Source organism: Miscanthus floridulus, chromosome 10, assembly GCF_019320115.1.
Source record: "Miscanthus floridulus cultivar M001 chromosome 10, ASM1932011v1, whole genome shotgun sequence".
Lineage (NCBI taxonomy): Eukaryota > Viridiplantae > Streptophyta > Magnoliopsida > Poales > Poaceae > Miscanthus > Miscanthus floridulus.
Window position 1 is genome coordinate 45,274,343 of NC_089589.1, and position 71,861 is coordinate 45,346,203.

Here is a 71,861-nt window from a genome sequence, read left to right on the forward strand (position 1 = left end):
ATGATTTCAAATGGAAAAGTTGCAAACTACAAAGTTCTATAACTTTTCGAGATCTACAACTTTTATTTCAGTTATTTCTCCATCCGAGGTCATACGAACAAATTCAAATTTTATTACTTAATTTTTACTATTTAGCGTCTATATATAGGGGCGGCTCTATATTTGTAGGGGCGGCATAAATGAGGCCATTTGTAGGGCGCGGCTAATAACACCAGCCGCTCCTACAACTCGTTTGACAACTATTTATAAGGGCAACTCAATATAGAGCCGTCCGTATAAAAAAAGGAGGCGTTGCTACAAATTGGTTTTTTTATAGTGAAATAAACCGTTTCTGATATAAAATAGGGACGTCTTTATAATTCATTTTTTATACCGGTGGTTACCGGTGATGGGAGCCTGTGGGATGGTTCGCTCCTGCAACCTCTCTCCGCTTCTGAGCCCTCCGATCCTCGGCTCCCCGTTTCTGCAAAACGCACCGTCGCTGAGCCGCGACCTACACAGGCGCCTAGGCTGTTGCCAGTTTCGCAGCACGTGCGCGAGTGCGCCACTAACACGCAGGCCGCGTGCCGGCCCGTCGAGGTAAGATTCAATCGCCACTCTTTCAACTTCTTTGTATTGTAGAAAAATCATGCCTATTTGATTGCTAACATTATCAAGTCATTCATAATATAGTGAGATCAGGAATTCATCGGATTGTATATAAAAATTTTATAATGGTATAAAATCCGAGATCCGCCACTGATGGCTTCATCGGATCAAGAAACCCAGGGGCGGAGCTCTCGGATGGAGATGGATCCCGTCGCCGACACCGCCGATGAGTCCGTAGTCACAGCCTCAGGGGACGACCGCAGCCCTCTTGCGGTTCTTGCAGGCGAGGCGCTCGACAAAAAGCGGCAGAGGACGACAGGCATCGACGACGCGGCGGCGTCGCTGTGGGTGTTCATTCTGGCGGACATACTAGGCGTCGTGCTCCGCTTCCCGCACTCCCTCGCCGATCGCGCCTCCGTGCGGTCCGTGTGTCGGCACTGGCGTGACGCCACGCACGGGCACAGCCTGCCGCCGCCGCTACCACTGCTCGTGCTCCCCAGGTTCAGATTCTTCAGCTTTTCCACCCATGGGGCAATTGTCGCCATGCGCCGCGCGTGGATGCCTGAGGAGGTGGCCACCGGCCATGTCGGTTGTGTGGGATCTTCCAAAGGGTGGCTTCTCGTGGCGAGGCCCTGCGAAGATTCCGCCGGCCGCGAGCGCTTCCTGGTGAATGCGTTCTCCCACGAGGTGGTGTGTGTACCCCGCCTGCGTGCTCCCTACTGCCCTACTGCACCACCTCCGGTGAGCTCCCCTGGACTGCCAACGATGACCCCGACCCCATGTATTCAAGGTCACTCGACCATGTCGTGCTATCTGCTCCGCCTGGCTCGGCGACCAAGTGCGTAGTGGCAGGCTTCTCGTACCGTAGGGGTGTGCCCGGGCTCTCAGACTGGCGTGGCTTGCCTGGGATTACGCTGTGGCAGCCTGGGATGAAGACATGGTACGTCTACCAATCTCGCTGGGTTGACTGGTTGAGTGACCTTGTGTTCCACCAGGGGAACTGTACATGCTCCACAGGTCCTGGTACGCCGACCAATCGCCATGGCTCTTCGCTTTTACGCTCGGGGAAGATGAACATGGGGTCGATGTCTCACCTTGATGGTTCAATGACTATGCCACCATTCCCCCGGCCTGCCCCTCTGCAGTGGGTAGCATGGTGCAACTTGGTGCAATGGCGTGGCGGCCTGGTGGTGATCATATGATACGTCGAACCTTACATATCGTTGTTCCAAACCGAGAAGGTTGATGTGTTTGCATTGGACCTAAGCATAAACCCTTGTGGAGTCACTGAGATCCGCAGCTTCGATAGCGATTGTATCTTTGTCGATCGATGCCGCTGCACTTCCTTTCCTGCCGGCTCATATGAGGGTGTCCAAGGTGACTGTATCTACTTTATCGAAAAGTATGAGAAGGGCGACGAGCCTAGTTATGTGACAACTGTGTACAACATGAGAGATGGTACAGTGAAGCCCTTCCCTGCTGAGTTATTGTCGGGTAACCCAGCAGAGGACAATCTCGCGTACCCAGTGTGGATGTTTCCTCCCGAATGAACTGCAGATTCAGTCTGGTATCTTACCTGGTGCTGTCACTTGTTTAAATTTGCAGGATTCTCAGTTAATTACAATATGTCTCTTATATTTTAGAACCATTTTTGGGCACTTGTGTTTCTTTGAGTTGCTGTCGATATATATGATTGGATTCTTGCATAAATTCTGTCATGGACTTTCTGTATGCAATAATTGAAGTCTTTGCATCTGTGATCTGATGGCAGTCTTTTATTTTCTACTCGCTGTTTCTCTGAACCTGGAATATGTTGATGTTGTTTTACTGGACCAATGTGAGTTGTGGGGCTCTGCTATTGTTAGTGGCTTGTGGCTCTTTGAAACTCTGGTGAATGTAATTTGCTCTAAAAATAATCAAATAAAATATCGTAAGTAAATTGCCACAGTTTTTTTTTTTCTAAAAAAAAAAGCATAAGCGTGACACCATGATCTTCTGTGAATTAGCAGTAACAATAATAATCAGATAAAAGGCCATAAGTCAATTTTGTTCTTTATGAATTCAATTGGAGGCATCATCTCATTTGGTTCTTCTCGTTGAGTACTGTAGTTTATATCATGGGATTACTTTTCCTATTCGCTGAATAATGCTTCTATCGAGTTCCCGAAATTAAGCTAAAAAGCAAACGCGCAGGATCTGGAGTTTCAGCCCGCACACCCCACCCGCTCGCACACCTCTCTCTCTCTCTCTCTCTCTCTCTCTCTCTCTCTCCGGTGAGCACGTCACCGGCAACCTCCTCCCTGTGCCGGGCATGGCGGATGCGGTGGCGGCGGCGGTGGATCCACGCTAGGTAGGCCTCCTCCTTCTCTCTCCTCTCTCCTCCTCCTCCTCTTGATCTCTGAGCTAGGGTTTCGGCGAGCTCTCCCTATCATCTTCCCCAACTCGTGCGGGTATAGAAGGGGCCGGCCGGAGGGAAAAATGCCGGCCATGGTGGCGGCGGCAGCGGCGGGGGGGGGGGGGGGGGGGGGGGGGGAGGAGGAGGAGATGAAGGTAGCACATCGGGCAAGGTACACGGCTGTGGAGCTCAAGCAAAATGGGGCGTGCTAGCGTCTGACCAGGTTGCGTCCAGCACCTTACCGACCACCAAAAATTGATCGTGCGAATTATTACAAGTGGGCCCAAAACTGCATGTTGGGCCCAAAAATTGGTGCAGTTGAGGGAAACACAGAATATCATGCATGCAAGTGAAATGATTTTGCTGATCATCCATGTGCAAATTGTTTGAAAGTTAAAAAAAGTTGTGACTTCTAAACCGAGTTTTAAAATTAAATTCCAACTGCGCCGTTATGTTTCTTACATTAAATTCTTCAAAACAAGATCTCACTTGGGTATATTTAGAAAAAATATCAAATAACATTTTTCTCATAAAGATAGAATACTTTTTATTGAGCGGATATAATGTTCTAGTTCTTAAGACAAATGTTCTAAAACAAAAATGATATATTGCAGGAACATAACAAAATATATTATATAAAGAAAAAATTTCTTTTATTGAATCTCACTCAAAGACAATCTAGAACATCTCACTTATAAAATGTGAACATAACAAAATACATTATAGAACATCATATGTATACTACCGAATATCAAATATATACCCCAAGAACATGATAAAATACATCATGTTAACCACGTGACTTTTACAAAATACATCATAGACCATAACATGTATAATACATGAACGCTATAAAATATATAATAAACAATCACGTGTATACTAATGAACATCACAAATGCATCATAAATATAACATCACATTATACCACGTGAACATCATAAAATATAACCGAGAACATCACAAGTATACTACTAAACATCGCATGTATGCTACATGAACATCAAATGCAGGAAATAAAAAATAAAAATAAAGTATTAAACTAAATAATTATAATAAAATAGCAAAGAAGAAAAATACAATAAAAACATGGATAACAAATGCTAGATATACAAAAAAATTAACTTAAATAAGGTAAGGAAAGGAAAAATTTAAAGAAAATGACATGTATAATGCGCGAACATAACAAGTAACATATGAATAAAAAACTTTAAAAAAACTAAAACATGAAAATGATTTTACCATAAAAACTAGAGTAAATTAAAAATACAAAATGAAACAAATAAAAATCTATACAACAAGCAAAAGTAAATAGAAGAAAAGAAAGAAAAATAAAAACATGAAAATAAAAATGAAATAAAGAAACATAATTCCCGGGCGAAACCCTTGCTCGCCGTGGTGGCGCAGTGGCGGTGGCTGGCGTGAGGGCGCCAGAGTCGGAGAAAAAGAGTTGTTGTGTGTGTGTTTTTTGCGACTAAAAAACTATTGTGCGAGGAGGTGAGGACGCGGAAATTCCAGATCCTGCACACGTCCCACTTAAATTTGGCGAGACCCACACAAAAGGCAAGCACAAGACAGTCTGGTGCACGGATGGCCAATGACGCCTAGGTCTAAGAACGACTCAATTTCCGTATTTCTTTTGGGTCGGTTTTTGGTGATGTATTTGGCCTCTACTACACCATAGACTTTCCACCTTATAAATATAAAGGGACACAACTGATTGAGCGATCCAGTCGACAATTTTTATCTTTTTGTCTTTAGTTTTTATTCTCCCTTTGTCCTAGTCTCCTCTAACCCTAACCTGCTGTCGGGGACCAAATAATAGGGTACCCTAGGAGGCGGAACCAATAACCATCGAACGTTAAAAACTTCTGGACGGACAAGGGCACTGCTACGTTCCTTGCCCGACTAATGGAAGTTTGGTTCCGTCTCGCCCGACGCCTTTAGGCTAGCCCGCCTCGCCTGAGGGCTAAGGGCTAGTCTCCGTCTCACCCGACGCCTTTAGGCTAGCCCCGCCTCGCCTGAAGGCTAAGTGCTAGTCTCCGTCTCGCCCAACACCATTAGGCTAGCCCCGCCTCGCCCGAAGGCTAAGGGCTAGTCTCCGTCTCGCCCGACGCCTTTAGGCTAGCCCGGCCTCGCCCAAGGGTTGAGGGATAGACTCCGCCCCGCCCGACCCCCGAGGAGTGGGCTCGGTCACGCCCAAGGGATAAGGACTGGACTCTTTCTCGCCCGACGACCGAAGACAAACCTCTCCCCGTTCGATGTCCAAAGACTAGTTTCATCTTACCTGATAACCTCTCCTTCGTTCCCTCATGATGATGGGTACAGACCAAGACAAGACGTTCAGGTCAACCGCGGCTTCAAGGACCATACCCTGCGCCCCGGTAGGAAAGGTACTGCCAGGGAACGACTGGACGGGTGCTTTAGATCCTTCCGGGCGCCGTAGAGCCCAAAAGGTATTGCAGGCGCGTGCTCTTCGCCCTGTAGAGTTGTAGGCGCCGCCTTCAGCTCTGGGACACGGAACCCGATGAAGATATACGCAACCACTACACTCCAGAAAAGGATTTGTTATCTCCACGAAGGATGGACATGCCGTCACCATGTTATGGACCCAAGGGAGCGGCGCCCGCTTCCCGACCCCTTGGGTCCACCCAATCAAAGGACCTTGCCCACAGCACTACTCCGGACCCTGACCCCGCGTCCCTCGGACAGAGACTCATAGGAGCCAGAGGGCGTGCGGAGCAAGACTGGGCAAGGTTCATAAGTCAAAACCACTGTACTGCGGCCCATACCTTGCGCAGGGCAGTATTCTGCAAACATCCTGACATTCTACAGGGGCATCGACAGTATTGTAGGCGCTTATCATCCTTTCACACCCATTAGAATGCGTAACTGAGCTGGGTAGACATGAGCCACAAGGCTAGGTGGAGTATGCATCCTAAGTCCTCACCCTTGTAAAGTCGTCCCCTTCATCTATAAAAGGGTATGCGCTTCCTCCAACAAGGGGGACCGAACAACACAACACGCACACACAGTCAAGCTGCTACAAAGCTCTTGGTCTCCTTTCGACCCTTCCATCAGAGACTTGGGACCTGTCCCTCTCTCGATCGTTTGTATCCCCTACTACGAACCATTCACGGTGCTAATAACACGAGCAACAACAAACTGGACGTAGGGATATTCAGCCCGAACCAGTATAAATCTTGTGTCCTTTAGCGCGCCATCCGAGCCTAACGCGCATTACTATAAATTTACTTGTTGGTGCTTGTACGAAACACCGACAGTTGGCGCGCCAGGTTGGGGTACTTGCGCGTTCCAAATCAGACCTCGGATGGCCACCCACGCAATTAGCTGGGCCCCGGGCGCACATGTGTGTTTCGGCGACCTAGATTTCATCGTCACATTAGGAGGAGAACTGGCGCTGACCCACACGGCCACCCAGTTTCTCCCTTCCATCAACCTCAGTCGTCTCAGGCTTGAGGGCCTGCCGGTCAACTCCCTTGGACCCCAGTTATCCAAGGAGGCCTCGCGCAATGTCGCTCTATTTCCGGAAGGCCTCGTATGGAGCGCCCCGACAGCGTTTCCGTTCGGTCTCCTCAACGCTGCGGCAACCACTGGCCACCTTCTTGCACTACGGATGGTTCAGCCGCCCACAGACAGCGAGTTCGTGGGGACTATTGAGCATGATATGGAGACTCTCTATGGGCTCCTCAATGAGGAGCCAGGATCGTTCTCCAGCTCGGACTCTAGTAGGGGGAGCCACCACCCTTCCTGGGAATGCTTCATGACGCAGACCCCCAAGGGGCACGTCGAAAGTGTCTCTAGGGAAGAGGTCACCCCGACAAACAACCCTGACGGTAGATCCGGGGAAGACATGATAGCCCCATCTCGCCTAAGGATGGAGCAGCTGAGGGCCCGCAAGCTGGAGATCGATGAGGCCGGACAAGGGCCCGTCCAGGAATACGCGGACATCAATCGCGAGATTGAACGCCGCAAAGACGGGGGGGGGCACGCGCGCCATAGCCCGCACCGTACACCAAAGGATCCTCACCGATGACGGGACCCTTCCTCACTTCGCTCGGGCAAGCCAAAACATCACCGCAGCAACTGCCTTGCTGCATGGCCTACTGGAGGCCGCGACGTCCGAGGATCGCCGTGCCTACCGAGAAATTCGCACGTTGCTCGAGCGTGCGGCGGCGCAGCAGGCGGAAAGTTCGTTGTCTCGACGACGTGAACCCGACACCAACCAGCGCACACCCTCAGTGCGTCCCACCAAGGACGCGTCTGTTCACCAAACACCGCTAGGCGGCAAGCAGCCCTCCGCCATCCCGGTGCATCAACGTCTCGGCCACGACCATGATGTGCGCAGCACCATCGACGCCCGCAGGCGCGTCCACGGCGACGCAGGAGAGGTGGCCTGCCGCGGCTACCATCCCCGACGTGGTGGACACTACGACAGCGATGAGGACCAAAGCCCGAGCCCTGGCCTGCCAGTCCCTCAGGCCTTTGGCCGATACATCCTCAACGCTCCGTTCCCGCTAAGGTATCGACCACCTACCAACATCCCTAAATATTCTGGCGAAACAAATCCTAGGCTTTGGCTCGAAGACTATCGGCTTGCATGTCAGGCCAGTGGTGCAAATGATGACGATTTCATTATTCGCAATCTCCCGCTGTTCTTGGCTGATTCGGCGCGAGCATGGCTAGAGCACCTACCGTCCAACGCCATTCAAAGTTGGGTGGATCTGACAGAGATCTTCGTGGGCAACTTCCAGGGCACGTACAAACGCCCTAGAAACCCTTGGGACCTCAAGAACTGCCGCCAGAAGGCCGATAAAACCCTTCATGGGTACATCCGATGCTTCTCTCGGCAGTGCAACGAGCTCCCTAACATCGCCGACGCCGACGTGATAGGAGCCTTCCTATCCGGGACAACCTGCGAATCCCTGGTCCACAAGCTAGGACGCAGGGGCCCACGGACTACCAAGGAACTCCTGGACATCACCACCAGTCACGCCTCTGGAGAGGAGGCGGTCGGAGCCATCTTCGACCGCTCCGACGGAAAGACGAGGCGGGACGAGGATGCCAGCGAAGGCGCCTCCAGCCGTCCCGCCAAGAGAAAAAATAAGAAGCAACGGCGCGACAACTCGCTCGTGGCCGCTACTGACCGCAAAGGTGGTCGGAAGCCCGCGGAGGGCACTCCGAACCACTTCGAGAAAATGCTCGAAGGGCCATGCCCAAACCATGCCTTCCCGGCCAAGCATCTATACAAGGATTGCGGCCTCATGTGCAAATACTTGTCCAGGGGCCTTAACAAAGGGGAGCAGGGGAAGGAACCTGTTCCCGCCACTGACGACACAGAGGAGAAGGACGACGCCTTCCTGACACCGACCCACGCCCTCATGATCTTCGGAGGATCAACAACCTACAACTCCAAGCGCCGCCAGAAGGTCGCGCACCGCGAGGTCTATACGGCTGGACCAGCCACGCCGGCCTTCCTCCGGTGGTCGGAATCCGCCATAACCTTCGACTGGACCGACCATCCGGATGCCGTCCCACACCCAGGAAGGTACCCACTTGTTGTCGATCCGATCGTTGGTCCAAAGCGGCTCATGAAAGTACTGGTGGATGGAGGCAGCGGCCTCAACATCATGTACGCCAAGACGCTCGACGAGATGGGCGTCGACCGAACCAACCTCCGCCCCATCCGAGCGCCTTTCCATGGCGCCGTGCCTGGTAGGCAGGCTGTGCCACTAGGGCAGATCGATCTGCCCGTCACTTTCGAGGATCAGTCCAATTACCGAACTGAGACCCTCACCTTCGACGTAGTGGGGTTCCCGGGGACTTTCCACGCCATCCTAGGATGACCATGCTACGCGAAGTTCATGGCTATCCCCAATTATACGTACCTTAAGCTAAAGATGTTGGGCCCCCGCAGGGTCATCACCATCGGCACCTCCTTCCAGCGCGCTTACGAGTGCGAAGTCGAATGCTGTGGACACGCATCCGCAGTCATCGCCTCCAAAGAGCTCGTCACCCTCAGGGAGGAGGTCGTTGAAGAGGCACCCGACGCGAAGAGGTCGTCTGGATCGTTCAAATCGGCGGAAGGACCCAAGGAGGTCCTCTTGGACCCCAGCAACTCTAAGGGCAAAAAAGTCTGTATCGGGACCGCGCTCTCCTCCGAATAGGAAAGCGCGCTCGTCGACTTCCTCCGCGATAACAAAGACATCTTTGCGTGGAAACCCTTGGATATGCCGGGCATCCCAAGGGAGGTCGCCGAGCATACCTTAAAAATTCACTCAGGCTCCAAGCCGGTGAAGCAACGCCTGCGCCGCTTCGACGAGGAGAAACACAGGGCCATCGGCGAGGAGATAGCCAAACTGTTGGCCGCTGGATTCATTAAGGAAGTATACCACCCAGAGTGGTTAGTAAATCCCGTTCTTGTGCTAAAAAAGAGCGGGAAATGGAGAATGTGTGTCGATTACACAGGCCTCAACAAGGCGTGTCCAAAGGATCCGTTTCCTTTGCCATGAATAGACCACATAGTCGATTCCACCTCAGGGTGCGAAACCCTCTGCATCCATGATGCATACTCCGGCTACCACCAAATCACGATGAAAGAGTCTGACCAGCTCGCGACATCTTTTATTACCCCCTTTGGAATGTTTTGCTACATTTCAATGCCGTTCGGTCTGAAGAATGCTAGGGCAACTTACCAGCGCTGTATGCTCAATTGCTTCGGAGACCTCATTGGGTGAACCATTGAGGCCTATGTCGATGACATCGTAGTCAAGTCCAAGCGAGCTGACCACCTTATCAATGACCTTGAACAAACCTTTGCGAAACTCCGGGCAAACAGCATCAAACTCAATCCCGAAAAATGTGTTTTCAGGGTCCCAAGGGGCATGCTGCTCGGCTTCATTGTCTCCGAGCGCGGCATCAAAGCCAACCCAGAGAAGATATCAGCCATCACAAGGATGGGCCCGATCCAAAACATAAAGGGGGTTTAGCGGATCATAGGGTGCCTTGCCACCCTCAGCAGATTCATTTCGTGCCTCGACGAATGAGGACTCCCCCTTTATTGACTCCTGAAGAAATCTGACCGCTTCGAGTGGACAGCCGAGGCTCAGGAGGCGCTTGACATGGTTAAGCGATTTTTAACTAAACCTCTGGTCCTAGTTCCTCCATGCAACGGAGAATCCCTCCTACTGTATATATCGGCCACTACCCAAGTGGTCAGCTCCGCCTTAGTGGTAGAGTGAGAGGAAGAGGGGCATGCCTTCAGGGTGCAGCGCCCTGTATATTTCATCAGCGAGGTGTTATCCGACTCCAAAGCCTGCTACTCCCAAATCTAGAAACTCCTCTACACCGTCCTCATCACCAAGAGGAAGCTACGCCACTACTTCGAGTCACACCCTGTGACAGTAGTGACATCATTCCCCCTCGGTGAGGTTGTCTGTAGCCAGGACGCTATGGGAAGAACCGCAAAGTGGGCACTCGAGCTGATGGATCAGGGCATTTCTTATGCTCCCCGAACAGCTATCAAATCTCAGGTACTGGCTGACTTCATCGCGGAGTGGACCGAGGTCCAGATGCCACCAGCAGTCGTCGATCAAGAGTATTGGACAATGTACTTCGACGGATCGCTGATGAAAAAGGGCGCCGGAGCAGGACTAGTTTTTGTATCTCCCCTTGGTGTCCACATGAGGTACATGGTTTGGCTCCATTCCCCTCATCAAACAATACTATGGAATACGAAGCGCTCATCAATGGCCTATGAATCGCCATCGAGCTGGGCATCCGACGCCTCGACGTCAGGGGCGACTCCTAGCTGGTCATCAACTAGGTCATGAAGGAGTCATGCTGCCATGACACCAAGATGGAGGCATACTGTTAAGAAGTCCGACGGCTGGATGACAGATTCGACGGCCTCAAACTCAATCACATCCTAAGGCGCCTCAACGAAGCAGCCGACACACTCGCGAAAGCAGCATCCAGCTGAGAGCCAGTCCTAGCAGGCGTCTTTGCAAGCGATCAACACAAACCCTCGGTAAGCTACGTAGGGTCGGAACAAGCCGATGATGGCCCATCTAGTCCGACCCTAGGGGCCGATCCGCCAACTACTCTGCCCGACCCCGAGGTTATGGAGCTTGAAGAGGACCCAGTAGCGGAGTCTGACCCTCTCGATGACTGGAGAACGCTTTACCTCAACTACCTCCTCCACGACATACTACCAGCAGACAAGACGGAAGCCCGATGGCTCGCACGACGCGCCAAGTCCTTCGTTCTTGTAGAGGGCGAACTCTACAAACGGAGTCACATCGGGATTCTGCAACTCTGTATCCCTGGCGAACAGGGAAAACTCCTACTGGGCGATATCCACGGTGGAGTCTACGGTCATCATGCCACACCAAGGACCTTGGTTGGGAATGCATTCCGACAAGGATTCTATTGGCCCACCACAGTAGCCGATGCTGAGCAAATTGTACGCACCTGCGAAGGGTGTCAGTACTACGCTCGGCAAACTCACCTCCCGACCCAGGCACTCTAGATGATCCCCATCACGTGGCCCTTCGCGGTCTGGGGGCTCGACCTGGTTGGGCCACTCAAAAAGGCACCCGGGGACTTCACCCACCTGCTTGTCACCATAGACAAGTTTACAAAATGGATTGAGGCTCGACCAATATCCACGATCAAATCCAAGCAAGCTGTGCTATTCTTCCTCGACATCATCCATCGTTTTTGAGTACCGAACTCTATCATCACAGACAATGGCATGTAGTTCACCGGTAGGAAATTCATTTGATTCTACGATGAACAACACATCCAGATCGATTGGGCTGCCATCGCGCACCCTCGGACGAACGGGCAGGTTGAGCGCGCAAATGGCATGCTCCTGCAAGGCCTTAAGCTGAGATTTTTCAACCGGTTGAACAAGTTCGACGCGCGCTGGCTCGCTGAGCTTCCGGCCATACTCTGGAGCCTGAGGACAACTCCTAGCCGAGCCACTGGCTACACACCCTTCTTCATGGTCTACGGTTCCGAGGCCGTTCTCCCAATGGACCTTGACTATGGACCACCAAGAATCAGAGCATACGATGAACAGGGGGCCGAGGCATCCCACCAAGACACCATGGACCAGCTAGATGAAGCCCGCGACATCACCCTCCTCTGTTCGGCTAAGTACCAGCAGGCGTTGCGAAGGTACCACAGCCGACGGGTGCAGGGTCGAGCCTTCAACATCGGAGACCTTGTCCTCTGCCTTGTACAGAGCAGTAAGGACCGCCATAAACTCTCACCACCCTGGGAGGGTCCCTACGTCGTCGTGGAAGTACTTCGCTCGGGCGCCTACAGATTGAAAACCATCAACGGCGAGATCTTCACCAACGCCTAGAACATTGAGCAGCTACGCTATTTTTACCCTTAAATAAACGCATACTCTTCCTAAGTAGTATGCTTGCAAAAACTTCCTGGGTTATATTTACAAATGTTCTCTAAGTTTTCCGTTCTTCCCGTAAACAAGTCCTAAGGACTAAGATTTCGGGAACAAATTCTGAGTACAACTGGTAGGACTGTGGGAGACCCACGCCCCAGTGGCTGCAACCTCTTTGCTCACCAGCGCAATCAGAATTAATTCGCCCGCGTTCCTAGTTTCTTACGACTTAAACCATGGGAAGGGTCAGAGGGCACTAAAACCGCTTCTATAAAAGGAGGAAGTTAAAAAACTGCTTGCCATGGCAAAAGATGAAAATTTGTTCATTTTTTTGCACAAATTCGCCACTTACAAATTGATTTCATCACAAAAAGGACTAATATACTTGTAAATTCAGAGGACTGTTTACTTGGGGGTTTCCCTACAAAATTATTCAATTACAGTCTCTGCCTAGCTTTACTACAAGTACTACTGTGGTCGCCGCACCACGCTCTCCATCGGCAACGCCCGGGGCATGTACACGGGCCAGTTCGTCTACTGCGGCCGCCGCGCCACGCTCTCCATCGGCAACACCCGGGGCATGTGCACGGGCCAGTTCGTCTACTGCGGCCACCGTGCCACGCTCTCCATCGGCAACGCCCGAGGCATGTACACGGGCCAGTTCATCTACTGTGGCCGCCGCGCCACGCTCTCCATCGGCAACACCCGGGGCATGTGCACGGGCCAGTTCGTCTACTGCGGCCACCGTGCCACGCTCTCCATCGACGACGTCCCGCCGCTCCACAGGATCCTCGAAGACACCGTCATCCGCAATGCTGAGCTCCACACCGCTGATGGTGGCGCCCCTCCACTAGGGACTATGCCATCATCATTAGCCGCAACCCTGACAACGGCATCAGGGCAGGAAACACCTCCCGCCAAAGGAGGGACACAGCGAACGACGGCAAAGTCGACGACGTACGGTGCCCTCCAGCGCTCCTTCTCCTTCGGCAGCAGCGACTCCTCAGCAAGGGCGGCTCGCACCTTCTCATCTACGTTGGATGACCTCTGGCTCGACATCACGCTCTGGTTTCACGAGCGGATTTGTGAGTTTTCTCTCTCTCTGGCATTACCCTTCCTCACTCAGGAACCGCAGCGATGTGCGGACGCATTCGGCGGAAAGGAAGAAGAAGGAAAGGTAGCGGCTCAGAGGCAGAAGAAGAGGTGGGATGAGAAACCCCCTCCCCCTCCCTATTTAAAGAGGAGGCGCTGCAACTAAGGAAAGGCGAAAGGTTGGACAAAAAACTCTCTCCCTTCCCCTCCTTAAATGCGAAATCAATGCTGATAGACACCTGAGGGGACGCGCCGGAACTGACGGGACGCGCCCCGGTCAATGAGGTGTCCTCCCGGTCAAATGGGACACTGCCTGGGTATGGCCCGCCACTGACCCACTCCGGACGTGGCAATTAAGGCGCCCACATGGGTAGACGACCCTTCGCCTCCCCATGCAGGACCACGGAATGATCCGACGACAGGACCTCTGTAAAGGGGAGCCCAACGAATCTCCTGGGTCGACCATGCGGCCCAGGAGAGACGACGAATGAACGTCCAAAGAAAGATAAGCATCTCTGCCTTCTTACTTTATGCGTTAAAATTCATTACCGAGCTTCCGACCCCGTCAAACGGTGGGGACACGAACATCACTCGGGGGCTGCCGAGGATGTCTACCAGTCTAGACATCCTCCTCACCTGACCCCTCTGTACGCTTGAAACCAGGGGTGCGAAATACGGGCATAAAACTTTGAGTAAAACTAGACGAACTAGCAGACCCTACGCCTCGATAGCTACGGTGTTTCTGTTCACTAGAAAAATCATACTCAATGCCCCCCGCGTCTCCAGCTTCGACGTCTGCCTTCTCAAGAAGGGTTCAGAGGGGTCTGCCTACAGAATCTCCCCCAAAGGAGAAGCTGTCAGGTTGCCCAAGTCAATTGAACGGCTTGAACCACCACCGAGATACGAAAAACAAAGAATAGCGATTCTTATGCATGTTACTCCAACCTCATCGCAAACATCAGGGCCCGAACCCATCTGGTAGGAGCTTTTCCATCACTCATGCCACCAAGGTAATGTTACCGACCCCGCCTTTATTTTGATTAAATTATGCATTCAAACATTACATATGCAAAACGTTGCATCCGAACGCTTCGTGTCGCGTCACGAAACGGCCGTCGCCTCATTCGATATAGGTGGCAGCAGGCCGAGGTTCGAAGGCCGGCCCACGAAGGGCTCGAGGCCACCTCGTGCTGAATAGAGCTAGGGACAAATAACTGAGACGAGCCCCAGCGGCCCTGCCCGACCCTGCTCAAAAGCGGACAGGGACGTCTTAACCTTTTCTCATTCGATTCTAACCCCGAGCTAAACCCACAGAATCTCCATCGCGAAGAGGCCGTCGGGCCGCTTGAGCCTATCGAACGGCTCAGGCATCTGCCGGGAAGCGGGTTAAGAAGTTGTGGAGTGCCACCAGAGGGCTCTACCAACCCCATCAGCAAATGATGGACTCGGATTCCACACGAACATACCCGTTAGCAAGCTCATTGAGCGTGATACTCAAGCCGTCGTGGCAAGTGTTGCTTACTCAGCCCCTCCGATTGCGAAAATCGAGGACGGGGTAACACGCAAATTACGGCCGACCCCTATCAGACCCTAACAAGGCCCGGGGGCTCGAGCAGCTCAATACAGGGACACAGGTTCGAAGGCCCTCCCTTGCCGAGCCCATAGAGTCTCCATTTGGGGATTTCTGTTGGAAGACAGGGCAGGGAATATTGCAACGCCATCCAAGGACTTCGTCGACCCTATCACAAAAAGAGACCATGGAATGGGATTCCATCTGAACGTTTCGGTCTCCAGTAACACCCGACCCCAGCAAATGTAGGGGGCCGAACCTTACTCGGGGGCTGGTTAAGGTACGTCTACCTCCTTTCCTCTTTTCGAAAACAATCATTACATTAGATTCCCTCCTCGCGTCAAGACCAGTGGCAAGATTCGGGGGAACAGATTGGTAAGATCACAAAAACCAAACGACCAGACGACTACGGGAAAAAGGTGAAATCAAACAAAACGAAATTACGAAGCAAAATCACGAAACTGCGTCCAGACTCGAAAATACCGACACTTGTTCACATATTACATATAAGTTGTTCTCAAAATTATTCGACTAACTACTCCTGCGAAGGGAGAACCATTTCTTTCAGATTATCTGCCAGGTTTTTCGCAAGGGGAGCCACCACCTTCTCAATTGCCTCCAGCTCATCATCCTCATAGGTAGGCAGGAAACCTTCGCTCATCACCTTCAGGTTGATCTCCTTCTTGTAATGAGCATGGGCAACGGTGAAGGCCTAGGTGATCCCGGTGTGAAAAGCACTCTCCTCAAGCTGGCCGACCCGAGCTGTGATACTAGCGGCATGGGTCGCAGGCGAGCTGGTCCCCTCCTCTTATGCCACCTGCAGGTTATCGCATACCGCTAGAACGACGAGGGATAGGCGATCATATTCATCACCTTCAGCTTGAAGAAGCCACCGCGCCTCGGCAAGATCGGTGCGCAAACTGGCAGAAACTTCCTCGGCATCCAACCGTCGGGTCACCTCGACTCCAAGATCCGTCTGGCGTGCCTTGGCCTCCCGACGTGCTTCGTCGCGCTCTCAGGTCGTCCGCTCGATCACTACGGCATCCTGGTTCGCCTTCTCCTGCAACGTCGTGGACCTCTCCTCAGCCTTCAGCTTGAGGTCCCGCTCTGTCTGTAGCTCCGCCAGGAGCTTGCTGGCTTTCTCACTAGCAGCGGCATTCTTCTGCAGTAGCTTGTCTCACTCCTTTTGGAGCCTGGCGATCTCCTCCTCATCCAGCTTTGTCGTCGCCGACAAGTCCTCAAACATCCCGTGGGCATCCTCCACGTCCTGACGCGCCTAGACCTCCCGCTGCTGGGCGGCAGCAAGCTATGCACCCACATCTCCTCACAGCCGGGCCTCCTCGATGAGGTGATCCCACTCCGCCTTCTGCTCACGGAGGAATCGGGATTTATTCCGACTACGAGCAACAAGAATTTGAAGAAGGCCGGTATCAGAAATACGAAAACACAAAAACATGCGAAGAAAGAAGAAAACCAAGTGAATACCTGGGTAGTAGGGATAACTATCTCACGCAGGGCTCCTCTGGCCTGGTCCAGGGTGTCCAGCATGGTCGAGATCCCGACGTCAAGACCCTCCCAATCCATACTCTCGGCATGATCGTCGAGCGAGAAAAGAGCCGATGTCGGATCCTAGGCGGCCATCCACTGGAGTGGCGGCTCCCCCCGCACGGGGGAGCAGCTGCCTCCCGACAAAGGGGCTAGGGGCGGCTCCCTCCTGATCCTATGCGGCACCACCGCCATGCTCGTTGACCCTCCAGCCATGTCCACCTCCATCTGGCCCGCCTCGTCCGCCACGGCCTGGGCCGCCAATGGCATCAACTGCGCCCCCCCCCCCCTTGGACGCCATCACGGCAACATCTAGCCCCACCGGGCTTGGTACGGCCGTGGCCACTTCCACCTAGGTCTCCGGCGGCACAGACTGCACTGCGCCCCTAGGCACCACACCCGCCACGGAAGATGCCGCCTGCTCAGCAACCACCGAGGGCGCGGGCGCCACCATAGGCACCATCGAATCAGCCAACATGGCTCCAACATCGGCACCACTCCTGCCCGAAATAGGGGCGACGTCGGGCAGCGCCATCCGTCCCACCTGAATGGCGAGGCTCTTCTTGGGCGCTAGCCCCAGGGAGTGGCCCGTCCGCAAGAGCCTACACAAAGGTAAAAGCCATTAGGTCAAAATAGAAAGGGAAAAAAATGATGAAAACAAGGGAATTAGCGGCTTACACTGACGCCTTCGGCCGGCGGAAGCATTTTGGGGACGGATCCCCAGATCCATGCCTCGACTTGTCTGGGCGGGACCGTTTCGAGCCTGCCCCTTGCTCTAAAACAGGGGGGCTCATCTCCACCGTCTCATGGGGCGCGGCACCAGAGCCACTCCCCTCCACCGTCTCATGGGGCGCGGCACTAGAGCCACTCCCCTCCACCATCACCTCGGGGTCATCGGCGGCAGGCCCGCCTTCCCCCATCCACCGATCCTCGGCCAGCACGCCGTGCGAAGCGGCAGACTTTCTAGCCTCCACCAACTCACTTCCCTCCGCGTGGAACGGGAAGGGTCCCTGCACGGATGGGTGGGCACTTGTCAGCGTGTACTCGTCCTCTAGGACACCCCAATCCACATCGACGGCTACCTCGTCGTCATCGTCGTCGTCATCACCACTGCTCACGTCCTCTCCCTGATCCCGTGCCTCCTGCTTCAGTCGTTTCTTCATCTTCATCTGCTCCCTTGCATTCTTGTCCCGCTCGGCCGTGAGTCGATTCGCCACTGCCACGGCCTTGTCCTTTGGCAGCAGAACCGGACTGTCTTTGAAGACTAGCCCCCCCCCCCCCCGGCTGGTCCCAACGTCGCAAAAGTGAGTATCAAAAAATGGAGATTTAGGAAAAAGAAAGAGCACGGGAGAAGACGGCTTACGAATTCGAAGAACCCAGGTTCCGGCCGCATTGGGGGATGTTCGGGCACCGGATACACAATGTCGAGGATGTCACCTGCGAAATCCTTCGTCGGCTCTGTCGCCTCCTTAATGCACTGCGCCACTTCAGAGAAAGGGAGCGCCTCGTCAACAAGCACCGTCCCCTCGAACGACACCCCGGGCATCATCCGATGCAGGGGCAGCGTGCGCGCCATCAGCGGCGCCACCCTCCTCGCATGATAGGCACCGATAATCCCCGCCTCCTTTACGCTCCGTTCCTTCAGAACTTGGAGGGCAGAAAGAAGGTCAGAAAGGTGTTTCTTGTCTTTGAACTGGACACCCCAAGCCCATGACTCCGGAGCCTCTTTGATTAGGTGCCCGGTGTACCTTGGCAGGGTGGCACTCACATCATCCCTGACATAAAACCACTGCAAGTGCCATCCCTTGTTAGAAGTCGCCAGACGCATGAACGGGTAACCCCTCGACCGGGTATGGCGCAGATGAACACTGGCGCATCCCATCGGCATGCTCACATCCTTCCCCCCAATCTTCCTCTTCGACAAACTGACGGTAAAGAAATACCGCCACAGATCAAAATGGGGATCGATCCCCAGGAAACCCTCACACAGGGCAACAAACGCCGCCATATGTTGAACCCCATTGGGAGTAAGATGTTGCAGCTCCACCTCATAATAATCTAGCAGCCCCCGAAGGAATCTATGCACAGGTACCACAAATCCCCGCTCATGGAAGATGGCGAAAGATACGACATACCCTTCGGGCGGCGCCGGCTCACCCTCGTCACCAGGTATCAGCCACTCCTGGACGGCAGACAATGGACGGAGAAGGCCACGGTAGACAAGGCCCTCCAAACGCCGAGAGGTGATGCTAGATCTACCCCACAACTCCATTAAAGCGATTGGGGAGAAGGTAGGCGCAAGCTTGACGGTGGCTGCAACACGGATGCAAGCCGATCGACGGTGGCGGTGCGAGCGCAGGAGGCTGGGGCGATTGGCGGCGGATGTCTCAGACGCAAAGGCAAGGGAGCAAAATATGGAACCTTGGGGGCGAACCCCGTGGTTTTAATGGGGCAACGGACGCGAGAAGGGCAACCATCCGCCTCGATCTACGGGCCTACCACGCGCACCGCCACGTTACGTCGCGGGACACGCGCCTGCAGTCCCTATCCATCCCACCAAAAATCACGATGGATGGTTCACCTTCCCCAGGCGAATCCGAACTCTCTACCCATCTGGGAAACACAGGTCACGGGGACTTTTTTCTCCTTGGCCCACCTAGGGCCCAGAAGCTCGGCGGCCGGCCCAACTGAGGACGGATCCACAAACGATCTGAAATCAAGGGCGCAAGCATTACTGGGATCTCGATCCACGGTCAAGCCCCAGTTAGGTCAGCTCTGAATGAGATCCCCGCGAACGGGATACTACGACCCCCTCGAAAAAATATCCAGTTGGCGAAAAACTAAGTCCTTCAGCCTTACCCACAAAGGGTCCGATACAACCCCCCAGGCGACCCTACTCGAATCACCCGGGGGCTCGGGGGCTACACCCATCGGGTGCGCTCGCGCGCACCCTCCGGCAATGTAACTCCGACGAAATCGAGAACACCCCCAAGCGATTCTATCCAAATCACCCGGAGGCTCAGGGGCTACTGTCGGGGACCTAATAATAGGGTACCCCAGGAGGTGGAACCAATAACCATCGAACGTTAAAAACTTCTGGACGGACAAGGGCGCCGCTACGTTCCTTGCCCGACTAACGGAAGTTTGGTTCCATCTCGCCCGACGCCTTTAGGCTAGCCCGCCTCGCCCGAGGGCTAAGGGCTAGTCTCTATCTCGCTCGACGCCTTTAGGCTAGCCCCGCCTCGCCCGAAGGCTAAGGGCTAGTCTCCGTCTCGCCCGACGCCTTTAGGCTAGCCCCGCCTCGCCCGAAGGCTAAGGGCTAGTCTTCGTCTTGCCCGACGCCTTTAGGCTAGCCCCGCCTCACCCGAGGGTTGAGGGATAGACTTCGCCCTGCCCGACCCCCGAGGGGTGGGCTCGGTCATGCCCAAGGGATAAGGACTGGACTCTGTCTCGCCCGACGACCAAAGACGAACCTCGCCCCGTTCGATGTCCAAAGACTGGTTTCATCTTACCTGATAACCTCTCCTTCGTTCCCTCATGATGATGGGTACAGAGCAAGACAAGACGTTCGGGTCAACCGCGGCTTCAAGGACCATACCCTACGCCCCGGTAGGAAAGGTACTGCCAGGGAACGACTAGACGGGTGCTTTAGACCCTTCCGGGCGCCGCAGAGCCCAAAAGGTATCGTAGGCGCATGCTCTTCGCCCTGTAGAGTTATAGGCGCCACCTTCAGCTCTGGGACACGAAACCCGACGAAGATATATGACAACCACTACACTCTAGAAAAGGATTTGTGATCTCCACGAAGGACGGACATGCCGTCACCACGTTATGGACCCAAGGGAGCGGCGCCCGCTTCCCAACCCCTCGGGTCCACCCAATCAAAGGACCTTGCCCACAGCGCTACTCCGGACCCCGACCCCGCATCCCTCCGACAGAGACTCATAGGAGCCAGAGGGCGTGCGGAGCAAGACTGGGCAAGGTTCATAAGTCAAAACCACTGTACTGCGGCCCATACCCTGCGCAGGGCAGTATTCTGCAAACATCCTGACATTCTACAGGGGCATCGACAGTATTGTAGGCGCTTATCATCCTTTCACACCCATTAGAATGGGTAACCGAGCTGGGTAGACGTGAGCCACAAGGCTAGGTGGAGTACGCATCCTAAGTCATCACCCTTGTAAAGTCGTCCCCTTCATCTATAAAAGGGGATGCGCTTCCTCCAACCAGGGGGACCGAACAACACAACACGCCCACACAGTCAAGCTGCTACAAAGCTCTTAGCCTCCTTTCGACCCTTCCATCAGAGACTTGGGACCTGTCCCTCTCTCGATCGTTTGTATCCCCTACTACGAACCATTCACGGTGCTAATAACACGAGCAACAACAAACTGGACGTAGGGATATTCAGCCCGAACCAGTATAAATCTTGTGTCCTTTAGCGCACCATCCGAGCCTAACGCGTATTATTATAAATTTACTTGCCGGTGCTTGTACGAAACACCGACACCTGCTGTTCTACAAGCTTCTCGACGGAGGTTTTAGGTGTTCTAGACGGCCTTGCAGACCCTAGAGCAACCCTAAGCGAGTCTCCCTGATTGGTCCTTCCCACATATGTTGTTCAAGTTTTTTTAACAAAGGGCAGATCTGTCAAAACTAAGGCCCCGTTCGCTGGTCTGAAACTTGGCTGAAACTGGCTGAAAAACATTGTTCCGGCTGAATTGTTGTGAGAGAAAAACACTGTTCCGGCTGAAAAAGAAGCCGAACAAGCCGAATATGGGGTAAGCCGAACATGGCCTTAGTTTTGACACTAAGAAGTTTAAGTTTATGTCATATTTAACTATCCAAAAAAGCCTAGATTTTATTGTCTTATTAGAAACAAGCAAGAGCGAATGCTCAGAAACTTTTCTTAAAAATCTTTGTGCTGGGAAACTTTTCTTAAAAGTGTTTTGTGGCATTATAAAACCTGCCCAAGGACGATCTGATGGTATGATTCTAGGCATTAGCCTACAAACTTTTGACATCGGTGAGATAGAAGAACGGAGTTCTTTATAAAATTCAAGATTTGCAATAGAGACAGCATCCAAATGCGTATTAGTTTCTTGTTATGGTGCCACACAACAATAATTAATGCTCTTATGGGAGTTGTCTCTCTTATGTGCGAAAGAAACCTTACCTGTTGTTATAGGTGGTGATTTTAATATCATAAGAGAACCATCTAAGAAAAATAACTTAGGATACAACGACAGATGGCCTTTTGTTTTTAATGCAATTATCAATGGCTTCAACCTTACGGAATTGGATCTATTAGGTAGACAGTTTACTTGGGCAAATAACCTACAAATCCCAACTTTTGAGAAGCTAGATAGAATTTTAGTCAGTACTGAATGGAAATTGTTATTCCCTAAAACCACTATACAAGCTTTAACTATAGAGATTAAAGAGGCGGTAAATCAAATAAAAAATAATGCTGCCTCAAGACCCGATGGGTTCCCGCCAGTGTTTTATCAAACTTTCTGGAATGTAACTAAATGAGACTTGATGGCTTTGTTTGAGGATTTCCATAGGGACACCTTACCTCTACATTCGGCATAGTTATTCTTCTCCCAAAATATAGTGAAGCGAAACACAACATATATGCCAATCTGTCTGTTAAATGTAAGTTTTAAAATCTTCACCAATAATGTACCCTAATATAATTATGAAGGTCGCGCAAAAAGTAGTTAGACTACACAAATGGCATTCCTCCCTGGCAGGAATATCATGGTGCGAGCCATAGTTCTATGTGAAACATCCCACAAATTGCATAAAAAAAACTTAATAGGGTTTTATTTAAAATTGACTTCGAAAAGACTTATGGTAAGGTAAAATGGGACTTTTTGCAAGAAAGGGGTTCTCCAATTTGGTGCAACTGGATACAAGGTTTGGTACAAGGAGGGAATGTTGGTATAAAAGTGAAAGATCAACTAGGACTGTATTTCCAGGAAAGGGCTCAGACAAGGTGATCAATTGTCCCCATACTATTTAATATAGTGGCGGACATGTGAGTGATCATTATTGTGAGAGGCAAAGAGGATGATCAGATAAAAGGGATTGTGCCTCATCTCATATAGAATATGGTTTATCAATTTTGTAATATGCAAATGGCACAATTATTTTTATGGGCCATGATATTGAACAAACAAAAGGTATATATGAAGTTGCACCTTTGTACTTTTGTACAATTATCGAATCTAAAAATATTTTTTTTAAGAGTGAGGTCTTCTACTTTGAGCAAGCAAAAGAATGTGAAGCTCAATATTCACAACTCTTTGGATGTAAAGTAGGATCCTATCCGTTTCAATATCTAGGAACACCTATGAATTTTAGAAAATTAAATAATAAAGACTAGAGGATTAATGAAGAAAGAATTGAGAAAAGACTTTATTGTTGGAAGAGTAAGTTTCTATCAGTCGGTGCTCGGTGGCAAGCTTGTTCTATTCAATTCCATGTTGTCCAGCTTACCAATATATCTGTTCTCTTTTTCGAGGTACCTAGAGGGGTTCTCAAGAAAATAGAATATTATAGATCAATATTTTTTTTTGGTAAAATGATTAGCACTAGAAAAAATATAGACCTATAAAATGGGGTTTAGCGTGCCAACCTAGGGAACAAGGAGGGTTAGGAATTCAAAATCTAGTTTTATAGAATAAGTGCCTACTCAATAAATCGTTATACAAACATTGTAATGAAGATGAAATGTGGTAGGAATTATAATGAAATAAGAACATTAAAGATAAAGCACTTTCCCAAGTTAAGAGGAAAGCTAGGGGTTCTCACTTTTGGATGGGCTTACTGGCGTGAAGGATTAGTTTTTGGATTTGGTGAGGTTCAACTTAATGGACAGTCCTCACATCAGGTTCGGGAAGATATACTTGGTTAGGGAACCAACCCTTAAGCCGCAAATTCCCGAACTTGATCAACATAGTTCACAAAAAAACATGCAACAATGGCCGAAGTATTCAGCACGTACAGTCCCCTTAATGTCTCTTTTAGCAGGCCGCTGATTGGAAATACATTGCTGGCATGGAATAATGTGATTGCAACTATTATGGATGTAAATTTACAATCAATGAAGGATACTATCGTATGGACCTTTAAGTAAAAGTGGTAGTCTTATAGTTAGGTCGGTGTACATATGACTAATACATAATACTTTTCTGAGGTGGACATTACCTTTCACAGAGGCAAAGCGTCTGCCTCTGTGAAAGGTATGCATCAATGCAGACCTACGAAGACGAACGCTTTGCCCAAAGTTAATCCGTTAGGCCAGTCTCAATGGAGATTTCATAGAGTTTCATGGGCATTAAATATGCTGACATGGCACTGTCTTGATGAAGAGAAAAGATAAAAGTTTCATGGGAGTAGAGAGAATTTCATGGGGATGAAACTCTTCTGCACTGTTTCCAAAATATAGGTGTGTTAAAAACTGAGAGATGAAACCCCCACTGAGACCGGCCTTAACCGAGCTGGTCATGTTAAGGTGCCCGCCTTTTTTAATGCCCATTAACGGAGGTGGCTCCCCTAAGCAGCCCGCGTCAGTTAATAGATATTTTTGCAGGAGGTCAAAATGCCCACCTACGTTACTAGTTCAAAAAACAAAAAAAGAAAACCGATCGAGAGACCATCCACGAGGCCCACCGAGCCCATCGATGCAGCGTCGCCGCTGCTCACCAGATCCAAGCCACGGCCGCTGGATCTGGGCGCTCCTTGTCGGATCCGAGCCACGACCACCAGTTCGGAGACCCGCCACCGCCGTGCCGTTGCCGGAAGAGCCGCCCACTGCTGGATTTGCTCGCACCGAGGAGAAGTGCTGCTAGGGCCATGCCCTCACGAGCCACCACTGGGGTCGGGCCCCCGCTCGCTGTCTCCTTGGATCTGGTCGGGTCGTGCACGCTACGTCGCCGCCAAGTCTCGAGTGCCGCGCCGCTGGCGGGTCCTCCGCGCGCGCGCGTCGCTGTCGGGTGCCTGATCTGCGTGAGGCCCTATCGGAGGTGGAGGTGGACGGAGAATGGTGGAAGTGGAGTTGGAGGGAGCGCTGTGGAGGTGGAGGGGGCGCGGTGAAGTTAGATGAAGCGCGCTGGAGGTGGAGTTGGTGTACGAGAGAGACAGAGAGCGAGATATTTCTCCATTCGGCTGGCTCATTGGGTGGATAGGAATGGGTAGGGCCCACGCGTTACGACACTGTGCGACCATGGTTCAAACGAGTGGCCACTGCAACTCCTGTCGGCATCGGCACGGAAATCATTCCCATCGCGCGTGCAGGTCGAAGGCTAAAATGGGTGCTGTAGTCAAGGTGGGACTGGGCCTGATTTTGGTGGCGAATGTCTTATAAATATCTGCATCCATAAATGATTTACCGATACTCACATTTTAGACCGTCTCCGTAGATCCATATTTCGAGTTGGACATTTTTTTTTGACTGTCGACGTAAGTAAAACAGCCGTCTTCGTAAATAAAACGACTGTCTCCGTTTCGTCAGGTATTTTAGAAGATGGTTGGGTATTTTAGAAGATGGTTGGATTTTGTGACCGCCAATGTTAATGTTTGACAGTGCCTCATAAAATCAATTTTGTAGTAGTGGATACTTAATTACTAATGACACCGCGGTAACACACAAGTTAAAGTTAAGATGTTTCTTTGATTTAAAAAAGGTCCTAATACTAACTAAAGACAACCTAGCTAAAAGAAATTGACAAGGATGCAAATATTATTGTTGCTTCTGTAGTAATTATGAGAGTATTCAACACTTATTTTGTTTAGTGTAAATATGCTAAATTTCTCTGGCATGCGTTGCCATACGGTGTTTGGTATTCCCCCACTGCGTACTACTAGCAGGGGTGGTTGCTTCCTGTTGGTTCTTATGGCTCATTAGAAATGATACTGTTTTTGACAAGTACAGTACCAAAAAAATTTTGCAGGTCTTATTCAGGTACAAATTGGCTCCGGTGTTGAGGTCAGTTGCACTGAGGTGAAGAAAAAATAATATATCTACAAGACCTGTCAGACCATGGAGACATCGTTTTGGCCTTTTTTCCTCTTATGGATGGTCCATTATGTCTAGGATTATGGACTGATTTCCTATTATTTTTGTGAGCCTCCTTTAAATGTGGTGTGAGAATTTATTTTTAATAATGTGGTCTGATTTCTTACTTATGAATGAGAATGAACCTAAATGTTTATTCCATTATCTAAAAATGAATACGACGGTTACTTTTTTCGGTTACTGCTAGCTATGAGTTTGACGTCATCGCTGTGCAAATTGTGCATGCAGTGTGGCCTTTGGCCCCGTTTGTGTGCCCTTAAATTCGGCTTAATTCACTTTTTTTATTCGAAATAGTATTTTTTTCTTATAATTTTTTTTAGATTCATTTAGATTCCTCTAAACGAACAGGCCTTTGTACCCGTACCCGGTGAAGCACGCATGCTGGCCCAGCTGCTTGGCCCCACAAGCAGTTACTGGGTGCTGCTAGCCGTTGGCGTAAAACTACGCAAGCTCGAAACACAAGCAGGCTCGGTCCAGATAGCAGCAACTCGTAGCCCCGGGCGCGCACGCCTAGGCCTGGCCCGAGTGCTGGTGGTGCCGCCAGTGGGCTTCACGGGCAGGGAGCAGCAGGTTTTGGGCTTTTGGCGAAGGAAAAGAGTCCTTTAGGTTCGCTCAACTTCTGTGATCTACTCTCATCTACAAAATCAGTTTTTTGATCTCTCTTAATTTTCATCAAAACAGCAGGTGGAAAAAAATATTTTAAAAATTTAGGAAGGGTCGAAAACCCGGTTCATCTTATGAGGAGGAAAATCGAACGGTCACAAAAGTTGAGGAGGTCAAAAGGCTTTTTCTTGGTACACATTTATTTGAATTCATCCGGTTCTTCCCATATCTGATACACATTTGAATTGGGTGTCGTAACTCTCAAATAGCTCAATAGTTCCATAGACGTCCTTTTTTTTTTTGCATAATTTTCATAAAATATTTGAAGTCCATGGTAATATGAACGCTAGAACAAAACAAACATTGATTCAAGAGAACCGTCAAGACAAGATGCCAATTGCAAACTTCAGAGGGGCATGGACAGAAAGAACTAGACGCTGCATCTTATTGGATCAGCAGGAACCATGGCTGTGTCAGGCACTCATGTTTCACCAAGAAAGAAGCAAGTAATCCAGATTCACAGTTCACGGCTATTTAAACACATTTTGACTGGTTACCATTTACAGTACGAACTAATATCACTCTCCAAGATACACCACGCCACTAACAATAGCAGAATATTTCATCATGCTTGATCTGTATCCACTATCAAGTCAAAGGAAACCAGCAGCTTAAGACCAGTACAACAGGAAAAAAGACACGGGATAAATACCATCAGAAGCGCCAATTAAATACTTGCATTTCGAGCATTTGAGGCACATACATAAGCATTGATTGCAGAGATCGAGTTCTTCCTCTGATCTCAGTTCTCCTGCAACTGGGCAATCCCTCACCATACAGGCAGGAAACCGGGAACAAGATACAGATTTCTCCTACAAATGGGGTTGCAATACAGAATGCATCACAGTACACATTATCTCTGACAGCACACTGCAGCAACCACCAGCCACCACCCAGTACATCAGACGTGCCTGACGGAGATTACTCCGGAGGAAACAACCACACCGGGAAACCGAGGCTCTGCACTGGTGCACAAATGCGGCGAGGCAATGGCTCAACAATGAGCCTTGTCTTGCCATCTCTCATGTTGTACACAAATGCATCATGAGGGTTGTAATGATCAGGAACAAAGTAGATAAGGCCGCCTTCAACTCCACGGTAGTGACCAGCAGGAAAGGACTTGCAGCCGCCTGAACCAACAAAGATGCAGTCGCCACCAAAACTGTGGATCTCAGTGAGGCTAATTGGTTTCGTGCTGAAGTCCATCGCAAACACTTCAACCTTAAGAACTCTGTGCCTGACTTGGTAACCACCATAGTATCTGATGATCAACAACAGTCTTCCGCGCCACTCCACCATGTTGCAGCTCAATACATGATTGGACCCAAGAGGGGTAGGGAGGAGCTTCTCCAGCAGACAATCCTTCATACGAGAGAACTTGACCCCATGCCCATCCTCTGCGATTTCAAAGACGAAGAGGGATGGCGAGAATCTCCAGAGCATGTACAGTCTCCCCTGATAGAAGGCCATATCGATATGCCCAGCAATCAAAGAATGCTGCCAAACACGCCATGCCTTCATCCCAGGTCTCCAGAGCGCCAGTTCAGGCTTGGACCTGCAGAACGCGAAAGCAGCCACAATGCACTTGGGTCCCGTCTCAGGTGAACCAGATAGCGCCACTTTGCGCAGTGAGCAGGCCCAATGGCTGTGATCGGAATCGCCCAGGCGCGGTAGATGGAGCACCACGTGGGAGAAGGCATTCACCAAGAAGCACTCGCCGCCGGCCTGCCTGGCGCCTACGAGCCACGCATCAGAGGATCCCACACAGTCGGCATGGTCGGCATCCACCTCCGACGGCATCCAAGCGCGCCGCGCCGTCGCCGTCAGCACGCCCCCGGGGGTCATGCCGGCGAACCTGAACCTGGGCATCACCAGCACGGGCAGGGGCGGGACCACGCCGCGGCCGCGGGAGGCGGCGCGCCAGTTGCGGCACACGGACCGCACCCTGGCGCGGTCGGCGAGGCAGGGGAGGAAGCGGAGCACGACGCCCAGGGCGTCAGCCTGGAGGCCCGCCCACGGCGACGAGTCGCGCTCGGCGTCAAATCTTCGCCTCTTCTCTTGGGGCATTTCGTCGAACGCCTCGCCTGCACGAGCAGAGCCAGCCAGCCAACCACCTGAGTTTGTGACGGCCCCGCAGGAACCAAAATCAACGGCCACGAGGTACTCAGTACGGCAGCGGAGGAACTCACCGGCGGTGTCCGCGCCCGAATCCATCTCCGCCGGGAACCAGCGCCGTGGGGTCCCGTTATCTGACGAATCCGAACACCGCAGCAAGTTGAGCCAGAGAAGAACATGCAAGAATCAAGCAGGTTATGACTTCATGCTCGGTGAGTGATAAAGTAGCTCAAGAATTCGGGGCCTGCAACTGATTGAATCGGCGAGACGGCGACCTCGTTTTGCAGCAGGGACAGGGGCAGGATTGTTCGGAGACTGAGATCGTCTTGTTCTTCTGACCCCAAAAGGGCAAAGTGGATTCTGATTGTGCAATGCTCACAAAGGTACAGCTTGGTGAGCTACTGTTACTGCCGGATAAGGCAAGAGGTTAACTTTGTCCAAATAAAACTTATTTGAGCGCTCAGCATATTTTCTATTACAAAAATCACCACATATGGTTCCTATTCCTAATAAAAAAAAGAATCACCACAAATTCAGAAAAGGAAAAAAAAGGATAGGGGATCTAGGGTTTGGCAGTGGAGATTTACCTGATTAGATGAACTTGAGGGGATGGTCGACAGATCGATTGGACCGCTTGGGCAAGATGTTGCAAAGTTGAGACACTCCGACCATTGTGTTGGAGAATGGTCAGTTGGCGATGTAGGTTGAAGGAGGAGATGTCTCGCTGCGAGGGCAGTGGTTGAGTCACTTGGCCAATAAGGGTGGTGATGGAGTCGGAAGGGGATGGCTGGAGTTGATGAAGAACTCACTCGTGAAGAATGCGGGAGGGTCTTCTTTGGGGTGGAAGAGGAGCCTAAGGAGCTAACAAACTATGGGTGTGAGCGATGGAGGTGTAGTCGGGATTGATTGGGAGAAGATAGGAGAAACAATGGATGGGGGGTTAATTATACATACTTGGGGTGAGCGGTGGAAGCATAGTTAGGTCTGCGTGGTAGTAGATACAAGAAAAGTGTGAGTAGGATTAATTATATTATTATGGGTGAGCGGCGAGAGCATTGTCAGATTCGTGTAGGAGAAGAAAAGACAAAACGGTGGGTGTAGCTTTATTAGAATTTGGTGAGCAGTGCCAATGCACTTAGACATAAGTAAGAGAAGAAACAAGAAAGGGTGACTAGGGATCGTAAACTATGGGCGAGTTGTGGGGCCCAGTTTGGGCTCGGTTATGAAAAGAAACAAGAAAAAGATGAGTAGGGATTAATTGGGCGTGAGTGGACATCAGTTGGGTTTGGTGGGACAAGAACGAGAAAAGGGTGAGCGGGATTAATTCGGTTGAGGGTGAGCGGTGGCGATGCAATCTGGATTGAGTGGGATAAGGAATGAGAAAGGGTGTGTGGGCATTAACTAGATTGAAGATGAGCAGTGGGGCACCGTTGTTCTTGAGTAGAAGAAAAAACAAGAAAGGATTGGTGGGAATTTATTAGGATGTGGGGACGATGGTAGTGTATTTAGGTTGAAGTGGGGAAGAAACAAGAAATGATGAGCTAGATCAATTAAATTGTGGGTAAGTGGTGGAAGCATTAGACGGAAAATTGAGAAAGGTTGAGTAAAGATTAATTACGATGTGGGTGAAAGGTGACAACACATTTGGGCAGGTGAGAAAAGAAACAAGAAATGGTGAGCAAGGCTAATTATGTTTGACGTGAGTGGTGGCTTCGCATTTAGCATCGAGTGGGTAAAGAAACAAGTAAGGGTAAATGTGAATAACTACACTCTAGATGTATAGTGGGAGCACATTGTGAAAGGATCAAGATGCCCAAAAGGGGGGTGAATTGGGCTAATTCTAAATTCTTTGCAATAATTAAGCCCTACACTTTGCTCACTTCACCCCTTGTACCTAGAATGTGTTTCTATTGTTCTACCGCATAAAAGTTTTGCACCCTAAGTTCTAATCCTACTCTAGCATGGCAATTCTAGGAATGTAAAGACTTGAAATGAATTGCTCAAAAGTAAATTGCTCAAATTAAAGAGAGAAAGGAATGCGGCGATGTTTTGCCGAGGTATCAGAGAGTCGCCACTCCCCACTAGTCCTCGTTGGAGCACCCGCGCAAGGGTGTAGCTCCCCCTTGATCCACGCATGGATCAAGTGCTCTCTACGGGCTGATTTTTCGACACTCTATCGTGGTGAATCACCCACAACCGCTCACAATTTGAGTTGGGTCATCAACAAGCTCCATCGGATGATCACCAAACTCCTAATCACCACCAAGCCATATAGGTGATGGTGATCACCAAGAGTAACAAGCACAAACTCTCACTTGACCACGACAAGCCTAATGAGAAGGGTGGATGCACACTTGCTACTCTCTTTGCACTAATGAGGCCTTAATCTTGGATTCTCAAATCTCAATCACCTCACTAGGCTGGGCAAGAGACCTCCTTTGGATGAGTGGAGTAAGTATTTATACCCCCTCATTCAAAACATAACGTTTGGAGGCTGAGTCATCACTCTAAGGGGTGACCGGATGCTCCGGTCATGGTGACCAGACGCTCCGGTCAGTTATCCCCGCCTCTGTGTTAGAAAGAGCCATTAAGTTCTAATTGGACTCTGACCAGCGTTCGGTCAGCACTAACCGGACGCGTCCGGTCACGAAAAACGTTGTCTGGAACCTTACTGATGTTGACCAGATGCTAACACCCAGAGTTCGGTCACTTCGTAGTTCAGGGTCCGGTCAGTTATTGGATCCTGACCAGCGACCGGTCTGCACTGATCGAACGCGTCCGATCAGGAATCTCCCTATCTAGAACCTCTCTGGAGTTGACCAGACTTTGGCACCCAGTGTCTGGTCACTTTTCACTCAGTGTCCGGTCACAACCAGACGGCTCCAGTTGATCAAATGAACTGACCGGACTCACCCTTCAGCGTTCAGTCACAACCAGACCAGCGTCCGGTCAGTCATTTGACCCTCCATTCACTTCCAACTTGAAATCATATGTGAATGAAGTTTACTTCAATTGATCTTAGGGCTACTCCAGAGCTACCTAGTGCTAGATTTGACAAGTGTGCACCACACCTAACCCACTAGACTCACCTAGGTCAAGCTACTAGTCCATACCCCCCTTAATAGTATGGCCAAAGAAAAAACAAAGTCCTAAACTACTCTAAGTGTCTCTTCAACACTAAACGATACTTAAAACTAGTCCATCCTTAACCTTGTCGTCCATCCTTTGAAAACCAAAACAATTTCCATCGTAGGGTCATGACAACCATGATTGCCCAATCAATTGCCATTACCATAACCTAACTTAAATTGCCTCTACAAAACACATATTAGTCATAGTAATCTCGTATTGTCATTAATCACCAAAACTCAACTAGGGGCCTAGATGCTTTTAATCTCCCCCTTTTTGGTGATTGATGACAATACAACCTCGAGTATGTAAAAGAGATGAGGTTTTTAACATGCTTGGTTCATATAAGCTTTTGATAATAAGAGCAAAGGAGTTAGACATGCTTATATGACCCAAGCCAATATGGTGTACTCAATAGATATGAATTCAGCAAGAGTACAAGAAGTAAAGCTCATTTGAATCGGAGTTAAAACATGAAAGCAAAGCAAATGAGCATACCAAGTGACATGATATAAATATAAATCAATGTATAGAGCATACATGTCACACATGTCACATAAGTATCACAATCATATGTAAATAAGATAATGCATGAAGATAAACGTGAATGCATAATGTATCACACATAAAGAGCCAAAAGAAATAAATCATATGCTCCCCCTAGATCTAACATACTCTATCCCTCTCCCCCTTTGGCGTCAAGCACCAAAACCTAAAGGTCGGACAGCAGGGTAGGAGCAGATGAGTCGGGCGCTGAGGTGTGGTGAGAAATCTGAAACTGTGCAGCATCATCCTCTAACCTAGAGCTCTGAGCAGTCTGACCCTCTATCGCTGGAAGTGAAGGAGAAGCGGTCTGGGTCTGCTCAGGAACTGGTGTGGCCTGTGACTCTAGAAGTATCACTGTAGGAGGTGGCTCTAATGATGCAACAGACGATGGGAGCATCTCAGTAGTCCTAGTAACTGGAGCAACTGTGGTAGGTACAGGGACTCACAACTCTAGCTGTGTAGGCTGCCCTATAAGCTCACTAAAAGTCACACCAAGACTCCTAGATACTGGGGTGTTAGCCACTAGCCCTGAAGAGCTCTAAGGCGGAGTGAAGCCCATAACAATAGGAGTGAAGTGAGGACCCTGGGCTATCACTAGCAAAGCAAACCACTGGGACACCTGCCCTATAGGTGAAGCAAACTAAGTAGCTAACTATCCCTAACTCTAAAGCCCACTGGACTATATAGCTGGAGTCACTAAAGTGGTGGCAGGCTAGCCGATCTGAGGTGTAGACTGTGGAGGAGCTGCCTCGATAGCAGTAAAGACATGCTACATGAAACCACATAACTATTAATGGATCATAAGCTGCTACTGCTGCATGGCCTACTACTACCTCTAGAACTTGTCCTGTCGAGCCAGAACCTATGCAAGTGCAGCTACGGTCTCCTGTGCCTAGCATGACTAGTCCTGCCTCATCCACTCAAGTACTGCTAGAAGAGCTAGATCTGTCTACGGTGGTTGTGGTGGTGCTGAGCTGGAGCCACTGGCCTCTCTGTCATGTGGTTGAGGAGGCATTTGAGGAATAGGCCGATAGTCATTATCAGAACTGTCACTAGGGTCACTCTTGACCACACCCTCATGCTGAGCATCTAGCTGCTCTTCCTCTATCGCTGCAATGCCCCTAATGATCTCATCCTGCTGGGCTACTATCTCTAGGACCTCTAGGCGATGGCTCGGCTGGTGAGGTGTCCTCGCACTACTGTGGTGGAGCATCTGAGTCATGTTATATGGAGGAAACTCAGTAGTAGCACCTGTGTACTCAGCCATCATCTCTGGGGACTTCTGTGTAACTGCCTTTCGAATCAAGAAGGTGATCCAGTGAGCATATGCCAGCTGACGGTGACCTCTGAAGCCCTCTGCCAGTGTATCCTCCATCTCTAAAAGAATGACATCCCAAATATCAAATACGGTCTACTACACCAGAGAATTCACTAACCACAACTGAATGCGACTTAAACCCTCATGGTAACCCATCCTCCGGAATAGAGTCCTCCTCATAATAGTGTCAAGAAGCTAAGCTGTAGGAGTGAGGTCTCTTGGTGTCCTACTCGACCCCTCGCTAAATGGCTCTATGAAGCATGGTCTGACAAGGTCTGTAGGAGGCACAAGACCGCCATGAGGGCATCTGGGATGCTCTGTCTGACCATAGCAAACCTCATGAAGGCAAATGGGTGACTCTAGAATCCTAAGAATCTCTCTAACCCTCGAGCTTTGGAGCCTGTAGTCATGGCCTCTGAATGCAAAGTGTATGAATCTGTGCCCCACGTCAATCTAAAGTGAAGAGTAGAACTCATGAACCCATGATGGAACATAGCGGCCAGTCCATCCAAGAAGGTCTGTCAACCCTGGCAGATATGAGAGGTGAGGGCGGATCTGCTCGCCTACTGCTGTAACATGTGACTCTATGGAGCAAACTCTCTGAGATCTAAAGGCAACTCCACTATTAAGATATGCATGCTAGAAATCCTCTTGCAGTACTGTATAAAAGTGCTCTGAAGCACGCTCATCCCGCCTCGATGGAAACCAGTCCTTAAATTGCACGAAGCAGAGCTGCTGCACCTGTTTGGCTATGGCTGCCCTTAGGTCAAGGTGAGTAACTGGAGGTGGACCCTGTGGTCTGGGAAGCAGATGAGAACCCCTCATCTATGTCTCAGGCCTCTGTGTCACCTAGGTATGAGTACGACCAGAGCGTCGAAGCTATGGCTGTGGTACCTGCTCTGTCTCCTCGGTCTGCTCTACCTCCTTAGTCTGTTCTATCTACTGGGTACCCTCTAATTGCCCTATTGGCTGTGTCTGCTACTCAACAGTCTCCCCCTGAGGCTGACTCTCCTTTAAAGCGACATGCCATCCTCCAAGCATGACAGTCCTAGCTAGACTACAATGACAACTCTCAACCCTCTCGATGGTGGCCCTCTGAGTTGGTGATAGCTGATCAGTAATACAGACACCACTCCTAGCTCCACCTCTCTTCGCTCGCTCTGCGACGGCTGCCACTGCTACTGCTCTCTTAGTATCAGCATCTACAAACTTATGCTTCTTCATCGTAGTCTTCTTCGAATTGCCTTTCTCCTGAGCAGATAGGTGAGGCAGAGGCCTCGGATCCTCATCACCAGGACCACCTCCGGCATTCTTGACTCATGCCATTGCTAGAGCTGAAGAGAACTACTGCCACGGACAAGAATCAACTGCAAACTGACACTCGTGAGGCTTGGCCTTGATCCGTACTCACAGGCTTGGCCCTGAGTTCACTAACAACTACAAAGACAACCATAAGAGCACCGACTCGCTGCACGATGAAATAGATAGGATATATAAATAATCACAATATTCATCTAGAGATACGAAACCCTAAGAAGCAAGTAGTAGATACCAAATTGAAAGCGATGGCTTGCTACCTGATGAAATTAGATGACCCAATGATGAATCAGCAGAGGAAAGAACTATAGGGCACCACCGAAATTGGCAAAGGCTAGGGTAGGGTTTGGCGAGGTAGTGCAGCGGCCGAGAAGACTTGGCGGCTAGGGTAATCGGTGGCGCAGGTGAAGCTCAGCAGTGAATGGCCCTGGTGGCAGCACTGATGCACGCATGATGAGGTAGAGGCAAGCACAGGCAGCGTAGGCACGGATGTGGTGGCGCTGTTGCGGGTGGCAGATGCGTGGCTAGGGCACGGGTGCGCGGAGAGGATGCATGTGCAGCGGCAGAGGTGCGGCTAGGGCATGGGCACGTGGAGAGGATGTGTGCACAGTGGTGGAGGCGTGGCTAGGGCATGGGCGCGTGGGCATAGAAGTGCAGAGCGGGTGCGGCAGCTACGAAAGCACGATGCGGGCGCGGCGCGGGCGTGGATGCAGCGGTAGGGGCACGAGCATGGCGGTGCGAGGTTTATGGCATGAGCAGGAGCGGCATAGCGTATGGGTGATGGATTATATGGTGGCCCCCATGCGTTGGATAGAAAAAGGAAACATAATAGAGTTCTGGATCCACACGATTTCCACTGACCGGACGCTCCGGTGGCAACGACCGGATGCTGCCACCTAGAGTTCGGTCGACAATAGAAAGGTCCTAAGACCCTCAAATCATGACTGGACGTGTCCGATTATCCTTGACCAGACATAGCCAGAGTCCAGTCGATCCTAAGTTCATCTTCTTTGCTTGACTGGACGAAAGAACATCTTTTGACCGGACGCAGGATGAGCACTGTTTCAGCGTTCGGTCACTCTTGTGCGCTTCTGTTCACCTCCTATGAACTGACCAGATGCTAGAATCCAAAGTCTAGTGCAGCGTCAGGTCGCCATTTTCAGTGAATCTTCAATGTTCCTTTGCGCTGCCTGTTCCCAATCAAGTCCCAACTTCAATAAGACCCAAATAAACACCAATTGGGACTGATGTGAGTGACCTCTCTCAAACCCTCAAAATTTTCAAAATATTTTGCCTTAGGCTATAATTCTTTTTAAGAAAATAGGCAATAAAAGGGTAATCGAAAGGAAACGAAAAAGCAACACACATGCATATGCAATGCAATACTTGAAAGTAAGTCTAGTTGCTTGTCAAGTTTGATCCAAGGTTAAGCTTCTTCACACGCTTTTCGATGGTTATCTTAACCATGTTAGACAAGCCCTAAATGCATTACCAAAAGTTAAACATGTTGTATATTACAATGCAATGTAAGGGACAACACAAGTTTATTTTCTAGTGAAGTTACTAAAATCAAGCACATTGAGCTCATTCCTCAACCGACAAAATGTCGCCTCATCTAGCGGTTTAGTGAAGATATCCGCTAATTGATCCTCGGTCCTTACACCTTCTAGTGATATATCATTTTTAGCAACATGATCTCTAAGAAAGTGATGGCGAATATCTATGTGCTTGGTGCGAGAGTGTTGAATCAGATTATTAGCAAGCTTTACCACACTCTCATTGTCACACAAAAGAGGTACCTATTCTAGAACTACACCATAGTCTAGCAAAGTATGCTTTATGTAAAGAATTTGTGCACAACAAGCACCCACGGCAATGTATTCTGCTTCGGCGGTGGACAAAGCCACACTATTTTGCTTCTTGGAGGTCCAAGACACTAGTGATCTACCAAGCAAATGGCACTCTCTAGATATGCTTTTCCTATCAATTTTGCAACCGGCATAATCTGAATCAGCTCCTTTGGGATACCAAAGACCAATGCTTGGTGTGTGCTTAAGGTACCTAAGGATTCTTTTAACGGCAACCATGTGAGCCTCCTTAGGACTAGCATGAAATCTAGCACACATACACACACTAAACATGATGTTGGGCCTAGATGCGGTCAAATATAACAAGCTACCAATCATAGAGCGGTAGAGAGTTTGATCAACCGATTTACTCCCTCATCTAGGTTGAGATATCCATGAGATGGCATTGGTGTCTTGATTGGCTTACATTCATCCATATTGAACCTCTTGAGAAGATCCTTGGTATACTTTTCTTGAGAGATGAAAATCCCTTCTCTCATTTGCTTGACTTGAAAACGAAGAAAGAATGTAAGCTCTCCAATCATAGACATCTCGAACTCCTTCGACATCAATTCACCAAACTCTTTGCAATAATCTTCATTTGATGATCCAAATATGATATCATCAACATATACTTGGCAAATGAACATTTCTCCATCAAGCTTCTTGGTGAATAGAGTGGTGTCGACCTTTCCAATGGTGAAGCCCTTCTCAATGAGGAAATCCCAAAGGTGCTCATACCATGCTCTTAGGGCTTGCTTGAGCCCATATAGCGCCTTGGACAACCTATAAACATGATTAAGATATCTAGGGTCTTCAAACCCAGGAGGTTGATCAACATGGACTAGTTCATTTATAAAGCCATTTAAAAATGCACTTTTAACATCCATTTGATATAATTTAATTTCATGATGCAATGCATATGCAAGGAGGATATGAATGGCTTCAAGTCTTGCAACCGGTGCAAAGGTCTCTCCAAAATCCAACCCTTCAACTTGAGAGAACCCCTTTGCAACTAGTCTTGCCTTATTCCTCACTACAATGCCTTGATCATCTTGCTTACTGCGGAACACCCACTTTGTTCCTATGACTCTTGCACCTTGTGGTCGCTCTTCAAGAGTTCAAACTTCATTGCGAGTGAAGTTGTTCAACTCTTCATGCATGTCATTTATCCAATCCGAATCTTGAAGAGCTTCTTCTACCTTTTTAGGCTCAAAACAAGAGACAAAAGAGTGATGTTCAATAAATGAAGCAAGTTTTTTAGAGCAAGTCATTACACCCTTTGAAGGACTCCCTATGATGAGATCTTGTGGATGTGCTTGTAGTAGAGGTAAATTTCTTCTATCAACCACTTAAGGAGGAGGTTGTGGAGCATCAACATCTTGTGCTTGTGCCACCATTTGATCATGAGAGTAATGAGTATCTTTATTTTCTACTCTCTCATCTTTATCACCATCTTGTGGCACATTTGATGAAGAACGTGGATCAATCACTTGTACATCATCTTCATCATCTTTCGGCTTGATGTCTCCAACCAAATGTTCTTCATGGCCTCCCTCAATGGTTCATCACCTACATCATCAAGATTCTCATGTGCTACTTGGGAGCCGTTAGATTCATCATACTCCATATCATATGTTTCTTCAACCAAGCCAGTGGCATGATTAAATACTTGATATGCTTTGGACTTTGATGAGTAGCCAACAAGAAAGCCAATATCACAACTTCTTTGAAACTTCCCTAGGTGTTGCCGCTTCTTATAGATGTAGCATTTGCAACCAAACATCTAGAAGAATGACACGTCCCTCTTCTTCCCATTGAGCAACTCATAAGGGGTCTTGCCAAAAAACTTTTGAAGGAATAGGCAGTTGGATGCATAACATGCGGTGTTGATAGCTTCCACCCATAGAGCTTCGGGTGTGTTGTACTCATCAAGCATTGTCCTTGCAAGTGTGATAAGTGTTCGGTTCTTTCTCTCTATAACACCATTTTGTTGAGGAGTGTATGTTGCGGAGACCTCATGCTTGATCCCAACTTCATCACAATAAGCTTCAATGTTTGTGTTGTCAAATTCTTTTCCATTGTCACTTCTTATCTTCTTGAGCTTCACTTCAAATTCATTTTGTGCTCTCTTGGCAAACTTCTTGAAGCATGATGCTACTTCGGTCTTGTCATGAAGGAAGAACACCCAAGTGTATCTAGAGTAGTCATCAACAATCACAAGACAATAGAGATTTCCGCCCAAACTCTTGTTGGTTGTTGGTCCAAATAGGTCCATGTGAAGGAGCTTTAGCACCCTTGTTGTTGACATATAAGCTTTTGTAGGATGAGTGTTTGCAACTTGCTTGCTGTCGATGAAATATGGTCGGCAGTCTACCTAGGGGTATGCCCAAGGTAGTAGATTATCGGCAGACAGATGCGCAAGCCCCAAACAAGACGGTGACGCAAGACAGACATGAGGTTTTATCCAGGTTCGGCCGCCAAGAAGGCGTAATACCTACGTCCTACGTCTGATTTGTATTGCTGTATGTCAATGAGAGATATTTTTTAGAGGGGTCCCCTGCCCGCCTTATATAGTCCGGGGGGCAGGGTTACAGATCTGGAAACTAATCCTAGTCAGTTACAATTGCCATATGCGGCCAGATAAGGATTCCTATTCTAACCGACCAGGATCCTGCTTGGTCGCCAAATCCGTCTTGATTCCTTGTGCGGGACTCCGACCAGGTTAACTGGGCCGCACGTCATCTTTCGGGTGGACTGAACCCATCGATTCGGGCCAGCCCAAGCTTAGCCATAAGGGTATAGGGGTTAATACCCCCACAGCTAGTCCCCGAGCATCATGTATTATGCTGCGACACGCCATTTTAACCTTCTCCGACAAACGAGGCTTAAATCCTTGACGCCTCCGACCACCGTCATCATCGGAGAAGTAGGTTGTCCGAAGAATGTATGGTGCTCTTAAGAAAAAAGAAAAAGATTCCTGTCCTGAGAAGTGTGCCCACTTGTTTTTCTGAAAAGAAATGTAAGTGGTCTTAAAGCATAGCATCCCTAAACATCAGAAGCGTAGGGGTCGAAAAATAAACACATTCACCGCAAGGTGAAGTGTGCCCACTTAGTCCCCGAGCCTGGTAGTAGGTGACGTAGGCACGTGGTGCCGGGGTCTAAAAAGAATCCATACTTTAGTAAAAAACCAAATTGCCGTACAGGCAAAACATGATGCACCAGCAGGTGCATCGTACCGACGTAGTCCCCGAGCTTGCTGGAAGGCAAAGTATGAGCTTTGTAGCAAGGTCTAAAGAAAAGTCTCTTAACTGTATGTGAGTACAAATCACATGTAGCCAAGGAGAACCATTATTCAAGCAGTGGTCGGGGCAATCCCCGAGCATACTAATAATCCTCATAATCATTCAAAACATAGGGTCGATTTAAACAAACACATTCACCGCAAGGTGAAGTGTGCCCACTTAGTCCCCGAGCTTGCTGGAAGGCAAAGTATGAGCCTTGTAGCAAGGTCTAAAGAAAAGTCTCTTAACTGTATGTGAGTACAAATCACATGTAGCCAAGGAGAACCATTATTCAAGCAGTGGTCGGGGCAGTCTCCGGGCACGGCCGTGGTCGGAGAAGGCCCCGAGCACAAAAGTGGTCTGGGCAGTATCCAAGCACAGTAGTGGTCTGGGCAGTCCCCGAGCACATTAGTGGTCTGGGCAGTCCCTGAGCACATCAGTGGTCTGGGCAGTCCCTGAGCACATCAGTGGTCTGGGCAGTCCCCGAGCACATTAGTGGTCAAGGCAAATCCACGATCACTTGCGCTGCTTGTACTATTATTTGGTGTACTTATTTTTCTCTATTCTTTGCCAAGGCCAGTCTGACACGTCTGGTCAAAAAAGTAAATAGGTATAGTACGTCATTATGTCTTCTCTCTCTCTTTTTTTTTGCAAACAGTCGGTTGACACCTGTATTGAGGTGTGTCAGTGTGGGCCCCCTTACACCATCAACGAAGAGGCGCGTACACTGTTAACGAAGGAGCGCATTTATTGGCGCAGATTTCAAGGTTGTGTGAACAACCGTCTGCGGCGCGTGCGCATGACTCCCAATATTCTCGGGCGAATGAAACGACGGTGCTCCTTGTTTTATATAATGCAGATCTGGTAAGTTACTTATACCGTTCCCCATTGTCATCCGCCGCCGCAACCTTCTTCTTCCTCCTGCCGAACCCTATTCCCCCAAAAATCATCACCAATCCCCTTAGTCTCCCGTATCCACCCACTTAGTAAGGACGAACTAATGGCGAAGAGAGACGCCCAGAAGAAAGGCGGGGTCATGGCGAAGGAATGGTGGAAATCGCGGAGCAATGAGCAGACCATCGAGGACCTCGTCGCCATGGGAGTGCTCCACAACAAGGCACTTGCGGGATGGCATGCACCAGAAGGAGAAAGCTTCCCTGATCCACAACCAGGTGAGATTGTGGTCTTTGAAGATTTCTTCAAATGGGGTTTTGGGATTCCAGTGCACCCTTTCCTTCAGGGTCTCTGCTTGTACTATGAGATTGGGATTTGCAATCTGCATCCCAACTCGATTCTTCTTGTCTCTACCTTCATCCATCTCTGTGAGGCTTATGGTGGCTTCCAGCCCCATTTCGACCTCTTTCGCCACCTATTCTGTCTTCGGAAGAAAGGGAGCGGTGGCTCGAAGATCGCCGGAGGCGTCTACCTGAACCTGCGGGACGGCATGAAGGCTCAATACCTGCACTGCCCCTGGAACACCTCATTGGACGAGTGGTACAAGAAGTGGTTCTACATCCGTGAAGAGCCGAACACCATCACTCTGTGCGATGTGGGACTGATTCCAGAAAAGAAAAGCAGCTGGTCGGAGAGGCCTGAGAACTTAGAGCAGATCACCGAACTGCTCGGGATGATCCCATGGGGAAGGCTTGATGGCCCGAGCGTTGTCGGCAACTTTATCAGCCGAAGAATTTAGCCCTGCCAGAAAAGGATTCACCCTGGCTTCGAGTACCAAGGAGGCGCTGATCCGACGAGGACCAGGAAGGAGCCACTCGACAAGATGGAAATCAAGGCCAGGATTGGAGAGCTGTTCAACCTGGCCGATCCCAATTATGTTGCACTGAGCGCCATCGAACACGCCTTCAAGCTAGCTCGACCTCCCCCAAAGGTAAATGACGCCTCCTTTTAACTGTAGAGTCATGTTGTATCAAGAAAATAACTGTCTTTTCCTTCATTTTGTGTCTCAGTATAATGGCCGTGACCGGGCAGGAGTGTTCGTGTCGCCTCCCCCCGGTGTAGAATGGCCGCAAGCTACCAGGCCAGCCACCCAGACCAGCGCCAGGACCGACGACGTTCACTGGGCGGTACTCGAGACCGTAGAGGACGCCTCGACCAGAGCCGCTGGCAAGCGTCCGGCTGCCAGCAAACGTCGTCAAGCCATCTTCCCCCTGTCGGACGATGAAGCAGAGGATGCGGACATCTTTCAGCTCGTCCCCCGAAAGAGGAGAAGGCAGGTGGGACCGACGGAGTAGGGTGGCTCCTCTGGGCCAGCAGTGGTCACGGCACCGACCACTGCAGCACAGAGGACAGACGAAGGGAACATGCCGCATCATACTCCGACGCCCGTACCGGAGGAAGAACAAGTCCCGGTGGAAACTGCCGAGCAAGCGGAGCAGGGGCGGTCGAGGAGACGTTCCTTCGCCACATCCTTCCGCAAGTCAAAACTATAAGTATCTATATTTTTGATGCAAGCTTTGCATTTTGCATTGGATGCTATTATCTTCTGAATTTGTCTCTGAATGCATTAGATCGGCGTCCACCGAAAGCCCCGACCAGCTAGCTGGGTGCGGAACGTCCTCACCAACAACGGCGGGACAAACTGCTCAGCAACCAGCCGTGGAGGAGCCCATGGCAGGGACTCCGCCTGGGCCTCAGCAGGCGGACGACCAGGCATCAGTCCCCGAGCAGCTAGTCGAGAAGATAACCGAGCAGAATACAAGTGCTCCAAGCACGAACCCTGATGAGGCGGGTACCACGGCGCCAAGGAAGCTGGATCCACCCGAGGGACAGCAGCCAGAAGTTGCCCGGAACATGGCTACCGACGCGATGGCTCGTGGGAAAGCCCTGGTGGTCGTGGAGTCTGCGAACTCCAGACCAGTGCCGCCTCCCGAACAGGAGGCTGAAGAGGATGAAGTGGAAGAAATCCTGGGCCGTCCCCAAGATAGGCGACAACATGTATATGTGTCGCGCTATCGGAACGACGAATGGGTCATGCATGAGGAAATCCCAGAGGTTGAAGAGACCTTAAGAGTCGAACGGGCGGCCAAGCGCCTGGTGATAGAAGTCCAGGTATATTTGGCTTTAGTCCTTGACCCTGTTGTGTAGTCAAACTATCTGACGTAGCTTGTCTGTATGCAGGACTTGATGAAAACTGCAAGATACCGAAAAAGGTGCTTCGACCAGATAGAAGGAATAACGACGACCAATAAGGAGCTGACGGCTGAAGTGGAACGCCTACGGCGCCAACTTGAAGCCGCCAACCAGGAGAGGGCAGACCAAGAAGCACAAAACCAAAACCTGGTCGGCCAGCTCATAAACAAAGAGCGGGAGAAAACAGGTAAGTTTTCACCGTAACATGGCAAGTGCGGGACTTTGTGTTATTTTGTTCTTGGCAGTAATAGCTGTAATGCAGGTTTAGAAGCTGAAGTGACCCGCCTCCAGGGGGAGAACAGCCGTGCGCTTGCAGAATGTGGTCGCCTGAAGGAGGACAACGAGAAACTGGCACGCCGCCAGTCGAAACTCCAAGACCATACTAACAGAATGAAGGACGACCTGAAAAGTAAGCACTCCAGACCACCGTTCTCATTCGATTGCCCACATTGCCTTGTCGTGTCATCACATTTTATGTCCTGTACTGTTTGCAGTTTTGAAAGTCAATGCCAAGAGGCACCTGGAGGCCGTGATCAAGGAGCGTGACGACTGGAAAGCACAATGCCTTAAGGCCACCGAGGAACGGGACATGTGGAACAAGCGGTGCCAAGAAATGGCAACTGGCATTGTGCCTGTCCTCGACCTTATCGATCCGGCGCTCACAGAGGAAGAGCTAAGGACGCCTCAGCTCGGACTGGTCGAGAGATGCAAGCAAGCATGGGGATGGTTCCAAGACTTCGTGAAGGAGGCGGGTGAGTACACGGGTGCCCATGTGCTAAGCATGGTTCGTGCTCACTACCCCCTGATCGATCTCAAACGCTTGGAAGCTGGGTACCCGAAGGAGATAGACCCAGACAAGGCCGAAGAGCTTCAGACGGCCCAGCTGGACCTGTCGTCAAAGATAATTGGCGATATTAACCTGTGCGGAGGTGGGACAGCACCTGTGCAGGGTATGCCATCGACAAGCCAGCTGGAAATTCCATCAGCTGCAAGCCAACCAACGAAGCCTGCAGTCTCGACCAGCCAGGCACCGGCGGGGCCATCTCCTTCAGCTTGACTAGCTCAAAAGTCCCCAAGACTCGAGTAGGGTATCAGAGGCGGTGAGCAGTAAATGCCGTGCGCCCCGACTAGCCAATGTGATAGGCTTAGAGCTGTAGAAGGAGGACATAGTTGTGTTATTGTAAACTTGAGCCTTTTCAGGCAAGCTTGTAATAACGTAACTGTATATCATTATAAGCTTGTTTGGTTTATACAAAACGCACTTTAAGCTTGAAATTTTTTTGTTGGTGTAACTAAGTGGGAACGTGTTAACGTTCTGTTTAGTTGTACCGTTTTGCTCGACACGTCATCCTAAAAAGTTTGTGCGGCCCTAGTCTAGCATGTGGTCGGAGTATGAGGTACTATGACCTGTGCACACATGGACGCAGACAAGTCAGACTAGGGGGGACCTGCCGATCACCTGCAACGTAGAGAGCGGATCCCGTGCACGTGTTGGGAGGAACCGGAGACAGGACCTGCTCCGAAAACCGTAGAAGGAGTGGTGGTCGGCTTGTACTGGCTTAAGTTAGAATAACCATAAAATTCGGAGTGACATATTAGAGTGGTCGGAAAAATCATAGTTGCTTTAGTAAAGTAAATCGAAAATACAAGTAGAGTACATATCTCAGTAGTTAAGCATAGAAGCGTCTAAGCTTGTCGATGTGACATGAGTTCGGTACGTCTATGCCGTCTAGATGAGCTAACCTGTAAGACGTTGAACGTGTGACTTCCTTGATCATGAAGGGTCCCTCCCATGGGGTTGCGAGTTTGTGGACACCAGCCTGGTTCGTCTTCCACTTCAGGACTAAGTCCCCGACCACGAAGAAACGCTCTTTAACATTCTTGTTGTAGTACCTGCGCAAAACAGCAAGGTATTTGGCCATGCATATGCAAGAATCAAGCCTTTTCTCTTCTGCGCTGTTGACTTCTAGCTCCCGTACTTCGTTGACCTTGCCTTCGTCGAAGTTCTCTACCCGTGCTGATCTGAAAGCTATATCTGGTGGGAGGACTGCCTCAGCGCCGTAAACCATAAAGTATGGTGAGACGCCGATGTTACGACTGGGCTGAGTTCGGAGGCCCCAGACAACGGCTGGTAACTCCTTGAGCCATCTTCTAGGAGCTTTATCGTTTTCTCTGTACATCCTCTTCTTCAATGCGTCCAAGATCATGCCATTTGCCCACTCGACTTGTCCATTAGCTCTAGGATGCGCCACCGAGACGTATTTTACAACTATGCTCCTTTCATCGCAGAAGTCCCAAAAAGCGTTCCCGGTGAACTGAGTTCCCAGATCAGTAATGATGCTGTTGGGCACGCCGAAACGGTGGATGACCTGGTCAAGGAATGTGACAGCTTTCTCTGAGGATGCCTGTACCAGAGGCATGTATTCTATCCACTTAGAAAACTTGTCAATTAGCACGAAGACGCATGTAAATTTCCCAGGAGCTGGTTTAAAAGGCCCGATCATGTCCAGTCCCCAGCATGCGAAGGGCCAAGAGGCTAGAATCGTCTGGATCTCATGTGCTAGTACATGGATTCTCTTGGAGAAGAACTGACAACCCTCACAGCGGCGGACTAGCTTCTCTACGTCGGCCACTGCTGACGGCCAATAGAAACCTGCTCGGAAAGCCTTACCGACCAGTGTTCTTGAGGCTGCGTGGTTGCCGTAGGAGCCAGAGTGGATTTGGTCTAGGAGATGCTCGCCTTCCTCCTGGGTTATATACTTCATCAAGATTTCCTCCTTAGCGTTTTTGCGCCATAACTTGCCATCGATGAGCAGATACTGCTTACTACGACGCATCAGGCGCTCATTTTCTGTTCGATCGACATAACCGCTACCATCTATCAAGTACTTGATGAAAGGCGTTCTCCAGTCCAGCTCATGAGTGGTCGGAAGCGGCTCGGTTGTGGTCGGCGCCGGAACCGTAGCCACTAATTGCTGGTCTGAAACTTTGTCGGTCGTTGAATCTTTGTCTTCAATGGAAGGCGTGAGCAGGTCTTGGACGAATACGCCATGTGGGATTTTGGCTCGGGATGATCCTAACTTTGACAACGCATCCGCTGCCTGGTTCTTGTCCCGGACCACGTGTATGTACTCGATGCCATAGAACCTGCCTTCCAGCTTTCTTATCGATTTGCAATATGCGTCCATCTTTTCACTAGTCGTGTCCCAGTCTTTGTTGAGTTGGTTGATGACCAGAGCCGAATCTCCGTAGACATAGAGACGTTTAACTCCAAGCTCAACCGCAATGCGTAGACCATGCAGGCATGCTTCATACTCGGCGGCGTTATTAGATGCTGGGAAATAAATCCTGAAGACGTACCAGAGCTGCTCCTTGGATGGTGATACGAAAAGAACTTCTGCTCCCGCACCGTCAATGTTAAGAGAACCGTCGAAGTATATCGTCCAATATTCGTCGGATCCCAGAGAGACAGGCGTGCTTAAGTCTGTCCACTCGACGATGAAATCAACGAGTGCCTGAGACTTGATTGTAGTACGGCTTGCAAATTCCAAGGAAAGGGAGCATAGCTCCATTGCCCATTTGATGATGCGCCCGTTCGCATCCTTATTGCGAATGATGTCCCCCAAAGGATACTCGGTTATGACCACCACACGATATCCGTCGAAGTAATGTCTCAACTTTCGGGATGTTATCAGTATGGCGTAGAGCAGTTTCTGAATCTGTGGGTACCTGGTCTTGGATTCGTTGAGTACCTCACTAATGAAATAAATTGGCCGCTGTACCTTGTAGGCGTGGCCTGGCTCGTCGCGCTCGACCACCAGTGTAGTGGAAACCACCCGATCGGTTGCTGCAATGTAAAGTAGGAGGGTTTTGTCTTCTCTGGGAGCGGTAAGTACCGGAGGTGACGTGAGGTATTGTTTCAGCTGCGTGAAGGCAGCGTCTGCTTCCTCCGACCACTCAAACTTCTCGGACGCTTTGAGCAGTTTGAAGAACGGTAGTCCTTTTTCTCCTAATCTTGATATGAAACGGCTTAGAGCAGCCATGCAGCCAGTGAGCTTCTGAACATCCTTCACCTTTTTTGGGGGCTTCATGTCTAAGACAACTTTGACTTTCTCCGGGTTAGGGCGTATGCCGTCGTAACTGACGACGTTGCCGAGCAATATGCCAGAAGGGACACCAAAGATACACTTCTTTGGGTTTAATTTCCATTGGAACGTATTAAGGGCTGCGAAGGTGCGTTCCAGATTGTCAACAAGGGTATGTGCTTCCTTGGTTTTGACAACTACATCGTCGACGTAAGCCTCGACGAGACCGTCTTTTATCTCGTCGTTGAGACAGGCCTGTATAGCGCGTTGGTAGGTAGCACCGGCGTTTTTGAGCCCGAATGACATAGTCGTGTAGCAGTAGGCGCCGAAAGGCGTGATGAAAGATGTCTTGATCTGGTCGTCCTTTTTGAGAGCGATCTGGTGATAACCAGAGTAGCAATCGAGAAAGGAAAGCAGCTCGCAACCGGCGGTTGAATCTATGACCTCGTCTATGCGAGGTAAACCAAAGGGGTCCTTAGGGCAGTGTTTGTTGAGATCAGTGTAATCAACGCACATTCTCCATTCATTATTCTTTTTGCGTACAAGAACCGGGTTGGCTAACCATTCCGGATGATACACTTCTTTGATAAATCCGGCTGCCAAAAGCCGTGTAACTTCTACCCTAATCGCCTCCTTTTTGTCGCAAGCGAACCGTCGTAACTTCTGCTTGATTGGTTTGGCTTTGCTGTTGACATTTAAGGAGTGCTCAATCAAGTCCCAAGGTACACCGGGCATGTCGGAAGGTTTCCATGCAAACACATCCACGTTGCCCCTCAAGAACCTGACGAGCGTGTCTTCCTATTTAGGATCCAAGTCGGCCCCGATGAGGGCCGTTTTGCTGGGATCGCCTTCGACCAGCTGGATCGTCTTGTGCTCCTTGGATTTGATGTTCTTGCGTGGAGCCTCAAGCTCTGGGATCTCCAGGTGGTCGGCCGGGGTCTTCTTGGCGTCGAGCATGGTCTCGGCCATGCGAATAGAGAGGTCGTGGGCCTCTGCTATTTTGAAGCTGTCGTCCTCGCAGGTATAAGCTACGTATACGTTGCCCCTGAGGGTTAAAACTCCTTTCTCAGTAGGCATCTTGAGCACCAGATACCTGTAATGAGGTATGGCCATGAACTTGGTGAGCAACGGTCGACCAAGAATAGCATGGTAGGTGCCGTCGAAATCAGCGACCATGAAGTTGACGTAGTCGGTGCGGAAGTGGTCCGGGGTCCCAAACTGCACAGGTAGCGTGATCTGCCCGAGAGGTGTGGAGCTCTGTCCGGGGAGAACGCCCCAGAACTGTGCCTCATACGGCTTCAGGTCCGCCTGGGCTATTTTCAGAGCGGGCAGGCTGTTCTTGAACAGTATATCAGTGGAGCTACCGCCGTCGATCAGTACCCTGTCGAATTGAACCTTGTTGATATAAGGATCGAGGACCAGGGGAAAACGCCCTGGCTCGGGTATGGCGGCCCATTGGTCCTTCCTGCTGAAGCAGATTTCACGGTGAGACCACGGAGGAAGCCACGGATCGGTGAGAAGGTTGTCGGTCTTTGCCACGTTCAAGCAAGCGCGGGCGAGCAGCTTGCGTTCTCGTTTGGTCTCAATGGACACCTTGCCGCCGATGATGGTGTGCACGTGATCAGTCGGCTTGACGTATTTACGACGAGGATCTGCATCGTCGTCGTCGTTGTCCTCGTTGCGCTGTTCCCCCGCGTCATTAGGCTTGTCGGACGTATCCGGAGCCTATTGACGCGTGTAGATAGTCTTGAGGACGCGGCAATTCTCCATGGTGTGGTTCGACTTGGGATGGAGCTGGCAGGGTCCCTTCAATGCTTTGGCGTAGTCGTCCTCGTAGTTTTGACGTCCGCTGCCCTTTTTCACAGTATTGACCTCGCCATCGTCTTCCCGAGCACGCTTGCTCCTGTAATCGTCCCAGCGGTTGCGCCGCTGATTACGTTGATCACGGTGGTTGCGGGAGTCATTGCGCTGGTTGCGGCGGTCAAAATTGTCGTTCCGACCACGATTGCCACGGTAATCGTCGTGGTGTGGGGGGTGGTCGGAGCGTGGAACCCTTGCTGCTTCTTCAACGATTATCTTTTTAGCGTCGTCAACGTCCGCATATTTCTTAGCGGTGGCCAAAAGCGCTGTGACCGATTCGGGTCTCTTCCGGAGGAGCTTGTCTCTTAGGGCGTCGTGGAAGCGGAGGCCGGTGACAAAAGCCTCGATTGCTTCATTGTCGGATATTGATGGGACCTTGATGCGGATTTGACAGGAATTGGGGGAAAACCGAGGCGTGGTCTGGTAGATCCAGATCGTATTTAACGCCTTCATCTTCGTAACGCTGAAGCTCGGTGTGGACAGATGCGTTGGATGCGATGTCGAATGAGGAGCTAGAGTCACCCTCTCGGACTGTGTGGACGGATCCTTCTTGATAATCTTCAATTCGGACCATGTTGACGATGTTGCATGGCTTCGGCCGAGATCGGTGTATAGGACATAGATCCGAGCGGCGTCGCAGGTTGTATGCGTAGCTGGAGGCAGCGTTTTGCAGGCCGTAGGGCTGGACCTGGTGGTTCTCCGTCGGGGCTTCGTACTCGCAGAGTCGGAGACCCGTCACGATGTCTGGCCGGCGATGAGCGAAACGCCCCTCAGGAGTTGATACGACCACAAGATCTGTTCCAAGTCTCACAGGACGACTGGTCCGAGCTGGTCGGATAGATCTGTTGTGGAGAGCTGTTACCTGCTCATCAGGTTGGATTTGAATCGTACTTACTAGAGCCAGGGTTTCAACGAGTTGGATGCCGACCCGATCAACAGAGTCGAGCAGGTTGGTGTTGTCGATCTGCTTCTCTCTGTAGCGGGGAAGCGGATGACGGGTTGTTGGCGTGGCTGTAGGCGTGGTCGGAGCCAGATGTCCCATGGTTGGAGCCAGGTCCATCGTGGTCGGAGCCATGTTCACCGTGGTCGGAGCCGTGTTCACCGTGGTCGGAGCCGTGTTCACCGTGGTCGGAGCCGTGTTCACCGTGGTCGGAGCCATAGCCGATGCAGGTGAAGTAGTTGTCGGCGCAGGCTGAATCCATGCCTCCTCCGCGGTCACGGCGATGGAGTCGTCGGAGCTGGTGGTCCAGGTGATCTGGCCGATGGTGAACGTGAGGCCATTGGGCGTAGCCATGGAGCCAGAGATGATGACCATCTTGTTTGCTTGGAGAGCAGTACGCACACCCCCTACCTGGCGCGCCACTGTCGACGAAATATGGTCAGCAGTCTACCTAGGGGTATGCCCAAGGTAGTAGATTATCGGCAGACAGATGTGCAAGCCCCAAACAAGACGGTGACGCAAGACAGACACGAGGTTTTATCCAGGTTCGGCCGCCAAGAAGGCGTAATACCTACGTCCTGCGTCTGATTTGTATTGCTGTATGTCAATGAGAGATATTTTTTAGAGGGGTCCCCTGCCCACCTTATATAGTCCGAGGGGCAGGGTTACAGATCTGGAAACTAATCCTAGTCAGTTACAATTGCCATATGCGGCCGGATAAGGATTCCTATTCTAACCGACCAGGATCCTGCTTGGTCGCCAAATCCGTCTTGATTCCTTGTGCGGGACTCCGACCAGGTTAACTGGGCCGCACGTCATCTTTTGGGTGGACTGAACCCATCGATCCGGGCCAGCCCAAGCTTAGCCGTAAGGGTATAGGGGTTAATACCCCCACACTTGCCAGCTTGACATGAACTACAAAGCTTGTCCTTCTCAAATTTCACATCCTTCAACCCTCTCACCAATTCATTCTTCATAAGCTTCTTGAGTGAGCTCATCCCAACATGAGCAAGTCTTCTATGCCATAGCCACCCAAGTGATGTTTTGGTGAATAGGCATGTCTTCAAGTTAGCATCTTCGGAGGTGAAATCTACTAGATATAGGTTGTTGTATCTAAATCCCTTGAATATAACTTGATCATCATCTTTCTTAGATACAACCACTTCCTTCTCGGTAAACAAGCATTGAAAGCCAAGATCACACAATTGACCAACGGATAGCAAGTTGAAACTCAATGAAGTGACATATAGCACATTTAAAATTGAATGATCATTTGATATTGCCACTTTGCCCAATCCTTGAACTTTCCCTTTGAGTTGTCACCAAATGTAATTCTTTCTTGGCCATCTACTTCTTCATCTAGTGAGGTGAACATACAAGGATCACTGATCATATGTTGAGTGCAACCACTATCAATTACCCAATGACTTCCACCAGTCTTATAGTTCACCTACACACAAGAGATCAAGCTTGTTTAGGGACCCAAACTTGTTGAGGGCCCTTGACTTTCTCAACAAGTGACTTTGCAACACAAATTTCCATAGGCCTATTCTTGTTGAGAGGTCCTAAGAATGTGACTTTCATTTTTTCACTAGAGTCCTTTCTAAGCATGTAATGAGCATTGAAAGCAAAAAGGTCTAGCATGCTTGGGTAAGGGTTGTGGTGGTGGAGTTTGACACTCATGGGCAAAGTGACATTCTTGTCCACACTCAAAACACCTCTTTAGCTTTGGCTTTGATTTGTGTTGTTGTTGTTGTTGAGCTTGAGCCTTCTTCTCTTGATTTGCCAAATACCCAATGCCACGTCTATCCATCTTCATGATGGTGTTCATGAGTAGCTCACTTTGGAGATATTGGCCTCTTGTGAACTTGCTCAAGCTGGTCTTGAGATGTTCTTTCTCCAACTTGAGATTCTTGTTCTCTTCTTTATGTTCATCATGATTTTTCTCCATCTTGAGTCTCTTGTTCTCTTCTTTGAGCTTCTTGTTCTCTTCTTTAAGCTCATCATGATTTTTCTCCATCTTGAGTCTCTTGTTCTCTTCTTTGAGCATCTCATTCTCAAGATCTATATCATAATCATGATCAAGGTTCTCTATCACAATAGTGTTGGTGGTTGATAGATTTTCAAGATCTTTCTTGAGATTTTCATTTTCATGCTTGAGCTTGACATACTCATCATAATTGTCGGTCTCAACCACTTTCTTGCCTTTGCCACTAGATCCTTGCTCAATGCTCTCAACAATTAAGTCATCACATGATGTAGCTATATCAATCTTAACAACATGGTTAGTAGCATCATGTGGCTCATTGGATAATAACTCATGATAGACAACAAGATTATCATGATTAACCTTGAGATTTGTGTACTCTTCTTTTAGCATATTGTAGCTAGTGATGAGCTCATTATGTATCCCCTCAAGTTTATCAAGTTTTTCTTTAAGCAACTTTTTAGAGGATTTTAGCTCCTTGAGTTTGGATGACATAGTTTTATTTTCTTCTCTAAGCTCAACACTAGCCTTTTCCACTATGTCATATTTAGCTAAGAGAGAATCATTCTCATGTTCTAGCTTTTCATTTTTAGCTCTTGTCTTTCTAATAATTTTAGTATATTGGTTAAGCAACTTGACAAGATCATCATAGGAAGGTGAATCAAATTCATCATCACTATCACTATCATCATTGCTAGCATGATCATCACCACTACTATCATCATCATTTTGTACCTTCCGATCACCCTTGGCCATAAGGCATAGGTGTGTAGAGGATGACGGCGGTGGTGTCGGTGAAGATAGTGAAGAGTCAATTACAATGGCGGCCCTTTCATCATTGGATGAATAACTTGATGAATCAATATCGATGAGCCAATCATCAATGATGTATGCCTTGCCATTCTTCTTTTTCTTGTGGAAATCCTTCTTCTTGCCATCTTTCTTCTTATATGGCTTGTTTTTCTTCTTCTCATCATCATCTTCATTACTTGAATCATCTTTCTTGCCCTTGTACTTCTTCTTGTATTTATCTTTCTTTGGCCTGGGGCATTGATATGCTAGATGACCAAGTTCTCCACAATTATAGCAATCCATCTTCGAGATGGGCTTCCTTCTATTGCTAGTGAAGAATTTCTTCTTTTTGCCATCAAACTTGACGCCGTTCTTATTGAGCTTCTTAAGCATCTTGGCGGTCTTTCTCACCATGAGAGCAAGACTTGCATCATCAATTTCATCATCACTTGAGCACTCATGATCAACTCTTGCTTTTCCCTTCTTCTCTTGGCTAGCCTTGAATGCCAAGTCTTTCTTCTTGGTGGAAGAATAAGATCCATCTTGTGGTGTGATGTGCATATACATCTCATGTGCATTGATCTTTCCCAAGATTTGAGTTGGTATAGTAGTGGAAAGATCACCTTGATGAAACACGGTCACAATATGCCCATATTTGTCAATGGGGAGGACACTCAAGATCTTTCTTACAACATCAGATGGTTGCATTTGTGTAAGTCCAAGCCCATTGACTTCCTCTACCAGAACATTTAAGCGTGAGTACATCTCATTAGCACTTTATTTAGGAAGCATCTCAAATGAATTAAGCTTTTTCATGACAAGATGATAGCGTTCCTCACACTCACTCTTTGTTCCCTCATGGAGCGCACAAATGTCTGACTATAGTGCATGGGCGTCCTTGTGGTTTCGCACACGGTTAAGCACATCTTTGCAAAGGCCTCTAAAGATGGTGTTTCTAGCCTTTGCATTCCATTTCTCGTAATTAACTTCATCGCCTTGAAGGTTTGTGGGTTCCTTAGGTTTTGGGAATCCTTGTGAGGCGGCTCTAAGAATTTCAACATCTAAAGCTTCTAAATAAGCCTCCATGTAGATTTTCCAATAAGGAAAATCATCTCCCTCAAAGATAGGAGGAAGTCTATCCCCGTGAGACATCTTTCCCTAGGCGGTTAAGCCTAATTTAGTGAGCACGATTCTCTGATACCAATTGAAAGGATCAAGATGCCTAAGAGGGGGGGGGTGAATTGGGCAAATTCTAAATTCTTTGCAATAATTAAGCCCTACACTTTGCCCACTTCACCCCTTGTGCCTAGAATGTGTTTCTATTATTCTACCACACAAAAGTTTTGCACCCTAAGTTCCAATCCTACTCTAGCATGGCAATTCTAGGAATGTAAAGACTTGAAATGAATTGCTCAAAAGTAAATGCTCAAATTAAAGACAGGGAAAGGAACGCGGCGATGTTTTGCCGAGGTATTGGAGAGTCGCCACTCCCCACTAGTCCTCGTTGGAGCACCCGCGCAAGGGTGTAGCTCCCCCTTGATCTGTGCAAGGAACAAGAGCTCTCTACGGGCTGATTCTTCGATACTCTGTCGCGGTGAATCGCCCACAACCTCTCACAACTTGAGTTGGGTCATCCATAAGCTTCGCTGGATGATCACCAAACTCCCAATCACCACCAAGCCATCTAGGTGACGGCGATCACCAAGAGTAATAAGCACAAACTCTCACTTGACCACGACAAGCCTAATGAGAAGGGTGGATGCACACTTGCTACTCTCCTTGCACTAATGAGGCCTTAATCTTGGATTCTCAAATCTCAATCACCTCACTAGGCCCTTGCTCTCCTTTGCACTCTCAAGGGTGTTTCTCAGCTGAATAAATGGGCAAGAGACCTCCCTTGGATGAGTGGAGTAAGTATTTATACCCCCTCATTCAAAACATAACATTTAGAGGCTGAGTAATCACTCTGCGGGGTGACCGGATGCTCCGGTCATGGTGGCCAGACACTCCGGTCAGTTTTCCCCGCCTCTGTGTCAGAAAGAGCCGTTAAGTTCTGACCGGACTCTGACATGTGTTCGGTCAGCACTGACCAAACACGTCCAGTCATGAAAATGCTCTCTGGAACGTTATTGATGTTGATCGGACACTAACACCTAGAGTCCGGTCACTTCGCGTTTCAGCGTCCGATCAGTTACCGGATCTTGACGAGCGTCCAGTCTGCACTGACCGGACGTGTCCGATCAGGAATCTCCCTCTCTAGAACCTCTCTGGAGTTGACCGGACTCTGGCACCCAGCGTTCGGTCACTTTTCACTCAGCGTCCAGTCGCAACCAGACGGCTCTAGTTGATCAAATGAACTGACCGGACTCAACCTTCAGCTTCCGGTCACAACTAGACCAGTGTCCGGTCAGTCATTTGACCCTCCATTCACTTCCAACTCAAAATCATATGTGAATGAAGTTTGCTTCAATTGATCTTAGGGCTACTCCGGAGCTACCTAGTGCTAGATTTGACAAGTGTGCACCACACATAACCCACTAGACTCACCTAGGTCAAGCTACTAGTCCATACCCCCTTAATAGTACAGCCAAAGGAAAAACAAAGTCCTAAACTACTCTTAGTGTCTCTTCTACACTAAATGACACTTAGAACTAGTCCATCCTTAACCTTGTCGTCCATCCTTTGAAAACTGAAACAATTTCCATCATAGGGGCATGACAACCATGATTTCCCAATCAATTGCTATTACCATGACCTAACTTAAATTGCCTCTGCAAAACACATGTTAGTCATAGTAATCTTGTATTGTCATTAATCACCGAAACTCAACTAGGGGCCTAGATGCTTTCACATTGAAAGGATCGAATAGCCCAAGAGGAGGAGGATTGGGCTTTAAAATTTAAATAGCAAAACCTTAGCCTATGCAAGTACCACTTCACCCACATATACAGTGGCACCTAAGACTAAAAAGATCACACCAATGAGTCCTTAGGATCATCATACTATGTCCTTAGCAAGGTCCACTCTAATATTACTGTCCTTAGGCGTGGGGAAGGCAAATCTATCACTTAGCATACTATAACATATAATTCTAGTTATGACACCATTGAATTTGCACACACAAAAATAAAAGCACAAAACTAGGATGAAGAAGTAATGCAACAAAGTAAAATAGGCAAAGAGACAACTAGATTTTTTCCCATGGTATCGGGTTGTTACCACAACACCCCATTCCAAGTTGGAGGACCAAAGAGTCACAAACACTCTGTTTAGCTTACTTGAGTCATGAAGTCTCAAGTACTCACTAGTGAATACTCATTCTCCACATCGGAATGGTGGGTTCCAAACTATGAACACCAATATGAGACTCCCAACAAAAAGTCCTTCATCGGGAAGCTTACCTAGCCCTCTACCGGGCCGTCTATATCCACTAGCAAACACCAAGAGTAACAAATAACAACACCATGACAAAAACTAAGCCAAGAACACCGCATGCACACAATGCACACTCTCCCAATTGGTGATCTTAACTTGGATGGCTCTCACACACTTCACAAAAGCCCCTCTATATGTGTCTCATAGCTATGGTGAAAGAGAAGCTCCAAATGAGCTAGGGAAGGCAAGCCACATATATAGGGTGTGAAGCCCCTGCTAGCTATTGGAGTAAAGTCTATAAGACACATCACTAGATGATCTGCCAGGCACCATGGAGTCACACTGGATCATACAATGATCCTATATAGGCTAGTTTTCCAACGATCAAAAGGGAGTATACCGGAATATGCCTCACCAACCATGAAGTCAGCACCGGATCATACAATGCATTCTAGAGACTTGGCTAATTTGACACATAGTTGTGGCACATTATCACTGGATGATCCACCGGGCACCATGAATTCTCCACCGGATCATAAGGTGCTCACTAGTAACTTCCCCACTTGACACAAATTCAAGTTTGGGCCTCGATATATGATCTACTGAGGTGTATTTAAATAACCAATGGATCTATGGTGAACACCAGTGGTCTGCCCACTTGACGCACAGTCAAAGCTAGGCCATCACTCTAGAACACTTAGAACCCTAGAAGCAAGGAGAAGAAGAGTAAAGGAAGTCGAATGAGACAAGGAGAAGTGTTGGAGGAAATCCCAAGCACCACCATCACCTCAGGCTATCACCATTGTTATGGGAGAGCAAGAAGTGCTTTCATCCCCTTGCATTGTTAGCGAAGAAATATGGGAACAAGTCATCCATCAAGATCGATTTCCACAACCACATCATGCTTGAAGTAGAGGAATCTCACCTCAAATCCTTCGTGCACCCTTTACAGTTATCTTACACTTCATAAAATCACCATAGATGACATGGAGCTTCACCTAGGCACCATATTTACAATGCACCTAGGTTGATTAAATCTAAAGGACCTTAGAGCATCTCCAACACGGCCCTAAATAGGGCACCTACTCTACCTTTTGGGGCTAGAGCAAAAAAACTTAATCTCAGCACCGACTCGAGCCACTACTTTATGGAGCCCCCAAAACCTCCTCACTTGGCCCTAGGGATGGATATCATGCCAGCTCGGCTCATTATGGCTCGGCTTATTATAGCTCAGCTTGTTATAGCTCGACTTATTATACAAATGAGACAGAAGGCTAGCTTGGCTCGGCTCATTAGAGAGCTCGAGCTAGCTTGTTTGGCTCATGAGCCAAAAGACAAAAACACAGTACATAGAGATTATAATAACAAGTCTGCAACAAACACAAAATATGCATACTAAAAATGAAATAAACAATGTACGTATGAATTTTACAATGGTGTCCCTGGTTCTCTTCTCCCTTGTAGCCTATTACATATATGTAGACAACACATCTCTAGCACCTCATCCTTATCCTCCATGAACACTCATCGCAGCTTGAGATGGGAAGGAGAGAAGGAGATGTTGGCAAGTTGTGTGTGGTCTTGTGGAAACCGGAGATGGAGAGGAGAGGAATCTAAACTGGAGGGGCAGAGGACTCATCTCACGGTGAGGTGAAATGACAACAGTGAGGTGATCCCTAGCCATGAATCCCTGATTCACGTGTACGCATGCACGAGAGAGAGAGAGAGAGAGAGAGGCAGATGGCAGCGGCTTGTGAGGGGAAAGAACTACGACCATTATCGCAATGTCGTGTGAATGTAATTGCTGTGGGGGTGGGCTAGTGGTGCCATGGGGGTGTATTGGTCTAGGGTTTTAGTGTTTTATCATGTTGGGCCATGGATTAAGGGATATATGGACTGATTAAAGTTGCTGTCATGTTACTTAGCTTGGCTCATTTTGGCTCACGAGTGGCTCAGTCTATTTGAACAGAGATCCCTGTCGTCGCGCCCCCATAGCTTAGTCGATTGGAATGACGATGTTTATAGACAAATGACGAGTGAGTCCCATATTCCAATGGCTACTGGAATGGAGTTGAGGGTCCTGATTTGAAGGTTCCTATTGGAGTATATGCAAAAAAACAAACCCTCAAAAGTAAGAGGAGCCCTCAAATCAAAAGTTGGGGCCTTGATGTAAGGGCTCCTGCTAGAGTTGCATCTGTTATAGCAAGTCTTGAGCACCACCTGCTAGATAGATCACTTACTATATATATGGGATTGGTAAGCCTAGTATTATGCTTGGCCATGTAACACCATGGGTTAGGTGCGATTTGGTACGTATAGTAGCTAGAAAGCTAGTATCTTGGTACATCTCAATTTTGTTTATCGGGTGACTTTGCCTAGGATGAGAGATGTTGAGGTGATGAGTTACCTCTTATAGAACCATGGGTTGTATGGGCAATGCCCCATCCCTTGGTCGGTAAAACTTGTACCCCTCTACAAAATTTGGCTTGTCTTGATCATTTCGAAATGTTGTGCTCTTAGTTATCAGCACATTCATGGCTTCTAGCTTTGGAGTAATTGTTGAGATGAAAGTACTTGTGGAAGATCCAGCTCCACCTTATTCTAATGTTCATGCTTCTACTATTCCACTTGCTATGCCTAGATGTAGATGTTAGATAATGTTTCTTTATGCACAAATGCTTTTATGTAAAACTTTATACCTTGCTAAGTCCTATGGAATACAGTTATGTACTCATAGTGCTACACTTAAGTTTTGCAGGTGAGGTGGTCTCGCCCTATGGTTTTTTACACATGAGAGTCATATGTAGCTCATGGATGTTGGATGGTCCATGAGTTGTATCTCTAAAACTATTGTATAATTACACTTCTATTGTAACACTTGAGTTTGTGAACTTAATGATGATAGCAACTGATGTTATAACTTAACTAACTTTCATGATTAAGTAAAACTTTTCTGTGAGCTATGTATTCTCTAGCAATGGATCCTAGTTTTGTGTGTAGTGGATAGCACAAATGATGCAAATCTAGGAACAATTATATTATTAGTCACGTTAAACCAAGCAATTAATCAAAGGGTGACAATTTGGTTTAACGTGACTATGGAGGGTTCTCGTAGGACTCATAAGCAGCTTCAAAGCCAAAATCTACCACCAATGAGGACCTTCCCTTCCTCAAGGGTTTCTTGATCCAACAAGCACATCCAACGTACTCTCAAGCAAAGCATGCCATGGATCTAAGAGTGTGTTTGGTTGAGTTATGGCTTCTGAAAAACCTACTCACTACCAAAATGGTGGAATTCTCCTAGTGTTTTTAAGTAGTATTAAAATACTATCACTAGTCATAGCACTAGGGAATCCCACTAGGAGACATTTAGTAGGGAAAGTTTATACTAAATATTGAATGCTAAAACACTCGGAGAAGTCCACCTCACTAGGAGAATTAGAAAATTCTAGTTGTGACTATAGGCTGTCAAGAAGCTGTTGTGGGTTGTGATAAACCTAAAATTTATTTGGTTAAACAACTATGGATTTTAGAAAAAATGTTATTAGAGGTCCCACATGTCATTCATGACCCCCACATGTCAATCTCTTCTCTCTCCAATGTCTTATCTAGTGTGGTCTCGTCCATCATCTCTCTAGGATGAGGTTGCCACCACCGCCTCATCCCCCATGCTACACGCTAGGTCGTAGCTCAACCAGTGGTCCATGCATGAGCACTGTGGTTGCATCGCCATCTAGAGCTGGACCGCCGGGGCGCTCCTCGGCCTTGGCACCACGCATCGGTGACCAAGTCACTACAACCCAAGGATGCTGCGGTGGCGGTGGAGGATGTTGAGGACAACAACATGTGCCTGGCTAGGAGGGAGCTCTAGCCGCTAGTGTGCAACATCGAGGGAGGGGGTGGCCGACCAGGTGGAGGGTTCTAGCCGTCGGTATTATTGGAGCTGACGAAGGAGGAGGGTCCATGGCTGTCGGTCTTGGAGCTAAGGGAGCACCGCCATTGGCCTTGAGGGAGCACGAGGGAGCACCACTAATGGCCCTTGTTTCTCACATGGATGGAGGAGGGATCATAAAAAATGAACCAGTAAGCATCATAACCAGTGGCCGATGGGTAGTTTTCACAAAAAATTGCCATGCCACAGCCACCGGAAGTAGGTCCCTGGGTGTTGTGAAATTTGTACTAGGGAAAAGCTGCTTTCTTTATATAACTTGGGAGAAAGCAGGTCCCTTTGGTTGTATTTTGGCTTTTTAGAAGCAAAAGCATCTCCAAAAACCCCACCAATGGCACTCTAAATCTCGTTATTATTGCTTAAGAGTCAAAGAGGGTAATGCTTCTAACTCGATCCATGACTGTGTTTACTTACAACTAGTGAGCTACAAAAGATTGATATGGTGACTTCTAGCTATGACGAGGTTCACTAGGACTACTTTGTTCGTTCTTGAAAAGGGCATTGTCGTGGGGTCGAAACTGTGACAAGCATTGTTGTTCATGGTAGTGTCAGAGTGCGTGTCTCTAGTGGCTCAGGTGTACTCAAGAACATAAGAATCATAGAGGGGACACAACGGTTTATCTTGGTTCAGGCTAATTGGTGCCCTATGTCCAGTAGCTGATGATCCTTATACTCAAGAGCATCCAAAATCTGGTGGAGTTACAACAGAGTGTAAGGGAGGAAGAGAGATTTGGTAGGGGATCTCTTGGTGCTAATCCTAGGTTTGCCTCACCATCGGTGGAGCCTTCCCCCTCGTCGGAGAGGAGGAAGACAATGGGTGCGGTGGAGGAGCTCTCAGTGCCCCTCTCTGGGTTGACCTACTCTCAGTGTAGAGCTCGAGTGGAACGATGAGGACTCGAATGATCTGACTCGGATCAACCTCCCCCTCTTAGGATCTGACCTTCCCCATATATATATCGAGGTAGGTCAGGTACATGGTGGTTTGGGGGAGTTATGCCTATGGTCTACATGCGCCGGAGTCTAGGAGGGTCTTGCAGCGGCGTCATGTGGACCGTGGCGATGTCGTGGAGCCAAAGAAGCTCTAGGCATCATTCGACTGCTCTGTTCTAAAATGCTGAGTGTCAAGCTGTGTCAGCTTGGACCGGTCTCCACCAGGTGCACCTTTTGTAGGCTTCTTTGGAGAGAGAGAGAGAGAGAGAGGCAGATGGCAGCGGCTTGTGAGGGGAAAGAACTACGACCATTATCGCAATGTCGTGTGAATGTAATTGCTGTGGGGGTGGGCTAGTGGTGCCATGGGGGTGTATTGGTCTAGGGTTTTAGTGTTTTATCATGTTGGGCCATGGATTAAGGGATATATGGACTGATTAAAGTTGCTGTCATGTTACTTAGCTTGGCTCATTTTGGCTCACGAGTGGCTCAGTCTATTTGAACAGAGATCCCTGTCGTCGCGCCCCCATAGCTTAGTCGATTGGAATGACGATGTTTATAGACAAATGACGAGTGAGTCCCATATTCCAATGGCTACTGGAATGGAGTTGAGGGTCCTGATTTGAAGGTTCCTATTGGAGTATATGCAAAAAAACAAACCCTCAAAAGTAAGAGGAGCCCTCAAATCAAAAGTTGGGGCCTTGATGTAAGGGCTCCTGCTAGAGTTGCATCTGTTATAGCAAGTCTTGAGCACCACCTGCTAGATAGATCACTTACTATATATATGGGATTGGTAAGCCTAGTATTATGCTTGGCCATGTAACACCATGGGTTAGGTGCGATTTGGTACGTATAGTAGCTAGAAAGCTAGTATCTTGGTACATCTCAATTTTGTTTATCGGGTGACTTTGCCTAGGATGAGAGATGTTGAGGTGATGAGTTACCTCTTATAGAACCATGGGTTGTATGGGCAATGCCCCATCCCTTGGTCGGTAAAACTTGTACCCCTCTACAAAATTTGGCTTGTCTTGATCATTTCGAAATGTTGTGCTCTTAGTTATCAGCACATTCATGGCTTCTAGCTTTGGAGTAATTGTTGAGATGAAAGTACTTGTGGAAGATCCAGCTCCACCTTATTCTAATGTTCATGCTTCTACTATTCCACTTGCTATGCCTAGATGTAGATGTTAGATAATGTTTCTTTATGCACAAATGCTTTTATGTAAAACTTTATACCTTGCTAAGTCCTATGGAATACAGTTATGTACTCATAGTGCTACACTTAAGTTTTGCAGGTGAGGTGGTCTCGCCCTATGGTTTTTTACACATGAGAGTCATATGTAGCTCATGGATGTTGGATGGTCCATGAGTTGTATCTCTAAAACTATTGTATAATTACACTTCTATTGTAACACTTGAGTTTGTGAACTTAATGATGATAGCAACTGATGTTATAACTTAACTAACTTTCATGATTAAGTAAAACTTTTCTGTGAGCTATGTATTCTCTAGCAATGGATCCTAGTTTTGTGTGTAGTGGATAGCACAAATGATGCAAATCTAGGAACAATTATATTATTAGTCACGTTAAACCAAGCAATTAATCAAAGGGTGACAATTTGGTTTAACGTGACTATGGAGGGTTCTCGTAGGACTCATAAGCAGCTTCAAAGCCAAAATCTACCACCAATGAGGACCTTCCCTTCCTCAAGGGTTTCTTGATCCAACAAGCACATCCAACGTACTCTCAAGCAAAGCATGCCATGGATCTAAGAGTGTGTTTGGTTGAGTTATGGCTTCTGAAAAACCTACTCACTACCAAAATGGTGGAATTCTCCTAGTGTTTTTAAGTAGTATTAAAATACTATCACTAGTCATAGCACTAGGGAATCCCACTAGGAGACATTTAGTAGGGAAAGTTTATACTAAATATTGAATGCTAAAACACTCGGAGAAGTCCACCTCACTAGGAGAATTAGAAAATTCTAGTTGTGACTATAGGCTGTCAAGAAGCTGTTGTGGGTTGTGATAAACCTAAAATTTATTTGGTTAAACAACTATGGATTTTAGAAAAAATGTTATTAGAGGTCCCACATGTCATTCATGACCCCCACATGTCAATCTCTTCTCTCTCCAATGTCTTATCTAGTGTGGTCTCGTCCATCATCTCTCTAGGATGAGGTTGCCACCACCGCCTCATCCCCCATGCTACACGCTAGGTCGTAGCTCAACCAGTGGTCCATGCATGAGCACTGTGGTTGCATCGCCATCTAGAGCTGGACCGCCGGGGCGCTCCTCGGCCTTGGCACCACGCATCGGTGACCAAGTCACTACAACCCAAGGATGCTGCGGTGGCGGTGGAGGATGTTGAGGACAACAACATGTGCCTGGCTAGGAGGGAGCTCTAGCCGCTAGTGTGCAACATCGAGGGAGGGGGTGGCCGACCAGGTGGAGGGTTCTAGCCGTCGGTATTATTGGAGCTGACGAAGGAGGAGGGTCCATGGCTGTCGGTCTTGGAGCTAAGGGAGCACCGCCATTGGCCTTGAGGGAGCACGAGGGAGCACCACTAATGGCCCTTGTTTCTCACATGGATGGAGGAGGGATCATAAAAAATGAACCAGTAAGCATCATAACCAGTGGCCGATGGGTAGTTTTCACAAAAAATTGCCATGCCACAGCCACCGGAAGTAGGTCCCTGGGTGTTGTGAAATTTGTACTAGGGAAAAGCTGCTTTCTTTATATAACTTGGGAGAAAGCAGGTCCCTTTGGTTGTATTTTGGCTTTTTAGAAGCAAAAGCATCTCCAAAAACCCCACCAATGGCACTCTAAATCTCGTTATTATTGCTTAAGAGTCAAAGAGGGTAATGCTTCTAACTCGATCCATGACTGTGTTTACTTACAACTAGTGAGCTACAAAAGATTGATATGGTGACTTCTAGCTATGACGAGGTTCACTAGGACTACTTTGTTCGTTCTTGAAAAGGGCATTGTCGTGGGGTCGAAACTGTGACAAGCATTGTTGTTCATGGTAGTGTCAGAGTGCGTGTCTCTAGTGGCTCAGGTGTACTCAAGAACATAAGAATCATAGAGGGGACACAACGGTTTATCTTGGTTCAGGCTAATTGGTGCCCTATGTCCAGTAGCTGATGATCCTTATACTCAAGAGCATCCAAAATCTGGTGGAGTTACAACAGAGTGTAAGGGAGGAAGAGAGATTTGGTAGGGGATCTCTTGGTGCTAATCCTAGGTTTGCCTCACCATCGGTGGAGCCTTCCCCCTCGTCGGAGAGGAGGAAGACAATGGGTGCGGTGGAGGAGCTCTCAGTGCCCCTCTCTGGGTTGACCTACTCTCAGTGTAGAGCTCGAGTGGAACGATGAGGACTCGAATGATCTGACTCGGATCAACCTCCCCCTCTTAGGATCTGACCTTCCCCATATATATATCGAGGTAGGTCAGGTACATGGTGGTTTGGGGGAGTTATGCCTATGGTCTACATGCGCCGGAGTCTAGGAGGGTCTTGCAGCGGCGTCATGTGGACCGTGGCGATGTCGTGGAGCCAAAGAAGCTCTAGGCATCATTCGACTGCTCTGTTCTAAAATGCTGAGTGTCAAGCTGTGTCAGCTTGGACCGGTCTCCACCAGGTGCACCTTTTGTAGGCTTCTTTGTGGCGAAGGAGGCCATCTGGAGGGTGTGACGTGCGGGCCTAGAAGCCCCCGAGCCCCTGAAGCTAGTGGAGGAGTTTATGTTCTTGTGTCATGCCCTATGCATGACCCTATTAGAGGAGCGGTTTATAGAGCCACGCCCATGGGGTAACACCGGGGAGCTCGAGGGTGTACCTTCTCGTGCCTGGGCCTTGGCCGGTGCCGAAGGCTGGTAGGGAGCCAAGGATCTGTTTTAGGCTTTCATCGATCAGGAGCCTAAGGCTCGGGTGAGCCCCGAGCAAAGGCGACGGACATGCTCGAGCTTGGCCTAGTTCCTTTGCCTAAGGGTACGCGGAGCGTACCTGAGGGATATAGCCCTCGAGCCCTCGGGCGATCCTAGAAGGGCCTATTGGGGTGTGTCTCGCTTGAGAACCCTTGATCCTGAGGCTTAACATACCCCTATGTTAGGATCTCATCACGAGCCCCGAGCCCTTTGTGGCCTCACTTGGCTAGATTCATGATGACGATGAAGGGCTGAATTCAATCTTCTAGTGACCGAGCTAGCCATGGTGGGTATTACTTCAGCTGACAATAGTGCGATGCCCTTCGTAGGGCTTCTCTCAAGTGTGATGGGGGTGCTCGGCTATCGGCTATTACGTAAGTCTGAGGCCCGAACGAGGGTCTAGCAAACTCGAATGGGAGTTGTCGACCTTGGGCCCAGAGGCACCCTCCTTTCCAATCTAGGCCTACTATGGGTTGGGTGATCGAGAGTGTCTGGGCTCTAACTCGGGGCCACCTGATCACCCGACACACCATGCCCTTCTGGGGGCTTTGGTAGTAGGCCCTAATCCTCTCGAGCTGACCTTAGCAATCACAGGTTGGGGAGCGAGGAGCGCGCCAAGCTCAGAAGAGGCCCTCGATGGGCCCACCATTCAACGGCTCTTGACCCAACTTCAGGGAGTTGGTTGGTTTTGGGGGTGTGCCGCTTGGGCGCCCGTCGATCGGGGGGCTGGGTTTCTCCACCTAGGGAGTTGGTGTAGCCCCCGAGGGCATCGTGGGGCCTCCTTGCTAGCAGGGGAGGTGATTTCTGAACGCACCCCTCCCTCTGATGTCCTGCTCAGGTGGTTGATGGTGCTAGGGCTGCTACGCTTGCCCAGGGAGTTATGGCGGGCACTCCCATGCCATCCCACTTCATCTAGGAGATGGGACGTCAGTCCACGTATAGCAGATCTAGAGGAGGAGGGGCCATGGCACTTGGTGTGCGTGGATCTAGGCCATTGATGGCAGCTAGTGGGCCCAAGGGGAGTTTGATCCCCTTAAGTCCCATGAGAAGACATGTGCGGAGTGGCAGCGTGCTTGGTGGAAAGTGGAGCAGGGACTCCGCCTTTACTGTATAGCCTCCATCATGCAACAGCCAAGGCATGTTGTGGGGATTGAAGGGGTGCTTGGACAGTGCTTTAGTCGCCGATGGCTGATCGAAGAGCTCGGAGCCACTCACAGTGCATCGGCTAGGGCTATAAAGGGGAGCCCCCGGGGGCACGGCGCCTCTATCCCATCTCTAGCTTCCTCTCTTCTTAGTCTCAGATCCAACCCCTGGAGGTCATGGCAATGATCAAGTGCGACATCGCTCCCACAAGAGTTTAAGGATCCCAGCGAAGGGAAGTCAATGACATAGCGTGGAGGAGGATGCAGAACCATGGCGCTATGCGGGAGGTTGGCGCCCCTAGTGTAGCCGGTGGCTCGGGCGGTCGTGGTCTTCCCCTCGAGCGCTGCCAGTGCCGATGCTTCCCCTACGCTGAGGCCCACTAAGTCCCTATCTCACTGTCCTTCCCTAGAAAATGGAAGGATCCTAGCGACGTGGGTCACCCGGGGTCCTTCTGTTTTATTAGTGGGAGAGCTAGCGGTCCAGGGACTTGCCGGGTCTTTGTGCCGGCGATCTCAGCAAGGAGCTCCTGGCTCGGCGTGGGGGTCGGCCAGTGTGAAGATGCAAGGAGGGAGGTGGGGGTGAATCAAAGGCACCCCTGGTGCTCTGTCTCTCGGTCGTGCCTCTGACCTTGGTGTGCTCCCGACCACCAGTGGGGTGAGGGCTGGCATGGCCCTCACTGCGCCGTTGTAGTTGTTTTTTCCACTGTATATTGTAATTGGGTTGTTCTCAATTATTAATGAAACTACTTTTGTTCGTAATCTCATTGCTCATGAGTTGTGCTCGAAGACTTAGGTCCCTCATTGGGATGGGGCTGTTACGACAATGGCCTCGATGGCCAAGATTGCCATGCCCATGCTACTAGCAGGTAAGGCCATGAGAACCCTAGGTTTATGGCCATTCCATGCCCTGGTCATGTCCCCCATAGCAGAGATCCTCAGCTTCCCGATTGAGCCACTCGTATAGTTCCCAAGCCCATCGTTTGGTGCTCAGGGGCTCGCTGCCTGCCTCAGTGGGTCACCATGAGCGACTCAAGGTCGGTACTCGGACATCATTCAACAGGCAGTCGGTTCCACTTCTGAGCGCATGGACAAGGCCTCGTGTGCCCACCCATGAATGTCCCTCGCACTTTAGGTGCTTCAGGTGGCCTTGAAGCCCGATGGGCCAACCTTGAGACCCTCATTCTAGGGGGCCCCGTGCCCTCATGTGGCTAGGAGACGTGCTTCGTTGAAGGATCTGGAGACAAAGAGATAGCTACAAACAAAACAAAATGGAAACAAGAGAAGGGAGATGACATAGTTGGTAACGCGATAGTCAGGATTGTTCAATTAGTGCTTGCCAATCCTTCGCCCAGTTCCCTCGTTGCCCAGTTTGTTCCATCTGTCCTGACCCTGCTCACTTGAGGGCCTTCGGTTGCAGCCTTCCTTCAGAAATGAGCAACATGTGATAAGTTAGTTGTTCCTTCGAAGTAGCCGAGCATCCACCAAGGTTGCTTTGGAAGAGGGAAATAGTAACGAGATAAGGAGAATGAAAAGGCTGGGAGAACAAGACTTATCTTTGTTTTTATTGTTGGAGAGGTGTGCCAGCAAAAGAGGTTGGCGGGCGTGTCTTAGCTACTAGACGGATGGCTCAGTAGTGGCCTTCCCTCATGGGGAAAGGTCAGAACTCACCTCAATCGGGTCAGCCCCTTCTGGGGGGGCCGAGCGCCTGGATAGAGGGGCCAACCATGCCATTGCTGTCGCTAGTTGCGTTGGGTGCCTCGCTAGTGCTCGGTTGGTTGAGCGTCGCCATCGCCTTGACTCCTTTGGCCCTTCACCAGTGCCCTTCCTGTGTCCTGGTCAGAGTCGGTGGGACCATAGGGGGCGGATAGTGTGGCCACTTGGGCGATGCAGTCTTGCTCGCAGTAGTAGGCTTGCTCGAAGCTGCCCTCGATGATGATGACCCCATTAGGTCCGGGCATCTTCAACTTTAAGTAGGTGTAGTTGGAGATGGCCGTTAACTTGGCGAAGCATGGCCGAGCGAGGAGAGCATGATAGATGCTGGGGAAGTCCACCACCTCGAAGGTGAGCGGCTCCTTCTGGAAGTTGTCCGGTTGGCCAAAGGTGACATTGAGCTGGATGCGCCTAAGGGGTGCAGTCTCCTTCCTCGGGATGATCCCATAGAATGGCACCTTGCTAGGACACAGGCTGCTCCATGGGGTGCCCATCTGAAAGGTCCTTGTTTGGTTTTGGTAATTAAGTGACAACTTAGGTGGACTAATTGTGTTTATGTGAGATACACAGGTGATTAGTCCATAGGTACATGTGTGTGAGCAACATATGCCATGAAGGTGAAAATGGCTTGGAGATGTTGCAAAGCTCACACATGTGATGATGAAGGAGCTTAAATGCACATGAGACATGACATTGAGTCATGTGATCAAGGTGGAGAAGATCAAGACAAGACTTGGCTTGATGGACCGGTTGCAAGCGTGAAGGGCAAGTCGAAGGCTTTGGAGTGATGGACCATGTGGCGGTGAAGCTTGAGCAAGACTTGGCACCGATGGACGATGGCAACGGTGAAGAGCAAGTGAAGTCAAGATCGATGAACCAATATGATCATGTGATGATATGAAGTGGATCATATCATTGTTGATCGTGTTGGTGCATGTGTTGCATCGACATTGAAGGAGATGGAATGGAATGCGCAAGGCAAAGGTATAACCTAGGGCATTTCATTTCACCGGTCATAGGTGTGTAGAGAAGTTTATGACCGAGTTTAGGATAGATGGCCGTACTATCAAGAGGGGCAAACTTGTTTGCATATCGGTCATCTAGTGCCACTCGAGTGATCTAACTTTGCATTGTCGCTAGGATCGAGTGGCGTGGCAAGTTGAGTGGCTAACATCCTTTGGGAAATGATTGTGAAAATGCTAACACACATACACATGGTGGTGTACACTTGGTGGTGTTGGCACATTTATAAAGGATTCGGCGCTTTCGAGAAAATGGAATGCCTATTTTCTATTGCGCTGGATGCAAATTCTTGTGGTTAGCACATTGGTGCAAGGGTGAAGAAGTTAGAAGTGAAAACGAGTTGGTTGCGAAGATGCCGACGTCGGTCAACTGACCGGACGCTGGATCTGAATGCACCGGACGCTGGAAGGCTGCATCCGGTCAGGCTGATGTACGGTGACGCAGTAGCTGGAGTGTGACCGGACGCTGGCTGCGTCCGATCGCGTTCGACCGGACGCGTCCGGTCATGCTCGGGAGCTTACTAGAAACGACCGGACGCTGAGGGTCCAGTGTCCGGTCAGTTGAAGCTGGAGCGTCTGGTCAGGTCAAGTGACCATTGGAACCAGGACACGTTGTCGTCTGTGAGCGACCGGACGCTGAGGTCCAGCGTCCGGTCAACACGACCGGAGCGTCCGGTCAGCCCGACCGTTGCCCAGTGAAGGGGTAACGGCTAGTTTAGCCCTTGGGGCTATAAATAGAAGTGGCCTTCGGCCATGGCTAGTTATGGAGCACCTTGGGGGACTTTGTGTCCTTGCTTGAGAGTGCTTAGGAGCCCTCCATCACACACATACTTGATAGTGATCATTCGATTGTGTGAGTGAGCGATTCTAGTGCGATTGCATCGTGAGGTTGCATCGAGTGGCACTAGGTGATCGAGTTGCAAGCCGGTGGTGCTTGTTACTCTTGGAGGTTGCCACCTCCTAGATGGCTTGGTGGTGGTCTCCATCGAAGCGCGCAAGAAGCTTGTGCGGCGCTCCGGAGAAGTGCTTGTGAGGGGCATTGTGCTCGCCCCGCGGGAGCCGCGAAGAGCAACTTTAGTAAAAGCGTGTCATTGAGCTACCCTCACTCAAGGGGTTGGTTCTTGCGGCGCCCGACGTGCGGGCTTAGCGGGTGATGCTAATTAGCCGCCGAACCACCAAGTGAGCGGTCGACACAACGGGGACTAGCGTGTTGGCAAACACGTGAACCTCGGGAGAAAAATCATCGTGTCAACCTTATTCTTCCCATTGGTTTGCATCCCCGTTACACAAGCTTGCAATTACTTTTATACATATTAAGCTTGTGTAGTTGCTCTTGTAATTAGATAGCTTGTGTAGCTTGCTAATTACCTTCTTGCTTGTGTAGCATAGAAGTAGCTCCCTTGCGTGGCTAATTTGGTTTTAGTAACCTTGTTAGTCACATTGCTTAGTTTGTGTAGCTAAGTATTTGCGCTCTCTAATTAGGCATTGGTTGCCTTGTTATTGAGCATTGCTAGTGAGCATCGTTAGCTTTGTGCTTTTGCTTACTAGCATGTGTAGGAGCTTCCTTGTTGCTTAAAGTACTAGTGGCATAGGTTTGTGTAACCTTGCTCCTAGAATTGTTTAGGAGAGCTCTAACTAGCTCGGCACCTTTGTTGCATAATTGTTATCTTTGCAAGGTGCTAGTGAATATATATAGTGGGGTATAGTCTTGGCTAGACCGATAGTTTTAATTCCACATTTGTATCGGTTAGCCGACGCGATTAATTTTAGAAAAGACTATTCACCCCCCCTCTAGTCGCCATCTCGACCCTTCACCATCCTATCAAGGCTGCTGGCAAAGAGCATGTTGAGGCTGTTGCCTCCCTCCATCAGCACCTTGGAGAGGCATGTGGTGTCCATGATCAGGCTAACCACGAGCGGGTAGCGCCCTGGATGAGGAACATGGTTAGGGTGATCCCCCTAGTCAAAGGTGATGGCCATCTGCGACAACCGGAGCCATGTTGGGGCAACAAGGGTGTGGACGCCGTTCACCTCCTGCTTGCTAATGCGGCATTGCCGGTAGGACTCGTACACCTGGGAGCCCCTGAAGTTCATGAGGCATCACTCAGCCTCGAGGAACTTGGTGTCCTCCTCCTAGGCACTATTAGCTAGCTCATCGGCCTTTGGGGTAGGCTTCTGGGCCTTGCCTTGTTGGCCGAGGGTGCTACGGATGAAGCCCTTGATGGTGGCGTAGTCCTTGAGGAGGTGCTCTTTCCCCTATGGAATGGGCAGGGGGCCTTGAGCGCCTTCTTGAAGTGCTCAAGGCACACACCCCGCCCTTGTGGTTGAGGCCTAGCGGCATGGTCGGCTATGGCCACCATCTCCTCCCAGCGACGCTTCCTATCCCTGGCCCTCCTGTCCTAGCAACACTGGGTCGAGGTAGGGTCATCGCCACTGTCTCCACCGCTAAGGAGGCCGGTGGCTTTGGCTTTGCCACTAAAATTGGCCTAGATGGCCTCTTCACCCATGGTGTACTTGGTAGCAACATCTTGGAGCTCTCGCATCGTGCGCGCGGTCTTGTGGCCAAGCGCGTGGGCGAGTGCCTCACACGTTGTGCCACAGGTGAAGGCATTAATCATGTCGACGTCAGTGATGTTGGGGAGCTCATTGCACTTCTTGGAGAAGCGCTGGATGTACTCCTAGAGGATCTCATTGGTCCTCTACTTGCAATTGTGCAGGCCCCATGAGTTTCCAGGTCAGGTGTACATACCTTGGAAATGACCAACGAACAAGGAGCAGAGATCGCCCTAGTAGTCGATGCTGCCAGGATCAAGCTGCTCGAGCCAAGCTCTTATCGAGCTCGATAGAAGCAGAGGAAGGTACTACATGGTGAAATCATTGTCCGACCACTCGGACCTCATGATGAGGAGGTAGTCCTCAAGCCAGTGGTCTGGGCTGGTCTTGCTGTCGTACTTGGAGATGTGTATCGACGACCGAAAGCGCCTGGGGTAGGAAGCCGCCCGAATCCTGGCCCCGAACGCCAGGGGGTGAAGTGATCCTAGGCGGAGCCTCCGTCCCACCGCTCGAGAGTGTGG

At 49.4% G+C, this 71,861-nt stretch overlaps 3 protein-coding genes across 3 annotated transcripts; 1 reads left to right on the plus strand and 2 right to left on the minus strand.

Annotated features, from left to right (window-relative positions):
- The first annotated feature begins 450 nt into the window (after positions 1-450).
- Positions 451-2,294, plus strand: LOC136484874 (uncharacterized). Its single transcript, XM_066481839.1, has 2 exons — positions 451-579; positions 769-2,294. Exon 2 carries the CDS (start codon positions 784-786, stop codon positions 1,432-1,434), a length of 651 nt encoding a protein of 216 aa, XP_066337936.1. The 5' UTR covers positions 451-579; positions 769-783; the 3' UTR covers positions 1,435-2,294.
- Positions 2,295-26,849: 24,555 nt separating this feature from the next.
- LOC136490143 (uncharacterized) lies at positions 26,850-28,816 on the minus strand. The gene is made up of 3 exons (XM_066486626.1): positions 28,762-28,816; positions 28,561-28,620; positions 26,850-28,455 (listed from the first exon to the last, which is right to left on the minus strand). The coding sequence occupies exons 2-3, from the start codon at positions 28,583-28,585 to the stop codon at positions 27,293-27,295; spliced, it is 1,188 nt and encodes a 395-aa protein (XP_066342723.1). The 5' UTR covers positions 28,586-28,620; positions 28,762-28,816; the 3' UTR covers positions 26,850-27,292.
- Positions 28,817-67,815: 38,999 nt separating this feature from the next.
- Positions 67,816-68,259, minus strand: LOC136488536 (uncharacterized). Its single transcript, XM_066485440.1, has one exon. The coding sequence runs from the start codon at positions 68,257-68,259 to the stop codon at positions 67,816-67,818; it is 444 nt and encodes a 147-aa protein (XP_066341537.1).
- Positions 68,260-71,861: the final 3,602 nt, after the last annotated feature.

Coding starts and splice junctions, on each gene's coding strand:
- LOC136484874 (XM_066481839.1), top strand. CDS start 784: ATGGAGATGGATCCCGTCGCCGACACCGCCGATGAGTCCGTAGTCACA.
- LOC136490143 (XM_066486626.1), bottom strand. CDS start 28,585: ATGGATTCGGGCGCGGACACCGCCG. Junction 28,456..28,560: donor TTCGGGCGCGGACACCGCCG/GTGAGTTCCTCC, acceptor CTGCTCGTGCAG/GCGAGGCGTTCGACGAAATG.
- LOC136488536 (XM_066485440.1), bottom strand. CDS start 68,259: ATGGGCACCCCATGGAGCAGCCTGTGTCCTAGCAAGGTGCCATTCTAT.